The 72,089-nt window shown below is 37.5% G+C and overlaps 3 protein-coding genes across 3 annotated transcripts in view; 2 read left to right on the top strand and 1 right to left on the bottom strand.

The window, feature by feature from the left end:
- Positions 1-2,751: 2,751 nt before the first annotated feature.
- LOC110718950 (40S ribosomal protein S29) lies at positions 2,752-4,705 on the bottom strand. The gene is made up of 3 exons (XM_021897890.1): positions 4,545-4,705; positions 4,349-4,448; positions 2,752-2,965 (listed from the first exon to the last, which is right to left on the bottom strand). The coding sequence occupies exons 1-3, from the start codon at positions 4,604-4,606 to the stop codon at positions 2,957-2,959; spliced, it is 171 nt and encodes a 56-aa protein (XP_021753582.1). The 5' UTR covers positions 4,607-4,705; the 3' UTR covers positions 2,752-2,956.
- Positions 4,706-52,096: 47,391 nt separating this feature from the next.
- LOC110729196 lies at positions 52,097-52,423 on the top strand. The gene has a single exon (XM_021908935.1). The coding sequence runs from the start codon at positions 52,097-52,099 to the stop codon at positions 52,421-52,423; it is 327 nt and encodes a 108-aa protein (XP_021764627.1).
- Positions 52,424-64,490: 12,067 nt separating this feature from the next.
- LOC110718940 (cysteine--tRNA ligase 2, cytoplasmic-like) overlaps positions 64,491-72,089 on the top strand; it is a 9,879-nt gene continuing 2,280 nt past the window's right edge. Inside the window, exons 1-6 of the mRNA XM_021897879.1 lie at positions 64,491-64,834; positions 65,603-65,666; positions 68,412-68,597; positions 69,411-69,581; positions 69,669-69,950; positions 70,060-70,185. Coding sequence (XP_021753571.1) covers positions 64,644-64,834; positions 65,603-65,666; positions 68,412-68,597; positions 69,411-69,581; positions 69,669-69,950; positions 70,060-70,185 — 1,020 coding nt within the window. The 5' untranslated portion in view covers positions 64,491-64,643. The remainder of the gene's footprint in view (positions 64,835-65,602; positions 65,667-68,411; positions 68,598-69,410; positions 69,582-69,668; positions 69,951-70,059; positions 70,186-72,089) is intronic.

The following is a 72,089-nucleotide window of genomic DNA, read 5'->3' as shown; positions in this document are numbered from 1 at the left end:
TAGGTCTCTCAACATCTATCACAAGTTGACTTGAACTACCCTCTAGCTTCCTTAGACTTCTCCTACGGATTCCCTTTTCAAGATCACATTCTGTGTGCCCAATTTTTCCACACTCTTCTTCAACTCATCAGCTATCCTACTTGCCCTCAAAGTCTTAGCAGCCTTCAGTAACTCATTTGGTGAATTAGTCTCACCCACCCATATATATATATAAGGTCTTTTCGAGGGAAGTTATTAAACATTTGCATCAAGTGTTGATCATTAATCAAATTCACTTGTTTTATTTTGTGAACATAAGAAAAACTTGCATGTTTTGGAATTGGTCTCTTACTTTCAACAGCCTTATCTCAATACTCAATAACTAGGTCAACTAGATTGACTGTGTCAATATCCTCAACTACCACAACAACATCAACACCCTATACTGAAATCTCAACACCACTACATCACTCATTCTAACACCATACCATATTCCAAGCACAAACACAGACAATCAAGTTCATAACACAAAATCAGTAAACAAAATAACAAATAATTTCATTTTAGGGCATAATACTTCAATACAACAACAGAAAATATGCAACAGAACAATCATGCCAAAACAGAGTACATAACATGCACAACTCAAACTTCATATAGAAACTAGGGTTTTGGATGCAAACCTGAACTTGGTTTTGGCAAGATAATGCAGAAAGTTTTGATCTTTCACCACATACCCCCGATTCTCAGCCCAGACTAAAATACCCTAATCGCAATTATGAAATTAATTTTTTTTAATACCCCCTTACTGTAACCCAAAAGAAAAATGACTATCACCGTCTTGTTTTGATGCTTTTATGGAGTTTATAATCAATGCTCTGCGATTTTTTTGTGTCTCGGTGAACACTTTGATAGGAAAGCTTGCAGAAGGAAGAACAGAAGGTGAGTAGTGAAGAGGGAGAAAGAAGGAGAAAGGGAGGGAATTAATTTCGTGTGGTTAGGTGATATAAAAAGGGGGCATAATGTCTTTACGCTATTTTGGTTAACATAGGTTTATATTTATGTTGAAAAAACATCATTAATATCATCATTAAGAGAAAAAAGTTAATTATGTCATTTTGTATAATCCAAAAAAAAAAGGTTACCATTGGTGCGTAGCAAAAGTTAGAGGTCGTCGTTGAGAATTTCCCTAAAAATAAAGGTTGATATTAAGGCCTTCTTGACAAAACTAGCAGTAGCGGGTAGCTGTTAGGGTAGCGAGTAGCTGTCAATTTAGGTTGTAGGTAAATAATCCTTTTTTTTTTCCTTTTCATTGACGTTAAACTCAACCCATAACAAATGTTGGCTCAATAAAGCCAAATATTAATGTAAGACAATTCAAACAATATGAATTCATAAAGCCAACACAAGGCCGGATAAAAAAAAGTCAAGCGGACGAACAAAAGGCCGAAACCTAGGAATATATCCAACACTAGATTTCAAAGGATTTCAAAATGAAGATGAGCGCCAAAAAGAAAGAGAATGGACGACTGCCATTCAAGATAAGAAGGATGAACCGTAAAGAAATCGTCACCCCGCGATGGCATTGTCCAAACTCCAAAGCTTCTAGGTTTCCAACCCGGAAAAAAAAAATAAAAATAAAATAAAAAAAATAAAAAATAAAAAATAAAACCCAAAGCTTCTATAAAAACATAATGGAACAGAAGGACGTTAAATCAAACAATCAAGGTTGCATTTTGCAGTCATGTAGCTTTCTTTAATTCTTAGCTCTTACCATTCAAGACGAAGCACTACTTGTATTTGTTATAGCAATAGTATGCTATAAGACTATCTCTAATGGTGACACTCAACTTTGAGTAGTGAAATTGAAATACAAAATGAATTGTTATTTACCTCAAATGGTGTTACCCAACCTACTTCTCCATTTAACAACTCGCGTGAAGTCTAATTTCCCAATGGTGAATACTAATGTCACTTTCAATTTATGATCCACCAAATCCATATAGTAAGTTTTTCAAAAAAAACAAATAAAATAAAAATAAAACTTAAATAAATTACAAAACATATTATAATATTAATAAGGCCCATACTTTTTGTCAAATGAGACTCAAAATTGAGTATCTATACTTAGAAACTTTCTTTTTAGAGTTGTTAAGTTTAAATACCAAATTAGGGCCTGTTCTCTTATTTTGAAATTCAGTTCAGTTCAGCTCCTAATTTCTTTCTCTTATAAAATATTCATTTCAGTTCAGCTCAATTCAGTTCAGCTGAGTTCAGTCAATGAGAACAGACCCTTATTGGTATCTTTTGTAAAAAAAAAAACTCTCGCAAAAAAAAAAAAAAAAACTCACTCAAGCCTCACCATTAGGATTGTCTAACACCTAATTAGTAGCAATTACATTTCCAATTGGGATTAATCATGGAGGTTGCACATGCTTTTTGAATTTAATTCAATTGTCATCCTGCTTATTTCTCTAGACACTTAAGTTTGTTTTCTAATTTAAAAATCAATTAATCTTGTCTAAAATTCGTACTGATCTGGTAACCATAAATAAATTACTCCTACACTAGCAAGGATTCTAACTCAAAAGTCGGTAGTTAAGGGGATACCCTTAGATAGTCGAATAAAATTGTTTATAAACGCATGTCATGAAGTTAAACTATGCTTTAGTCGAATAAAATTGTTTATAAAAGCATGTCATGAAGTTAAACTATGCTGAAATTTGATGGCAAAAAAATAGAGCAGACACCTTGAACTTTCCAGGCACAGAATTAAAATAAAGCAACCAACACATTTACCATAGAAGCATAATAAATGCCAAGTACTCAAGAATCTAAACCAACTACATTCAATAACAAAATTTAAAGACAAGTAATGTGTTCGGCATTCTAGAGTTTCAAGTCAAAAACTTAAAAATAACAGTATGAGATCTCCGGAACAGCTTCTTCCATAAGTGCATAACACAACTTCAGCTGTTTAACGGTACTGTAAATGCAAAGAAAATTAGATCAGGCAATGACATGAATGGTTAATGCAAGAAGTACAAAGCAAAGCTCAAACCACATAGCAATCCATCAACAGGGCTAAATAGCAGTCCAAGTATACTAAACAGAATAATATGATTTCCCCATATTACTCTCCTACGTTACAAACCCTCTTCCTCATAAGTACAGAGTATGATGTAATCTAGCTAATTTGGTATCCATCCTTGTTCATGAGAAAAATAAATTAGATGCCAAAAAAATCTCCGCACTCTGCCCCACTGGGGATGTCAAAGTTATGAACGAGAACAAAGTTAGAGAAAAAAGCCGTATATTAGAAATTCAGGCACACCAGGAAGCAACAAATTTATCATCATTCCATGCAGGAATGATGGAGCAAACACAAGTTATAATCAAGTTTTGACTATGGCACAAACAGTTTCTCATGACTACAAAATAGCCACTCGCATGATGCAGTCAAGTGCGGAGTAATAGATATCACAATGCAAACTTTGCAAAGCACACTCACCTTTCAAAAAACAAAAAACAAAAAACTAAAAACTTTTGACCAAATCATAGCTTGCACAAAACTCAAATTAACACGCAATCACATAAGCCAATCTTCAGCATCGTCATTGATTTTATGATAAAAAATTATTCTCTGGATTGGGTGAAAATTACTTCTACTGAAACATACTTTCATTTAAAAACCTTCTTCATTGAACACAGTCCCCTGAAGGATTCCAATTGCATATTTCAAATTAACATGATCTTTTCTTTCGGGTACATACAATCAAATAACCAAATAGGGAAGCTAAATATCAATAGGGTCATAGCAGAGAAATTAAGTTAAAGTAGTCGAGAACTCAAACCATTGCCAACGTATAACATACCCAACAGCACAAGATAATCAAATTCAACCTCAGAACAATTTCCCGTACTTTCCATTGATTTCAATATGGACATATCTAAAAGATCAATTTGTTCAAAGCCAAATCATCTAAAGACTACTACTGCCCACCAAAAAAACTACGCTGATACTAAAATTTAGCTATGTCCAATTTCAAATTCAATCCACTGTTTGATTCAAGCTTATACTTAAACGTTCGTGAGCTCGCCCCAGTCTATAACATCTAATCAACTTCAACAATTTCATCATGTAACAACCCAAATAAAATATAGCTCGTTTACCCTCTTAATTAACAAATCCATGAAACCAAATTGTTGCAAAACCCAGAAAACTATAAAAACCAATAAATCAAATTGCTATACAAAATAAAAAAATATATATATATATCATTAACAAAATCAAAACCCAGAAAACAGTAAATTCAAATCAAAAAAGTATGACAAATAAAACAGAGAATAAGGTGAAAAAAGAAAAAACCTTGATGAAACCGATTTCCTTAGCGTTGCTACGGAAGCACTGTCTGCAGCACATCAATCCATACTTGCGAATAATTGCGTGAGGGTTGCCACAAACACGGCTATTTCAAAATAACAACAAAAACAAATTAATTAAAAAAATAAAAATGAAATTTGAATAATCTGGAAAAATGAAAAGAGTGGAGAGAAAAGAGTACCAAGCACGAGATCCAGGACCATAATTCTTAGGGTGAGCGTTCCAGATGTTAGAGTGTCCCATTTTTGGTTCGACTGAGAAACCTTTGAGAGGAGAGAGAATACGGCGCTGCTCTTCTTCTGGAAAACCCTAGTGATTTCTTTAAGAGGTCAAGATGAATGAATATAAGGGTTTTTATTCGTAAGTTTTCGCCTAAATGCCTATCATATGAAACGCACCGTTTTTGTTTTTAATTTTTTTTCTTTTTTTATTTTACCCTCAAGAAATGGCAATAATAAAAAAACAATCTTTATAAATAAAATTAATAAATTATTAGCTGTGTTGTGTTTGTGTATGGCTGGTTAAAACGTTATTGGAGTAATTCTTAAAGCACTAACGAAAGAAGAGGGTCGTCTCTGATAATTTGGTGGTCCTGTTCTAACTATTAAAATGGGCCTTTTAATTTTAGAAGACTATTTTAAAGGTTAAAAATATTATTATTATAAGGAAAATTTCACATTTGCTACCAGGGAAAGCACTCGTGTTCACATTTGTTACCCCTTTAATTTTTTTATTTTATATTACTACCACACAAACACCAAAATTTTTGATATCACTACCATTTCACTGATGTCGTTACTATTTCCGTTAGTAGAGCCCAACCACCATCCAACCACCTCACCGCCACCGCTACATCTTCAACCACCGTCATTGCCACCATCCAATCTCCATTTCCCATCTACACCGGCACCTAAAGAAGCCCACGGCAGCCGCGAACTCCACCAGCAGCCCACCTCCTTCCCAAACGCCACCAACACCTCCTCACCTTCACACAACCACCAAGAGCACACCCATTCTTCCACCACCAAGGCTGCCGAAAACGGCCCCTTTCCCAGCCCAGACCACCAAGGTTGCCGAAAACGACCCCTTTCCAAGCCCCAATCACCTCAAAAACCCAACCCAAACCCCGATTCAGCCCCTTCCTCTTTAAACCTTGATCCCAGCCCCGATCCCAGCCACTTCCCCTCGAAAACCCGATCCCAAACCCATTCCGACCGGTTGGGGTTTGGTGGTTTCGATAGGTGGTGGTCTGGGTTCGTGGGTTTGAGTGGGTTTGTGGGTGGGTTTATTCTATGGGTGGTGGTGGTCTGGCAGTGGATTTGTGGGTGGGTTCGTGGGAAAGCACGTGGGTGGTGGTGGTCTGGGTTAGGGGGTTAGGGTGGTGTCGTGGTGGTGGTATGGGGCGTCGCCGGGTTTGGGGGTTACAGTGGTGTCGGTGGTGGTGGTTTCGGGCAGGGAAATAAGGGTTAGGGTTGTCGGTTTTGGGTGGGGAAGTGGAGGGGTTCGATTCCGACGCCGGCCACCGCATCTTTGGGAGCTGGCCGCCGACAGGGGGAGGGGGGAGGGTGGCTGACAGGGAGGGCTAGGGTTTTTTGGGTGGCTGGCTTTTATTTTTTGTTTTATTATTTTTTTTTAATTTTTTTTAATTTTTTAATTTTTTTTTAATAAACTTAACAAAAATCCTAACGGATTCCGTTAAGTGGTAGTGATTTCAACAGTTAGTGTGTTTGTGTGGTAGTAATAAAAAATAAAAAATTAAAGGGGTAGCAAATGTGAACACGGGTGCTTTTCCTGGTAGTAAATGTGAAATTTTCCTTATTATAAAATGGCTTTTTTTTTAGTATAGTACTACAAATTATTATAGAGCTAAAATATTCATATTACTAAATTTAATAGTAATTCCATAAAAGAACAAACAAAAACTTTTTATTTAAAAAGTGATCCTTTTAATATTTTTTGAAGCAAAATCCTAAACTATAACTTCATAATCAATTTAATTTTGTTTCCGTTCAAAAAAAAAATTATTTTATTTTGGAAAATAAAAGGCAAAGTCAAATATCTAGATTTAGGATGATTTTTTAGGTTTTAGTTTGGAAATGGTGGTCTTTTACGAGGAAGAAGGTGAATATGTAAGGTTATGATTTTTTTTTTTAAAAAGATGGGCCCCTGATTTTTGGGGGTCCGGTTCTGTGTGTGAGAAAAAACATGTCCAAAGACAGGCCTACGAATGAAAATCAACAAGTAAATATTAAAATCAATCTTGTTATTATGTCTAAAAAAACCTTTTATTAAAAATAATAGGTAAAATATTAAAATACCTCTATTACGGGTGTGTTCGGCAGTAACTTTTAGTAGGGCTGAGTAAAACTACCTGAAAAATCGATCCGTAACCGTTTCGAAAATTAGGGTACCCGATTCGATAACCATAACGGTTCGGGTACCCGTTCCGATATTTTATTATCGGGTATGGTTATGGGTATCATTTTAAAATTAACAGTTACCCGATCCGATTCGATAAACATTTTTTTTTGCTTTTTTTCCCTACTTAAATCTAAACTTTTACTTTACTTCATAATCACTTTATAATATCAATGATTTGTAATATTATTAATAATTTGGTCAAGATCATATGGTATTTGTTTCGGGGTTTTCTGATGTCCTGCGGGAGAGTTACAATTCCGAGACTGGAACCGGACGCCTGTACCTGCAAAACAAACGGATGCTCCGGATGATTGGAGATCCGCCTCCGACGGTCAAGTTAGTACTTGATTAAGGAGTAATTAATGCGGAAATTAAAGTGATTGGGTCTCTTTAGGTGAGAGTGTTTAATGTGTGTAATCTGCGTTTTTAGCGTAATCCCCCTTAATGAGGATTAAGGGAGGTATTTATAACCTCGGGAAACGTGTCAATCTAGGTTTAGGTTAACCTTGGGCTGATTGGGCTTCCCTCGGAAGTTGGGCCTAGGTGACCGGTTATCCCAGGTGTCATGGGAAGGACACGTGTCGTGTCGTAATTGGTCCATAGTGGACGGATCATTGCTTGACACGTGGCAGGCTCCTATTGGCCCATGTGACGGACACATGGCGGAACCTGATTGGTCCACTTGTCAGATAGTGATTGGTGGGGAAAAATCCCCTAATCATTTGCCCCTCACAGGTGGCACGTGACTGGTCACGTGTTACCTGTGACAAGTATCGCCCTGTAACAGGCGACAGCCTGCTACAGGTGTTACTCGGCGAGAGGCCGAGAGATTCTCCCGCCAAAATTTTGAATTCTGGAAGTGACCCTTCGCCTTCTCACTTCGCCTATATAAAGGAGTGTTGACTTCGGTCATTTTCACACTTGAAAACTTTGTGAGAGAACATTCGGACCCCTGAACTTGCTCTTACATTTTGGACCCTTTCTGCCTACCGCCTGCTCTGACAAGCCGACTGCAAAGGATTTTCAGAACTTCATCAATCGTCACTCGTTCAGGTAACCGTCGATTCTCTTACTCTTAATTTTCTCTTTACTTTATTCTTTTTTGAAATGGCACCACGGAAGCACACGACACGACCTAGGTTAGTGATAAGCCGGTCACCGGGGACGGCTGAATCTAGGACTAGGAGTGCCGCCTGCCCTTTTCTGGACCCATCTTTGCCCTTTATACAAAGTCCGACTGTATCTGTGTCTATGCAGAGCATGATGGCCAGAACAAAAAAGACTGCCAGGATCTCAAACTCAGACGGCTCCTCCCACAGGGTGCCGATTAGTGAAACATCTGACCAGGCGCCAGATGTGGAAGTGAAACAAAGCGGCTTGAAAGCCGGCAGTTCTGAGGGAGGAGTCAAAGTGACCCCTTCCCATTTTACAGTTGACAATTCTACATTCTCTCCTGCTCCTTTTAAAGGAGAGGAGGCGGGCCCCTCCGGGAGAGGGGAGGAGTCGTCCTCTTCGGACTCGTCAGAGGAAGATTCCGAGTCTAGCTCTTCTGGCCATGCTTCCCTGGACACAGAAGAGAAAAACAGTCGCCTACAAGAGGCGAGGCTTTCTCACGCAGTTGAGAAGGGGGACGATTGGGCGGAGCCATCCGCCTCTCACCGAGAGCAAAATACCCCCTACTACTGAACGGTACCTCGGGGCCGGATCACGGCCATGCAAGAGAAAGTGGAGAGCTTTATCGCAAACCACACAATGGGCCCCGGCTTTTTAGTGTTCGTGCCGGATCCAGAAGACACAGTCGTATGGCCGGCTGGTACCAGTTATGATGGCGCCTGCTTTGGCTGCTACGAGGCGGCCATCAAGGCTGGGCTGCGCTTCCCACTACATCCAGCTGTTCAGCGGATCTTGGATGGGTATGAGTTGGGGTTATGGCAGTTAGCCCCGAACTCCTGGGTCAACGTACTCGGCTATGTGGCCGGGTGCAAACTGCACGGGGTGGAGCCGAGCTTCGAGGCTTTCGCCCACATGAACTACCTCAGCCGGACCCCTAAGGCAGGCGGTACCGGCTGGTATCAATTGACGAGCCACAGGGGCTACCTCATGACGAGAGGTAAAGCAAACAAATGGAAGGACTGGCGAAGCACCTTCCTTATCATTGAGAGTTCAGACACAGAGCTGAACAAGCGCTTCAACAGGTGGAACAGGAATCCGCCCCTTCTTGTAGGCGGCCGCAGCATGCCGCCTGTTCCCCCCAAGGCTAAGAAAGAGATCCTAGATAAAGGACTCTTCAAAGTAGAGTCGAAGGTGAACTCTACTTCAGGGGTACGAGAGCAAGTACCCCTGCACTGCGTCCCGAGCTTCAAATGGCTCTACGACGAGTACTTTTTGGCCGCCTGTGGCCTCAGCAGTCGGTGCTCAAGAGGTAGCCGGCTTGTCGAATACTCTGTTGTTCCATGCATTTCTTGTTATGACTTTTATTAACTTTGCTATTTGTTTTTGCAGCGGACGCCATGAGCAAAATTACCGCCTCCAAGACTGCGGCGGCCATGTTGCGGGCCTCCATCATGCAACAGTCTTCAACCGAATCCCCCAACAAGGGGGCACCCTTGGTGGGCTTCGAACCTTTCACCCTCTTTTTGGAGTTGTGTTTATGCATATACTGACTCTTTTCTTCTTTTTTAGACGGGCGCTCCAAGAGCTTCTTCTTTCCAACAGCCGGACCCCAAGGCCCGGAGGACGACTGTTGCGAGCTCTCCTGGTTCTGCCAGGAAACATGCGGCGGCTGAGAAACAGCCGGCCACTTCTTCTAAAACTCCAGCTGGGCCACCTAGAAGTATGAAATTGTTCTTGTAAATTTTAGACTTGCTCCCTCCTTTACTAGGTCTAATCCGTTTGTTTATGCTTGATGCAGCCGGCCCTCAGGAGCCTGACTTGGTCGAGGTGGCCAAGTCTATGATCAAGGCCGTTTCTCCAGCTGAAAGGGAGGCGGTCAGGGGTGTCGGCACCCTTGACCTAGACGGGATTGCAGGGGTCCTTGCTGAGGTATACTTAGCATATTTTTGAGTATTTGAATTCCAGGACGCCTGTTTTCTTTTTGTTTGGAAACTGACGCCTGTTCCCCTTTTTACTTAGGCCCTGCTCCGAGTGAACGGCCTTCGCAAGCCGCTTGACCGGAAGAACAAACAGGTAAAGGCTGCAAAAGCTATGGCCGCCTCTGACTGTGATAAGGCAATGTTTCAAATTGCCCAAAATGAAGTTATGACCATTGATATTCTTTATTATCAGGCGTAGGCTACCGCCGCTATCCGGGCTCAGTTAGAGGCGGCCCAGAAGAGGAATAGCGAGCTGGAGGCGACCATCAACAACCTCAAGGCCGAGCTGAGACCTCTTCGCCAAAAGATGTCCTCATACGAAACCTTGGAGAAATCCTTGGCGAGCGTAAAGGTACGCCTGGTGACCCAGGAGAAGAGTCTTACTCAGGAGCTCTCGGAAAAGGCCGAGCAAGAAAAGAAAGAGCTGGTCCGGGAGATGATGGAAGACTCTGCTCAAATCCAGCGCATGACTTGGGGCCGCCTCTTCCCCAATGCCGACTTTGCCTCATGGGAAAAAACGTACCGCCAGTGTTCTGATAGATATAATCAGGAGATCTTGGCGGCTGCTGAGGAAGAGGCGTTGGCGGCTGCCGAGGAAGAGGCGTTGGAGGAGGAGGAGCAGCCGGTAGTGGCGCTTGTGCCGCTTGGGGGTAATGCATCAAAGAAGGATGCAGCTGAAGCCGAGTCCAGCAAGAAGAGTGCTGACCAGGCGGCAGCTGCTAATATTGAAGATCTGCCCCCTTCTTAAGCTTTATGTCTTCTTTCCACGGCCTGCGTGCCGTTTGTTTGTATTTACCCGGCCAGGGGGCCGGGGCTCTGAATATTTTGCCGGTCTTTAATGACCGGCTTCTTTTTAATGAATTTTTTATTTTGCTTCAAATTTGTTTAAGTATAGAATATTCTGATATCTAATTGTACACTATACCGACTGTTTTACATGGCCGATAGTTGCAGACATGTACGGATAGTTAGTCACGCCGCCTATGCCCCTGGACGACTGGTTGTCTGTTTCCAGGCTAGACGATCAGTCGGCCATTTATCCAATCGGTATTCGAACCATTTTAAAGACTGGATCCCCTTTAGGCAGGCGGTTCCGTCATATAAAATTAACCAAGTAGGAAAGTGGTTTCCTACTGGTCATGTTTTAAGGCTAGAGACTTTAGGCCGTCTAGGCCGACTGTTCCCCGCCATATTTAATCTAGTGTGAGCCGGTGCTGTATGAACACCTTTTTAGTTTCATACTAAATTTTAAAGGAGTGACCAAGTAAACATGATTGTTACCTAGTCGCCAAGTAACTGAGTAGTAGAGGTATCAAGCGGTGGGTACCGGTTGTTCCCCTTTATTCGCCAATGTTTGTTGGCTTTTAACTCATACCTTTTAGGCTCCATACTAAGTTTGAGAGAGTGACTATGAGTTAACTTTGGAGTTACTCAGTCGCCGTCACTCCTGCTTGAGTAGTAAAGGTACCAGGCGGCGGAGGCCGGCTGAACCTTTTGTTTCGCCAATGTTTGTTGGCTATTAACTCAAGAGGTACCCCCTGCATTTATCCCAAGTAATACAGGCGGTCATCTGACTCAGATGTCAACTGCTACCACTGGTTTGGTTAGTGATAGAGTTATCCTTGTCTCAAAAACGGCTACGTGGTTGCCCTTGGGGACAGTCGTATAGGTGCCGTGTAATTAGTTTATAGAGCAATGTTCCACCCAAAAGGGAGCTGCTCTCTGCGACGAATTTCATCCGGAGGGATGCCGCCGGACGCCTGCTATGATGTTGGGACAAGTCGTATTAGTTTTGAAGATTTGATCAGTTGGCTTGGCGCCTGGTCTGATCATTCGGCCTGTGGCCTTGGTTAGTTCTTGGTGAACGTAGGTGCTAAGTAAAAGGAGGGTAGCCTCCTGTTTAGGCACAGGGTCGGCCAGGCCCTGATCATTTTTAGTTAAGTATAAGGGGGGTGGCTGTGTGTTTGGAACCAGTCGGCCCTCTTTTATGGAGAGTAGCCGACAATATGTCCAGACGGCATGCCCCTATGGTGATAGAGTAAAATATTCAATGGAGAGTAGCCGACTGTAAAGGTACAGGCGGCATGCCCCTCAGAAGAGAGTAAAATACTCAATGGAGAGTAGCCGACTGTAAAGGTACAGGCGGCATGCCCCTCTGAAGATAGAGTAAAATACTCAATGGAGAGTAGCTGACTGTAAAGGTACAGACGGCATGCCCCTCTGAAGATAGAGTAAAATACTCAATGGAGAGTAGCCGACTGTAAAGGTACAGGCGGCATGCCCCTCTGAAGATAGAGTAAAATACTCAATGGAGAGTAGCCGACTGTAAAGGTACAGACGGCATGCCCCTCTGAAGATAGAGTAAAATACTCAATGGAGAGTAGCCGACTGTAAAGGTACAGGCGGATGCCCCTCTGAAGATAGAGTAAAATACTCAATGGAGAGTAGCCGACTGTAAAGGTACAGACGGCATGCCCCTCTGAAGATAGAGTAAAATACTCAATGGAGAGTAGCCGACTGTAAAGGTACAGACGGCATGCCCCTCTGAAGATAGAGTAAAATACTCAATGGAGAGTAGCCGACTGTAAAGGTACAGGCGGCATGCCCCTCTGAAGATAGAGTAAAATACTCAATGGAGAGTAGCCGACTGTAAAGGTACAGACGGCATGCCCCTCTGAAGATAGAGTAAAATACTCAATGGAGAGTAGCCGACTGTAAATGTATAGGCGGCCTGCCCCTCTTAAGTAAGAATAAAAATTAAACATGGAGAGTAGCCGACTGTTTGTTAGTAGGCGTGCCCCTCTTAGTACAAAATTGAATATTAAGTATGCAAACTTTTATTAAGTAGCCCTTGACTATTTACATCATTCAAAAGAAATATTTCTTAAGATTATCTACATTCCAAGTTCGAGGCAACGGTTGTCCGTCTGGTGTTCCCAGACGGTAGGTACCGTCCTTAACCTCTTCACAAATTCGGTAGGGTCCTTCCCAGTTGGGAGTTAGTTTGCCAGACTCATTAGCCCTACCAACTGCTTCCATTTTTCTAAGTACAAAGTCCCCCACTTTGAGTGGACGCCTGTGTACTTTTTTGTTGTATGATCTAGTCATTCTCAAGCGGTAAATTTCATGGTGCAAGACAGCATTGCCCCTCCTTTCAGGAAGTGAGTCTAATGCCAGGCGCATGGCTTCCCAGTTTGCCTCTTCGTCATATAGCATTACTCGAAGAGTCGGCTCGTAGTGTTCTATTGGAAGAACAGCTTCCGCACCATAAGTTAGGAGGAATGGCGTTTCTCCAGTCGCCCCTTTTTCAGTCGTCCTAATGGCCCAGAGAACATGTGGTAATTCATCCGCCCATAGGTCGCCTGCTCGTTCAATCTTTTTCTTGAGACCGTCTGAGATGATTTTATTAAAGGCTTCTACCTGGCCGTTTGCTTGTGGACGGCCGACAGATGCAAAGTAGTGTGAAATTCCTTGGTCACCCAACTAGCTTTTGAGAACAGACGTCTCAAAATGGGGACCATTATCAAAAACCATAGACATGGGAACCCCGAACCGAGTGATGACATTTTTCCAAATGAATGAAATTACATCCTTCGTCTTGATTCCCTTTACAGCCTCCGCCTCTACCCATTTAGTGAAGTAGTCGACGGCAACAAGTATGTACCTCCTTCCGCCTGTAGCAGGCGTATATGGACCCAGAATATCCACGCCCCACTTAGCAAACGGTAGTGGGCTATGAATGGTAGTGAGGTCAGTAGCCGGACGGTGAATTAGTTTGCCAAACCTTTGGCACTTGTCACATTTTTTCACCATCACCATCGCATCTGCTTCTAAAGTAGGCCAAAAGTAGCCCTGCCGCCTTGCCCGTTGAGCAAGCGTCCTACCGCCTATATGGGAAGCACAGTAACCAGAGTGAAGATCGTCTAGTATCTCTCGTCCCTTTTCTGGAGTAACACACTTTAAGAAGGGTTGAAGGTACCCCCTTTTGTGAAGTTCTCCCTTTATCATTTCAAAACTGGTGGCTCGTTTTCTCCACTAGGGGATACCTCAACTCGGCATTTTTCAGTACGTGACTGACAAAGTAGACCGGGAGCTGACAGCCGTCTCTTTCAGCAAGGAGAACAGCGCTTAACGCATGATCAGAGACGGCCAGGTACATGTAGAGTACTTCTTTGGGCAAAGGGCTGACCAGCCTCGGCAAGGAATGCAAGTGAACTTTCAACTTCTAGAAGGCCGCCTCAGCATCCGGCCCCCATTCAAACCTTGCCTTTTTCTTAATTGCCTGGAAAAAGTATAGGCATTTGTCGCCTGATCGGCTTAGAAATCTTCCCAAGGCCGCCAGACAACCTGTTAACTTCTGAACCTCTCGGATGGTACGAGGCGACTGCATGTCAATGACCGCCTGCACCTTCTCAGGGTTCACCTCTATTCCTCTCTGATTGATAAGGAATCCAAGAAATTTCCCAGACTCAACTCCAAAGACACATTTCTTGGGATTGAGCATGACATGGTGCCTCCTGAGTGTGGCGAAAGTTTCTCGGAGGTCCGACAGATGATCTTTCTGAAGTTTTGACTTGACAATCATATCATCAATATATGACTCGACATTTCTCCCAATTTGATCAAAGAACACAGTGTTTATCATTCGCTGGAAAGTGGCCGGGGCATTCTTAAGACCAAACGGCATGACCGTGTAACAGTATAACCCCTGATCAGTGACGAAGGCCGTCTTCTCCTGATCTTTCTTCCATAAAGGAATTTGATGGAAACCAGAGTAGGCGTCCATAAAGCTCATCAAAGCATGGCCGGCTGTTGAGTCGACCAGGTTATCAATTTTAGGCAGAGGGTAACTGTCTTTGGGGCACGCCTTGTTTAAGTCTGTGTAGTCTACACACATTCGCCAGGTGCCATTCGGCTTTTTAACAAGCACCACATTTGCAACCCAGACTGGGAAGTAACATTGCCGAATGAACCCTGCATCAAGTAATTTTTTTAACTTCGGCGGCTGCCGCCTGACTTCTTTCTTCGCCATGGTTCCGCTTCTTCTGCCGTACCGGCTTCTTTTTTGGATCCACGGCCAGTTTATGTACCGCCAGATCAGGACTAATGCCTGGCATTTCATGGACTTCGAATGCAAAGATGTCCTTGTATTCTTTCAATAGTTTGTGAAAGTCGTCACCCAAGACTCTCAGAGCAGTCGTCCCAACTTTGACTGTTCGCTCAGGACGTGAATCGTCTAAGATCAAGTCCGTATGCTCACCAGCCGGCTGAGGGCGGAATTCATCCGACCGCTCCTCTGCCAATGATTGCTATTTTCTGTCTTTTCGTGCGACCCCTGTCTGGGATGCCTTTCTATTCTTGCCGCCTGCTTCTTGAACAGGCGCACTCTCCTTGACATTGTCAAGGTCTATTTTTCCACCACTCGACCCAGTGGCCATAACAGTGGGCTTGACATCCGAGAGATAGCACTCTCGGGCCATCCTCTGATCTCCCCTTAGGGACCCGACTGTTCCATTATCCCTTTCAAACTTGAGCAACATAAGAGATGGGATTATAACAGCCTTGGAATTATTCAGGGTTGGTCGTCCCAGAATCATGTTGTAGGCCGAGAGTTCTTCTACTACCAGGAACCGGACTACCATGTGTCGAACCTTCCCCTTTTTCGCCCAGGCGGATGGGTAAATCCACTCGTCCCACTGGGTGGACTCCTCCTCCTCCAAACCCTACTAAGGGGTGGGATGCCGGATGTATGCAATCAGTCTGATATTTTAGTTTCGACAGACATTTGCTACTGATGAGATCTGAGGAGCTTCCGGTATCTATGAGAATTCGGCCAACTCTCTGGTTGGCCACTTTACATTCAATAACGATAGGGTCGTCATGCGACCCTCTTACCCCTCCTAGATCTTCTTCAGTGATGACAATCTCAGAAAATGAATATTGTGAGGGTCGTTCTTGGTGAACGGAATTTACATCTAACCGTCTGATATTGTCTTTGTTGCCCCTAATAGTGGGGCCGCCTCCTGAGAAGCCGCCTGCAATGGTGTAGACGACTGCATCATCTGTATCGGAGCTGTCGGCCTGTTGATTCTTTTTGGTCGACTGTTTTTTGAGGAAGTGTTCCCCGTAGATTTCTTGACATAAGTGTCAAGATCACCTTGCTCAGCCAGGCGGTCCAGATACCGCATGAGACTGATGCATTCATTGGTGTGATGACCAACATCTTCATGATAAGCACAGAATTTTTCTTGGTTCCGGTTGTTTGCAGAACCCTTCATGGGGACCGGCTTCTCAATTGAGATTCGTCCCTTGATTTCCTTTAGGATAAACTGGCTATCCTTGTTAAACGCATACTTTGGGGAGTATGGTTTGAATTCTTTTTTCTTTTTCTAGGCCGGCTGTTTAGAGGAATCAGCCGCCCAGACCTCTTTTCTCTTCTCGTCTTTGTTTGACGACTGTTTCTGTCATCCTTCTCTTTTGTCGGACCTTTTCCCGTCTGACTGTTTTACCGTACTACAAAGATCAGTCGCCTGTATATAGGCTTCCGCTTCAATCAAGGCCTCTTGAAGAGTCGCCACCCTCTTTCGGACCAAATCAAATTTGAAGGTCGACCCGTCTTTGAGACCTCTGAAAAAGTCAGTATAGGCTACTTCATCCGGTAACCCTTGAATCTGTATTCTCATCAGGTTAAACTGCCTGATGTAAGAACGAAGCCCCTCCTTCTCGCCTTGCTGAATTGTTCCTAAATCAAGGGTCGTCTTCTTCGCAGGGATGTTCATGGCGAAGTTGGAGGTGAATAAGTAAGCAAGCGTCTTGAAGTTATTTACACAACCAGTCGGCAGGTTGCCGAACCATTGTTGTGCGATTCCTTTGAGAGTCGCTGGGAAACACTTGCACCAAGTGGGATCATCCAACCCTTGAAGGTACATCAGGTTGGTGAATGCCATCAGATGGTCTTCTGGGTTAGTAGTGCCGTCATAGGCGCCTACTAATACATTTTTCAATTTGGCCGGCTGAGCGGCTTCAGTAATTTCCTTGGAGAAGGCCGACGGCTGTTCACCAAGTCTAAGCAACCGTAGCTGTCAGTCCATAGGTTGGACATTTTTTGCTGTATGTCCACCAAACGGAGGTGGCTGTAAAAAATACTGTTGTTGCGGTACAAACGGTAAGTTTGGTACCGCCTGGTCGCTATGAAAGCCGGACTGACGGGAGGTTCCGCCTGACTGACCCTCATGATACGACTGAGTATGCCTTATTGAGGTATTTCGCAGACTGTCTTGGAAGTTTGAAGTAGAGGCCGACTCTGACAATCGGTCACTCTTCTTCTGCTCTAGCAGTAGCCGAGCGTCTGTGTATGTTTTCCTCGACCCGTCCGCCTGAATATGACGAACAGGTTTCCTATTTCCTGGAGTAGGGAAACGGTATTTTGTGAAATCAAGGGCAGGTGGCTCCCACTTCCTAGATTTAGGATGAGGGGTCGCCTCTCGCCCTTGAACTGGTTTCCTCTTCAGTGAAGTGGAGGGTTTCTTAGCCGACTGCTCCTTGTCCAGAGCAGGCGGCTTCTTGTTGATCAACTCTTGAATTTCTCCCTTGAAGTCCCTCATGAAGGTCATGAGTTCGTTCCTTGTGATGGGAGCAGACCCATCAGTCGGCTGCTGCCGAACAGGCGGTGCGCCTGCTGGCTCACTTTCAGTTTGAAGATGTTCCCGTTCCCTCCTTTCGGTATGACGGGTACGTCGGGCCCTTAGGGTCCCGTCTGAAGCTGTGTGAGCTTCAACTTCAAATTCATTCTCAGTATCGTGGTCCGACTGAACTAGAGGGTCGTACAGGGGACGTCTCACTTCAGGAGCCGGTACAAACGTGGATGCCATCTCAGAAGTACTCTCCCCACAGACGGCGCCAAGATATTTCGGGGTTTTCTGATGTCCTGCGGGAGAGTTACAATTCCGAGACTGGAACCGGACGCCTGTACCTGCAAAACAAACGGATGCTCCGGATGATTGGAGATCCGCCTCCGACGGTCAAGTTAGTACTTGATTAAGGAGTAATTAATGCGGAAATTAAAGTGATTGGGTCTCTCTAGGTGAGAGTGTTTAATGTGTGTAATCTGCGTTTTTAGCGTAATCCCCCTTAATGAGGATTAAGGGAGGTATTTATAACCTCGGGAAACGTGTCAATCTAGGTTTAGGTTAACCTTGGGCTGATTGGGCTTCCCTCGGAAGTTGGGCCTAGGTGACCGGTTATCCCAGGTGTCATGGGAAGGACACGTGTCGTGTCGTAATTGGTCCATAGTGGACGGATCATTGCTTGACACGTGGCAGGCTCCTATTGGCCCATGTGACGGACACATGGCGGAACCTGATTGGTCCACTTGTCAGATGGTGATTGGTGGGGAAAAATCCCCTAATCAGTATTGTTTTTAATTAGTTGTAAATTATATCATAATAATTACATAATTAAGTTTAATTATCATTATTGGATATCTTATTGGGTACCCGATAACCGATCCGAAAATCCAGGTACCCGAAATCCGGATACCCGAACTTATCGGTTCCGATTATGGGTATCACTTTTAGTGATTTTGGTTATCGGGTACCCGAACCGTTAGTACTAACGGTACGGGTACCCGTCCCATGCTCACCCCTAACTTTTAGTGGTTGATAAAAAAAAATGTAACTGTTGGAGTAGTGTTTAGTAGTGAAAATATTATCTTTTGAAGATTAAAGATAGTTGTTGAAATGTTAATATATGTAGTTTTAAGAAAAAAGACTTTAATTTTTATACTACGTATATAACAACTACTTACGGAACACACATAATTTAATTATCTATCTTTACTTGATATCTTATAGTTATTTGATGGCTATATTTATTACCACAACTACTTTAACTACTATATTTTGCACAACACTTTATTGGTAATATTAGTACATTAAATTGATTAGAAAAGTAATTGAACTTGTGGTTTGGTATGTTTGGTTTTGTTGTAATTTGTTATAAAATGAAGAAAGTGGATGGATATGGTCATATGGGAGTGGTTTTGTGCCCAATGTAATTGGAAAAAATAAGCGTTTAACTTTGGATGGTTGATGGGTTTATTTGAAAAAGAATGTAACTATTTCCTAGATTGATGCCCACTTCCTAAGGGAAATAGCTTCTCATGGATTTTGTATGTTCATGTCGCTATGAAGTTCAATTGCTGATATAAACAAAGAAGAAGGGAAGGACATTTACGACAGGTAGAAAAGAGTTAGGCCCTATTCTTTTGAGCTTCTGGGCAGAGAAGAGCATATTTCAGCAAAGCAGAACAGAGCAGAGCCGAGCAGAGCAGATTTTATTATTATTATTATTATTATTATTATTATTATTATTATTATTATTATTATTATTATTATTATTATTATTATTACAACTACAACTACTATTATTAAAATTATTAATATTATCGTTTTATTATTATAATCAATAAAAATTAATTATTATTATCATTAAATATTATTATTATTATTATTATTATTATTATTATTATTAAAAATTAATAATTAGTATTATTTTTTAATATTAGCTATTATCTTGATATTAATTTTTATTATAAAAAATCAAATATTATTATTATAATTAATATTATTAATTATAAGTATTTTTTTTTTAAGAAAAGCTCCAAAGGAGCTACTAGCTTTCATTCATAGGGGCATCATAGTTCAAAAGAGAAACAATACAAGCCGGAAAGTCCAACAACCAAAAACTACTACCAATCTCCCATGGCAAGCAATGAGCTAAACCATGAGCGACTTTATTTCCATCCCTACGAACAAAGCTCCATGAAACATCACTAAGAAATGAACTCACATGATAAATATCATCCAAGACTAAATGAAGACTACTCCTTCCTCGTTCTTGTGCCTTGATTGCGTTGATGATTGAGAGACAATCATTCTCCACCACCACTCTAGAGTACCCAGCCTCGACAGCAGCTCTAATCCCCAAAAAGATGGCTTTCGCTTCAGCTATACTCGGCCCCCAACGTTCCTTTGTCTTCCAGGCAGCAGCAAAGCGAGTCACACCACCTGAGTCGCGCAAAACAGCCCCTACACTAGCACCCAGGCCCTCGCAAACCCCACCATCCACGTTTAGCTTCACCAATCCTTCTCTTGGTGGCTTCCACCGCTATTTAACCCCTCTGCCCGCAAGGACTTTTTCCTTCTCCTCCCCTTGAAGTTCCTGCAGCAGCTTAGAGACATGCTCAATTGAGCGTTTTGGCTCCCACACTTCCCCCTCAAAGAGGCACTTGTTTCTAGCAGACCAAATAGACCAGCACGCTGTCATAAAAAGGGCCCTTTCCTTCGCATCTAAACGCTCGAAACAAGTCCTTGCAAATTCCCCAAAATTGTTAAAACAACCCTCAATTGCATCCCCTAGCCCACTCTCATCCCACAACAATGTAGCAATAATGTAGTCCCTAAGAGCATGCAATTCGGTCTCATCCGCAGCCCCACACAAAGAGCAAGTGATAACCCTCCCTGGCAGCCTTTTCCCGAAACCAACCAAAGTAGGAAGCGCCCCTCTAACAGCCCTCCAGAAAAACATCTTCACTCTAGGAAGAGTGACAGCGCTCCACACCCTATTCTAGAATTGAGCAGCAACATTGGAAGAAGAGGCCATATCCCACATAGAATCACCATAAATAGCCCTATATGCAGAGCGCACAGTGTACTCACCGCTTTTCTCCAAGTCCCAACATATCGAATCTTCAGGTAAGCGTGAGCTAATAGGGATGCTCAGAATACGATCCCACTCAAAAGGCAAAAACGTCTCCTTGACCCTCTTTACATCCCAAGAAGCCGCTGGTAGGTGAATTAAATCACATACTCTCAAATCATGACTAAGAGTACCCCTAGGAGAAATTACCTTTCGAGACTGAGTGCCCGGAATCCACAAACTTTCCCAAAAAGAAATGCTAAGGGCATCACCTACCCTCCACCTTAATCAACGCTGCACCACCCATTTAACACCCCATAATCCCCTCCAAGAATAACTAGGATTGCATCCCAGTTCCGAGCTAAGAAAATCACCATTTGGGAAATATCGCGCCTTTAATACTTGAGCAACCAAAGAATCCGGAAATTGGAGCAATCTCCATGCTTGCTTGCCTAGAAGCGCCGAATTAAACGCCTTAAAATCCCAGAACCCCAATCCACCCATTGCCTTTGTCTCACACAACTTTTTCCAAGCAATCCAATGTATTTTCCGCTCTCCCTTCTTTTGCCCCCACCAAAAATTCGCAACCAAAGAACGCAATTCATCACAAAAGGAGGAGGGAAATTTGAACACACTCATCGCGTAGGTTGGGATAGATTGAGCCACGACTTTAATCATAACTTCCTGACCCTCTTTTGATAAAAATCCCCCCTTCCACCCTTGAAGCCTACTCCAAAGCTTTTCTCTAACTCCCTTCGTAAGCACCCTTTTTTATCTCCCTATCACCGTAGGTAAACCAAGATACTTATCATGCACATCCACAATATTCACCCTAAGAAAATCCGCTAACTCCTCCCTCCTATCCACCGGAGCCCCCTTACTAAAAGTCGTCGTGGTCTTCCCAAAATTCACCATTTGCCCCGAAGCAAGCTCCTAAGTATGCAAAATATCCCGGATAACATTAACTTCCTCCACCTTGGCCTTCGAGAAAATTATACTATCATCAGCAAAGAACAAATGTGAAATGGTTGGAGCCGTCGGTGCTACACGAACACCATGAAGATCCCCTAACTCCACCGTTCTAGTCAACAACCCTGATAGTGCCTCCGCACACAAAATAAACAGATAAGGGGAAAGAGGATCACCTTGCCGTAAACCCCTATTAGGAGTAAACTCCCCCGAAGGTTCCCCATTTATAAGAACCGAAAAAGAAACAGTTGTGACACAATGCATCACCCGGTCAACCCAGCTCTCTGCAAACCCCATCTTTGACATCACAACCCTCAGAAAGCACCACTCTACTCTGTCATATGCCTTTGCCACATCAAGTTTAAGGGCTAACGAACAATTTTCCGTCCCTAAATTTTTCATATGATGGAACAACTCAAAAGCAACCATAATATTATCCGTTATCAATCTACCCGGAATAAATGCACTCTGATTAATAGAAGTAATATCAGAAAGGAAAATTTTCAGACGGTTCGCTAACACCTTAGTAATCAGTTTATACACCACATTGCAAAAACTAATCGGCCTAAACTCAGTCATTTTATCCGGATCTTTCTTCTTCGGAATAAGCACAATAAAAGTTCTATTAATCATTTCCGGAATCATATCACCATTAAGCACACCAATGACCAAATTAGAAACAGAAGGACCCACAATATGCCAATATGTCTGAAAAAATAAAGGGCACATACCATCCGGCCCCGGGGCCTTCAGCGGATGCATTTGCTTTAAAGCTTGTAGGACTTCTTCGGCCGTATATGGAGCATTAAGCCCTGCATTCATCTCTGCCGTCACTCTATGATCAATCCTAGCCAGCGCCTCTTCCATATCCAAGGGATTCAAAGATGTGAAAAGGGTTTTAAAATAATCAATTGCAACATTCGAAACCTCTTCATCCCCCACTGCTCGACCCCATCATCAGTAAGAAGAGAATAAATCCGGTTTTTACTCCGGTGTTAGGAAGATTTGCGGTGGAAAAAGTTGGAGTTACGGTCTCCCTCCTTTAGCCACATTGCTCTCGATCTTTGTCTCTAGTACACTTCTTCTTGATGAAGGAGATTATTAATATCTTTCACCACCTTTCTCCTCGCATTCACTTGCACCACTGAGCGACCCCCCTTATTTAATACTGCCAAGCGATTTCTCTTGCTCCGGATCTCCTTGAATTTTTTTGAAAATTCTCTATCACTCCACATTCGAAGATCTACTGCACATTGAGCAATTTTTTGCTCGGCCGATCCACCCTCGTCAGCCACGCCCCCTCCACAACTCCTTCACATCCATCATGCTCCGCCCATAATTGCTAAAATCTGAAAATTTTGTCCCCCCACTTATTTTTTACTTCCCCTTCCTCGTCCAAGACAAGCTTAATTGGGGCATGATCTGACCATTCCCTCTCCAAATACAACACTTTAGCTCTAGGAAAAGAACTCACCCAAGCTTGACAAACAAGAGCCCTATCAAGACGACATTGCACGTTATCCTCCCCACTTTGCCCATTGTCATAAGAAAATTCATAACCCGAGAATGGAATATCAATAAGCTGACAAATATCAATTGCATCCCTGAAATTATCCATTTGCCAAAGCGCTCTATCCCTTCCACCCTTTTTCTCCGAATCGGACAAAATCTCATTAAAGTCGCCCAAACAAACCCAAGGTAAGTCATCCACTCTAGCCAACTCAGCCAACAAACTCCAAGAAAGATGTCGATTAGCAACTTCCGGCCATCCATAGAAACACGTGAGCCTCCATTTAAACTCCCCCAACCCCTTCGAAATATGGACGTCAATATGGTGCAACGACATAGTTCACAAATCAACTTCAATCCCTTTAGCCCACAGTAACACCACCCCACCTGATCTACCACAACTATCCACCGCCAAACCCTCATAACCTGTCAATTTAGCTTTAATTTTCACCATCTCACCACTACTCAGTTTCGTCTCCATAAGAAATATAAGAGACGGGGCTTCTCTCCGTACTAAGTTCCGGAGATTATTAACTGCAGAGGTATTGCCCAACCCTCTACAGTTAATACTTAAAATACTCATTGAGCTTGGCGGGACTGTTCATCGACAGTCTCCGCCATTCGCCAACCAATCAAAGAATTATCAATTAAAGCTTTTTTATTCACAGACTCCAACACCTCATTATTCTCATCAATCTCCCTGTCTCTTTTTCCCAATAATTTGTCTTTGTCAATTTCCATCCTCCTACTTCCATTCCCCCCTTTGTCCTTAATTTGCTTTCGGACAGTCTTTCCACTTCCCCTCACCTTTGACACTCCACCCCCTAGCCCAACAGAGAACGCCAACTGACTCTGCCCCACCTCCCCTGCCATACCACCCTCTTCCACCACCGCATTATCCCCTTCTCCCATATCATCCCCCTCCCTGCTTATCATAACACCTCCACTACTAATCTAATTGAGTGCACCCTTAGCCCCTTCGCCCTTTTCGAGTGAACCCTCCACATTACTAACAATGCAATCATTCTCTTTCCCTTTCCCACCAGTCACAACCTCTTCACTATTAGCAGAATGTTCAAATCCTTACTCCGAGTTATAAAAAGTTGTTTTCGGGCCCCTAGCACTGCTTCTACTTCCTCCACTTCACGCATCTTACCCTTCCTAGGAGAAGCTTTAAGCCACCTCCCCCAACCTAGCTTTTGTTTTTTACTTTCCTCCGACACCATTACACGGTCCCTCTCGGCATGCCCTATAACTCCGCACGCATAGCAGAAAAATGGCAACCTCTCATAAGCAAATTCAATCATTATTTCTTTTCCCCCTTTGTCACGGATTCTTTGACATCTCCTTAATTCTTTTGTCACATTAATCATCACCTTCACCCGCCTGAATCTGTCTAAGCCAAGCACATCCTCTTCAATCTCTAAGACATCCCCTAAATTCATCATTAATTCCTCCACATCCCTGTTCGATCAGCAATTAAACGACAAGTGTTTGATACGAATCCAAAAGGGCAAATGAGTTAAAGAAACGTGTTCAGGCTGTTCATTACCTTCCACCTCCTTGAGCAATAGCAATAGGTTATCAAAGCACCATGGTCTACCCTGTAAAACTTTCTCCTTGTCCCTCCAATTAAAGAATTGGAATGCATAGAGATTATTGCTAAGAGCCCTAATAATTAGTTTATCCGAAAGTGCCCAACTCTTGATCATAGTTGTTTTGAACGCTTCCACATTATAGGGTCTATCTGTAACCAATCGACCCATCAGCATAAGGTCGAATTTCTCAGGCGCAGAATTCGACTCTACCGCCCCTAAATCAACCACAGTACCCTCAACATCGTCAAAGCGCAAGTTAGCATATCGATCAACAATATCGTCCGCCATGTCTCAGTCAATCAACAACCAAGAATGGAGGAAGACCGGCACACTGGTAGGAATACCCTAGACAAGTAGAGAGAAAACCCTTTTCTTTTCAAGGGAGAGTTTTTTTTATACTAATTATAAGTATTATTATTACTATTATTATTAAATATTAAATATTATTATTAATATTATAATTATTAAATATTAATTATTATTAAATATTAATTATTATTATTTTATAATTATTATTATTTTATAATTATTAAATATTAATTATTATTAAATATTAATTATTAATTATTTTATTATTATTAAATATTAATTTTTAATAATAATATTATTATTAAATATTAAATATTATTATTAAATATTAATTATTTATTATTATTATTAAATATTTATTATTATTATTATTAAATATTAATTATTATTATTAATTTAATATTAAGTATTAATTTTAAGCAGAGTAGAGCAGGGCAAAGCACAACAAAGCAGAGTAGATTGAAGCAGAGCAGATTGAAGCAGAGTAGAGCAGAGCAGATTTCAGCAGAGCAGATTTCAGTAGAGCAGATTAGCTCTAAAGAACGGGGTCTTAGTCAACGATGAGGAAATAAAAGAGGTTATTGATATGTTTGTCACTAGTCCAGAAGTTATTAAGGCCACACCTATTACCTACTTAGGGATGGTAATCCAGTCCGAATCCGCCCTTAGTTCTATCCAATCCGAAGAAAATAATCCGAACCGAATCCGAGAAATAATAATCCGAATTCGATTTCGTTTAAAACATCCGACTCGGAGGAGGGTCGGAGTCTACTTAGAATCCGGCTTATCTGATCCGACTCCGACTTTTCTATGTAGTTAGATATTTTTTATTATTGGATTTTATGAATTTATTGGTCTTTGAAGTTGATTATATATGGGTTGCTATTGATAATTAGGTCAAAATTAAATTTAAAGTCGAAGTCGAATTGGGTCGGAAATTTAAGTCGGATCCGAGTCAGATTCTCGGAGTCGGATGTTAGAGTCGGAGTCGAATTTTGCTAAATCCGATTCGATCCTTTGCCATAACCTACTACTTGTTTTCAGCCAAATAAGAGTGAGTTGAGTCCACCACATAGAAGAAAACATAAAAAGAAATCAATTCAACCCACACCGCTTATGTGTTATGTCCAACCCAAGAGTAACTAAGACCATTGGAGATGTAGTGAGGAGAAATTTTAGGTTAAACCCAGATGTATACAAAAATCTTTATTTTGGGCCTACAAGGCTCCTAAGCCTCCCACCACCTCTATTTATTTTTAATTGTTTTGATAAAGCTTCAAAATGTAATCGAAATCCTACCTAATAATACACAATGGTGAAGAAAAAAAAAATTCCTCACCACTCTCTCTTTATCTTTCCCTCTCCTCCACCATTTTTTTTTTGTGAGGGAATTTTTTTTTATCCCATCAATGAATAAATAAAAAATTTATTTTTCAATCTCTCTCTTACTTTTCCCACTACCCCGCCACATTTCTCTCTCTTATTTTATTTTTTAATTTTATTAAATAAAAGCTTTTAAAAAGAAATAAAGTTGACACTTGTCTAACTTTTTGCTTGTGGGCTCGCATGAAGTTTTCCATTAACTTCCTCGCGCTGAATTATTTTCTCAGAAGTTTGTGAGGTTTTTGGTGAACTTTCACCATTGGGATACATTTTTGGATAAAAAAAAACTAACTTTTTGTGAAAGAATTTTTTCACCGTTGGGACAACTCTTGGGGTATAGCGCGGTTAAGTATTCTATTTTTGACAACTTTTGCTCCCTCATCTTTTTTTCCCAGATCCGCCATTGCTACACACACATGGTCGTTTCACTCGATTGGTTTGCTTGCTTGCTTGTTTCCCTGGATCCCTGATCATTTTAAAAAATTCCTCATCCTCCATTTCCACGATTGTGTTCCTATCTTGGTACAAATATACCTAATTACCCACAATTTCAACCTCATCAACTTGCTGACCTACAAAATACGTCATACTACACCTAGTCAAAAACTTCAGCTTTGGAAATATGATTACATTCTTGAATGCATTTCGTTGACAAAATTGCGTTTAGAAACAACCTAGCTTTATACGGAGTATGTACTTTAGTGTTATATATATACGAAGCATTAACTAACATTAATTAGTAACCAAAATGTTATACTATATTGTTTCCATATTGGCTGCTATACACTTCTTATGTTGAAGTGTTCTACACTTGAATGTTTCAATTTTCAACGCTTAAACACCAAAAGTCATCACTAGAAGTGGAGATTAAAACCACTAATTCAACTTTTTTTAGTTCTTCGAATTTGATTACCAAGCAAAATCCTCTGAAAAGTCTAACAATTGCAACATTCTGATCACACTATTATATATAACAAGTACATGATGTAACAGAACAATTGAACAAAATAATAACTAACAAAAGTGGTCACGTCGGATAAGAGCCTACTAGCATAATAATGTCTTTACCAACCGGAAGATCCTTGATGAGTTCGAATGGTCTAATGACTCTTATCTTTATGTTGGTGATCATATTAATTGGAATGGCAGCCCGAGCTCAGTGTGGTAGAGGATTCAATCATCGATGGATTCATGTGTACGATACACTCGAAGGTAGGCTTCCTAGAGGGCCACCGGTTCCATCCGGGCCTTCACCATTTCATGACATCGAGTTTGACGAAAACAAGTCCGCTCGTATGGATGACGATGATAAGATTAATGATTGTGATTTATGTCCATGAGGTTCACTAGAGGAAATCAATTCAGGAAGTATTTTTTGAATCAATTTTTCGGTTGATCGATGTCTAATAGCTTAGGACAAATCAAATATGAATGTCTTATGATTTGTTCTATGAGTACGTGACTTTCTTGAGTACGTACTCTGTAGTTCGTTAGTTTCTAATTACATAAATAATGCAATAACTTTACTAATTACTTTATGTTGCAATGCATATATAATCCATCTTATTGATTGTATAGTTGTATCCCTTAAATCATGTACCGATCGATGAATATCCATGTCATCATTCCATGGAATGTAGGCAGCAAGCCATGAAATATATGTTGGTGGGAAATAAACCTAAGTTAGAATTTTTACTATTCTAGATATTAAAAAATTGGATTTTAGTGTTTACTATAGATCTTTGTTGTATTAGTCTTTTCGTTCAAATCTAAGCACAGTAAAGAAGCTCATGAGTCCATGATCATCTAGAGTATTAAAAACTTGTTATATCTACTTTTCTTCTCATAAAAAATAGAGTAAATTCATTTACTCCTTTCGTCCCATAATATAGTTATTGTTTGTGTTTTTTCACAATTTTTAAGAAATAGGTGAAAAAAGTGGATGAACTACATTACTAAAAGTGAAAGTATAATTATAGATAAAATTTAGAGGGAGAAAGTGGAAAAAAGTACAAGATATGTGCAAAATTTAAGAGTAATTTAAGAAGTACAATGAATAACGTTAAAAAAGTGAGGGTATAAAGGTCTTTACATCATATCCAAAAATAGAAACAGGAACAACATTTTGGATCTACAAAATAGGGAAACAGGAACTATATTATGGGACGGAGGGAGTAGTTTAAGTTTTTATAAAGAGATTCACATAGGGCAAATGAAATATAATTTCAAGTTTGGATACCATCCCAAACACTTCAACCAAATAAGTTAGCTAACGGTCTGACATAATGAGATCTATAGAAAAGTACGCTTAGCAATGTTGAAAAACCGTCCTCTCACAAAATCTATAATCTATAAATATAACTAAAGTAATAACCGCTGACATCATCATTATCCAAATGTCAACTTTTCCTAAAAAAAAAATACCTCCAAAACGATTGAAATTAGTAAATTAATTGCATATTTCCTAAAATATTTTATGATTAAATTGACTAACTACACAATTTTTCATGGATTAAAAAAAACATAGTGGTAGCTAGACTATTTCAGTTTTCTAGAAACTTATTTATCTCCTCTTACTATATACATTTATATTGATTTTATGTTTTGGGGTATACATTATTTATTAGTTCTTCAATTTTTTTTTTTAATGAAAGATGAACTAGTAAATTAATGCTAACATCATAAAAATATTTTAAATTTGATTAAAATTATGAAGTATGTGGTATCATTTATGATTATAATACTCCGTATTCAACGTCAAATATGTCGTTATAGGTCAATTTATCTAATAAGAAGGCACATGATTTATTATATTTTTCTTAAAAAATACGCATTACATACAAATAAGCAATAAAAGAAAAGTTATGTTTTAATCGTGCGTCGCACGAGTTTAACCTAGGAACTTTTCTATATACTAAAAGACACACCAGCAATGACATGTGTCATCTATATATATCTATATATATATATATATAAAGCTAAATTTTTAGCCAGGCGACGAGGAAGTGACACTTGGCGTTCCAACTTTTTGCCAAGTGTCGTGCAACGTAGGATATAGTTATATATAATTCAATTTATAGGATAAAAAAGTTAGTTTAAAATTTTATTTCAATCAAATTTGGATAGAGTTTTAGGATAAAATTGTTAATTTAGAGTTTTATTTTTTATTAAGTACCAATATTTTTATCATAGAATTTTATTTTTTAATAAAGTACAAATTGAATTATATCTTTATTGAAAAAATAATTAGATTATAACTCTCATAAATTATCATATACTAGATTAGTTTATGGAGAATTTTATTTTTTAATAAAGTACAAATTTTATTTTTTGTATCATAATATTTTTCTGGAGCGAAGGAATTAGCTTAGTTCAAAATGTACCACATCCATTGTTTATAATATACTAGATTAGTGCCCGTGCATTGCACGGTAGTAACAATTTTTTTCCATAATTAATTTGTGATATAATATATAAAAAAAGAGGCAATTTATATGAAATATGCAAATGCATTGTGTATAAGAAAATTGAAATAATAAGGCTAAATTATTAAAATAAAATCGAGAAAAAAATTATTGTTGATTAGTTGTGTTGAAAATATTTAAAAGTAGTATACATTATATTGCATTAATGATGCATGTTTTATTTTCCAAAAATAACTATACAATGTACTTTTAAAAAATACGCTAAGTAAAATAACAAAATAAAATAAAATTTAACGATGACATCATATATTATTTTGGAGGGAAAATTTTTAATGATAGTTTGACATGTGTCAAAAATGATGTAAGCATGTTCTGTTTTAGTATTAGTTAATAGATTCTAATCAATTAAAATAATATACTTCACAGTCTAATAAAATTTTATTATTGTGTGTAGACCTGTAAATCAGGTCACTCGGGTTACCAGTCATTTTAGGCAGGGTCATTATAATGATAGTTTAATAATGGTTATAATTAAAAATTATCGTGCATGGCATGAGAACTAACCTAGTAAGAAGTTAAACGAATGATCATTCCTTATTTGTTTTTGCTCTACTATGGTTACCTTTTTTAAAAAAAAATCATGAATATAAATTATAAATTGTGGCATATAAAACAACAATTTTTATTTAAAATTACGAGTATAATAAAATTAAGGAACTTAAAAACAGATTCATTAGACAATAATAAAATAACTTACGGAGTAGCTTATACGGAGTAGTAAGTAATTGTTGAAAAAAAAATCTTAGCCTCTCTTCTCTCTCTAAAACTCTAGCCTCCATGGTTGAATTTTGAAGGGGCTTTCATTGATTTGTTATCGGTGTAAAGCCACTATCGTTTGTTTTTGTGTGCGTTTTCAATTGTTTTAGGTCTATAATAACTTGATCTTCCTCATCTAGGAGGAACATGTAGATTAATTTAGAGTATTGGAGATTAATTTCATGTTTGTTTTCTTAATAAACATTGGTTAAGGTGTGGCTAATTAAGAAAGACAAAGGATTAGAGCAAGAACAAAAGTTAATTATTTATGATCGGGAACCATACTTTTTGACTTGAGTATAATTGATGATTATTATCAATTGTTGCAACCTGATCGGACACCATCTTGGGTAAGTATGGTTTGATGATTATTGTCACTTCAACGTAGTATATCTGTATATATTGTCATTATGCATGTTTATCTCAAGGAGTAACTTATTTTCTTTAATACTCTTGTTTGGCAATTGTCATTCACGAGTGATCATCATAATTAAACAAAAGTTTGTTTTACATTTGACCAAATATATGTGGTTGTCTTCGTTGTATTTTCTAGTAATTTCGTGATATTCGGTGTGTTTTATGACCCAATAATTTAATTTCCTAACAGAACATTTCTCTTTCGAAAGACAAGGTTTTTCTTCTTTTTAAGGAGGATTTGGCTCCTTCGAAAGACCGTGTTTTTCTTCTCTCTTTTGAGAGAGGATTATATATATATATATATATATATATATATATATATATATATATATATATATATATATATATATATATATATATATATATATACGGGGAGGTTCCGCTAAAAACAGAGCTTATGGTGAAAACTAAAAACAAGCAATCTTAGCCATTGAAAGTTCACTAGATGATCTGATGGTGTGAAACAACCCAGAGGTCACTATATATAAAAATAAGGTAATTATATCAAGTTATATTAATTTTGATGACATTTACACCGAGGCCACTATATATAGAAATAAGGTAACTATATCAGTTTTTACAATATTTACTTAGAGGTCACTATATACAAAAATAGGGTAATTATATCAATTTTGACCACATTTACATAAAGGTCACTATATACAAAAATAAGGTAACTATATCAATTTTGACCACATTTATACAAAGCCACTATATATAAAAATAACGAAGGTCACTATATATAATAATAAGGTAATTATATCAATTTTGACAACATTGACCACATTTATATAGAAGTCGCTATTTACAAAAATAAGGTAACTATCATCAGATTACTTCTCCTGCTCCTCCTTGTCATCAGATAACTTCTGCGCTCATTAACAAATGATGCTTTCTCCTGCTGTTCCTTGTCATCTGAACCTTTCTCCTGTTGTCCTTTATCCTCTGATTGTCCCTTCTCCTAATTCATTGAAATAATACAGCACGTCAGCACCATAATCCTAATCAACAGCATTCACAGCAACAATATAGCATAATACAAAAAGTAAAAGAAAATCGAAACAAATTCACACAAATTCTTGCAGAAAATCCAAACAAAAATTTCATTTCAACTCTCAAGATCTTCCATTGAGTGTACATTTCTCCAACTACTTCAGATTAACAGTAAACGCAAACCAAATTCGATAAACAAAGTAAAAAATACACGAAAAATCGCAACGAAAACTCAACCAAATAACAATTAAACTACTAACTAATCCTGGGCACCGTGCCGTGCCGGGCCGCCGCGGGCCGTGCCTGGCGGGCCGCGGGCTGGTTCGTGCCGTGCCGGTCGTGCCGGCGGGCCCAGGATTTCGTGCCGTGCCGTGCCGGCCATTTTCACAGGCCAGCCCACGGCACGGCACGGCCCTCGTGCCTGGCGGGCTCGTGCCGTGCCGGCCACGTGCCGGGCTGCGGGCTGGCCTGCGCGGGCTGGTGCAGTTTTCATTTTTTTTTTTTTTTTTTTTTTTTTTTTTTTTTTTAATGACAACATTATTAATTAATAAGTTTATAATGTATATAAGTTATAAAATTATAATTATAAGTTTTATAAGGTAACTTATAAGTTTATAACTTATAAGTTATAAGTTATTAAGTTATGAATTTTATAATTATAAGTTGAATATTTATGTTTTATAATTTGTATATTCAATATTTATATTTATATATTTACTTTATACTATTACTTTAAAATTTAATGTTTATGATTTATTAGTAATTGGTATAATTTTATTTTTTTTTAATATGAATTTACAAATTGTAACAAAACGGGGAAAAAAGGCAAATTGGACTTTGGATGTGAATAATGCGTACTTTATATTATTATTACTTGAGTTGAGAAAATTGTACAATGATAACAATGATAAAAATCATACAATGATGGTATTAAACAAAAATTGGAAAATGATAAAATTGATATTTTTAAAATCGTACAATATACAATAATTGTCTATTCTTCTTCTCCTTCTTCTTGCTCGTCTTCGTCTTCGTCTTCGTCTTCGTCTTCGTCTTCGCCTTCGCCTTCAAGGTCATCGGCTAGTTGCATAGATTGGGAACTAGCCGAACCCGAACCGGAAGCGGAGGTTCCTTCTTCGTTGTCGTTGTGGTCGTAAGAACGGTCTTGTGAGCGATTTTCCGCATCCAACCAATCTTTGAAACACACGCACATTTCTAGTGTTTCGGGTTTTAGACTTGTTCTTCTATCGTCTAAAACCCTTCCGGATGCGCTGAAAGCTCGTTCGGAGGCGACGGAGGAAACTTGGATAGCAAGAATGTCTCGTGCCATTGCCGCCAAAGTTGGATGCTTCGAGCTTTGTTGTTTCCACCATGCAAGGAGGTCGAGGCTGTTTATCTCATCGTCGTCCATGCCTTTGGTGAAGTCGTAACTCAGGTACATCTGCAACTCCGAGACGTCGCTTTGCGTTCTCCTGATTGATGAATCACCTGAAAACCTTGAAATCAAGTTAGTAGCTTGTGAAAATAAATGTTTGGCCTTCTTACTTACGTTTTTAGATGGTTGGGAAGGCCCTGAGCGAGGAACGGTGCCATATTTGGCTTCATAGACTCTATATAAAGCAAAAAACTGATCCTTCACATTAGTCTTATAGTTTTCTACATCATCGTCAAGAAACATGCATTGAAAGTAAATGTCAACTAACATAAATGTGTTTTCATACTTTTGCCTAGGATCTAATATGGAAGCAAAAATATAAATCAAAGGAATCTGACTATAATATTTACGCCACTTTTTTTCCATTGCTGGAAGATACTGATCATAATCACTTTGATCGCGATGATCAGCGAAAAGTTGGGCGAGTAAGCATGCATTAGAAAGAAAGTTTTGAGCACAAGGATTGTAAACAGTAGAAAAACAATACGTCATGTTATATAATAACTGTAAAAATTGCATATATCTTTCACAGTTATTCCAATCATCATCATACAAAGCATTTTGTGGAAATTTTTGGTTGTAAAATAATGTTAACGGGCCCTTGTACTCAATTGCCTTTGTTAACATGTCATAGGTGGAATTCCACCTAGTTGGGCAATCGGTTCTAATTTTTATTACCCTTATCTTTTGTTGTTTTAGAAAACTCTTCCATTCTTGTTATCTCATGTTAGAGCTATTAATAGACATAATAGCATCTCTGATTTTGCTGTAGTATGGGCCAATTGCCCGAACTCCATCCTGTACACATAAGTTAAGTACATGGCAAACACATCTAGTATGAAGAGCTTCACCGTCTAATAGTACATCGGTTAAGTTTTGTTTGATAAGATTAGCTGTGTATGTCATAGAGGTTGCATTATCAAAAGTCATAGACATCATTTTATCTCGAAGGTTGTATTCGTCTATTGCTTGCATTAAATGGTGAGCAATGTTAATGCCGGTGTGTGGGTATTCCAGCATTTTGAAATGTATTATTCTTTTTTGTAACATCCATTGATCATCTACCCAATGGCAAGTCACACATAAATAGTGATATTTATAACCACTATCCCAAGAATCGGCTGTTAAAGATACTCTACAGTTAAGGTTACTCAATTCGGCTTGTAACCGGACTTTGTACTCTAGGAAATTTTTCATTGCTGCGGAACGAACGGTTTTCCTAGAGATTCTTTTATGTTGGGGTTGTAGTGCTTTGTTAATGTAGGTGTTGAATGCGTCACTTTCCGAGAAAAGAAAAGGTTGTTCGGCGTGTACTATCATTTTTCCTAGTTCATCCCTATCCCTCATAGTTGTATGTAAAGCCATATGGATGGAATTGGGAAATTTTGGGCTGGGTTGGATCACTAGCTGGTTTTGCACAAGCTTTCATGTGTCTAGATAAGTGTCCCGTCCCGTTTTTGGTAACTGCCGTGAATACACTATTACATGTTTTACATTTTGCCCATTGTTCACCATCTTTACTTAGGACAAAATAACGCCATACCTCACTCCTTCGGTTTTTCAAAAGTAGCATCTCAGTTTCGGTTAACCATTCATGATGTGTGTATTGGTTAGTAGGGGGACTAGTGGGAGTGGCAGTAGAAGGGGTAGAACCGGAGGGAATTCGGGTACTTTCTTGGCTACCTTGGCTAGAACAATAGTTTTGTTGATTACCGATATAATTAGGTGGAAATTGGTATGGTGGTAGTGGAAATTGGTTTAGTGGTGGTGCTGGAAATCCCGACGTATTATATGGCTCATAGCCCGGGGGGAAGTAAATGGGGTCATTGGTTTGACTCGTAATTTGGGGGCTCGTTGTATTTGGTGGTTCCCTAGAACTACTACTACGGATAAGTCGGCCTTTCCCCCTAGACCTAGATGATGGGTTGTTCGATGCCATAATTAACAATTAATTTTTTAATAAAAAGTGGTTAACTATAATAATAATAATTAATAACAACAATTTTAACAATAAAAATATCAATAATAATAATTAATAACAACAACTATAACAATAACAATAACAACAAAAATAAATAATAACAACAATTGTAACAATAATAATAATTAATAACAACAATTATAACAACAACAATAACAATTAACAACAATAATAATTAAACAAGATTATTCTAATAATAACAATAAAACAATAATAAATTTAAGATTAGTTTAGATCTTACAACCGTGCTTCAACGCTCCACTAATTACGATTACGAACTTTTTAATTTTTTCCGATATTAGGAAAATAATTAGAGAATTTAAGAGAATAATTAGAGAATTTAAGAAAATAAGGATTATTAGAGATTTAGAGAATATAAGAGATAAGAAGAAGAGATTGTGATTTTGTGATTTGGGAATGAAATGGAGGTGAGTATTTATAGAATTTTTGGCAAAAAACTAGCCGTTTATAGCCGTTTAACTAGCCGTTTAACTAGCCGTTGGCCCGCGGGCCGTGCCTGTGGGCCGTGCCTGCGGGCCAGCACGGCGGGCCTTGCCCGTGCTCGTGCCGTGCCGTGCTTGACTTCGGGCCGTGCCGGGCTGCTCCGAACGGCGGGCCGTGCCGGGCGGCACGCGGGCCAACCCGGCCCGTGCCCAGGTTTACTACTAACAATAACAATAACAATAATAATAATAATACTTAAAATCGAAGTATAATTTCACGAATTTTTCGAAATTTAGTTACATAAGCAGTCATCTTTGGCCATGGTCCTTCATCGAATGCTTTCCGAGCAGCAGATACTGCTCTGTTCACATCTTCGGCATCTCCTTCAGCAACATCAACAATCACTTTCCTAGTCCGATTAACAACTAAAACAAAATATCGTTCAAATCTACTCCTATGAAAATGTACTGAAGTCGAAACTCAAAAATACAAATCAAATCGATAATTTCCACCAGAATAAAAACGAGCAAATTTACGATAAAAAAAAATAAAAAAATTCAGAAACGAAGAACTCAAAAAATACACAAATCAGAAACGAAAAACAAAAGCAAAAGCAACACATCATAGTAGCAAGATCTCAAACTAAAATCAAGCTAAAACCTAATTTACACAAAATACAATAAATTACACAAATGAATCTCAAAGAATGTTATACGAAGAAATTAAGTTAAATTTGAACATAAGTACCCAAACCTAGGCCTGCTAATCTCTCTCCTCCTCCTATACTCAACAGTTAACCCAAACCCAAACAATATGCAATATACACTGGAATTCATATCCAACAAGCCACAACCTCAACAAAACCTTCGTTTTCTCTTCGTCGCTTAAGTTCATAACAATAATGTCAACAAATACAAAATTAGAATCGTGAAATTCAAATGGAACAAGCCACAACTAAAATTAAAATCGAAACTCAAAAAATTTGAATTGAAAAATTAGTTTGATTTTAATAAAACTTAGAAAATACAAAATTAAACATAAATATAGAACCACAAAATAACATTATAGCTAAAAAAACAACAATATGAAGAAATTAATTTGAATTTAAAAATAAATTCACGCTAAAATAAAGAAAATTAATCGGATAATGTAAAAATGATATAATTAGCGAAATCAAAATCGATTTACTTACTTGATACTAGATCGTAGACGATAATGATAACGAATTTGATGAAGAATCGAAGCTATTACATCATTGTGATTTTGAAGTAGCATGAAATTAGAAGAAGAATCGAGAAATTTGAAGTAATGGAGCTTTGAACAAGAGAGAGAAAGGAATAAAGTATATAGAGAAAGTTACGGATAAAGGCAATAAAAAGGACGAACATCGCGTGTTTTTTTCCTCTAATCTCAGCCATTGATTTTTGTGGACGGTGGAGATTATATGTTTTCAGTTTTTAATTTAAGCCTTGTTTTTACATGATCCACTCCCTATATATATATATATATATATATATATATATATATATATATATATATATATTTCATAAATTGCTATAGAGTTGTTTCATGGGTAAAATTTTGTGTATGATCGAGAAAAGGGTAATCTAATGAATCAGACGGAAATTTTCTGCATGACTACATTAGATCGATAGCCCCCCTCACCGAAAAAGGTTGTAAATCACAACGATTGGATAGAGGGTATGAAGAATGTACGATTTGCAACAACAACCGTAGTTTTGCTTAGATCAAGTTTAGCCCCAAGTCTTAAGACTTGAATGTGACATCATTTTTGGTGGTCCCCATTGAAAATGATGTCATCAAATTCTTGTTAAGACACACAAATTTAGCACTTTAGCCCTAAGACTTAAATATTTGACATATTATATGTAGAAAAGTGTAAAACAAAAAAAAGGGATAATAAAAATAAAAGTGAAGTGGGTGAAGTGGATCTCGATCTCAAGTCTTAAGTTGAGTCTTGAAATTTCAAGACTCAACTTGAGACTTGCTTGAGATTTTTGAAGAAAAATGGGAAAAGTCTTAAGTATAAATGTTAAGACTCAAAATGATGATGTCACCCCAAGTCTTAAGACTTGGGACTAAACTTGCTCCTATGAAATGTTTTTATTTGATTCAATTATTATGTATTGGTTAAGGGTTTGTTCTCATTGACTGAACTCAGTTGAGCTGAACTGAACTGAAATGAAATGAATATTTTATAAGAGAAGGAAATTAGGAGCTGAACTGAACTGAGCTGAGTTGAACTGAACTGAACTGAATTTCAACGTATGAGAACATACTCTAAATCTAAATCTCTTTGTAGATGTCGTATGACTTTATTTATAAATTAATTTATTTCAAAAAAAAAAGTAATTGTTGAAAGTGCATTACAATGCTGTAGAACTTTAGAAATACACTTTAATTTGAGCGTAAATAAAATTGGCATATAATGTGGGATAGTACAAGCAAATTACTCTCATAGTCTCGTGTCAAACTAAATATATTCACATTAGTTCAAAGAATTGAAACTAACTTAGTAAGTACAGGCAAAGAGATAACAGAGACTTTCTCTCTCTAACCCATCCCTATCCTTCCACCGCCTCCCACCGCCTTCCTTATTCTCAGTTCCTGCTCGCCGGCGACTGGCGCGCTCCGCCTAGCCGTCGCTGGCGAGCCCAGTCCTTCCTTTTTTCGTTATTTTCTGTTTCGTTCTTGTTAGTTGGGTCTCTTGGTGAAGTAAATAAAGGAAGTTGCAGGGAGGTTTAGTTCTTCTCGTTCATCGGAGTTTCGGGGTATCGTCAAGTGATTTAGTTCTATTTAACCAACGAATTGAAGTGCCAAGGCTATTCTTAACGCTGCCGTCGAAAGGAATTTAGTTAATTGTTTTCCCGACGGTAAAGGTGAAGTTAAGAATAGGGTTTCGTCCCTAAATCCAAGGTTTGATTTGGGCAAAGCGGTCTTCTAGCGTTGGCCTTGACGACTGGTTGGGGTTCGTTTTTGCCGGTGAAGTAATTTTGGGTACCTTTGCTTCTTCTTGGTCTCACGAGTCCTTTTGTTAGTGTCTTTGATGTTTTTGTCCTAGTTTGTTGTTTAATTGTTTTGCCTTTGGTTTATTTTTTATTTTTTGTTTTGCTTTAGTGTAATTATGTTGTGCTTGTTTAGGCTGTGTGTTTGGTTGCTTGGATTGTTGTTTTTAAATAACCCTCTTCCTCTGCTTAGTCATGAGTTAGAGTGTCTTAGAGTACTTCTAGTTTTGGAGGTTATCGAAGTGTTATCGTGGTTTTTGGAGCCTACTTTGTGGGTTTTGTGGGTTGTAAAATTAAACGACCCCTTTTTCGTTGGGTGTGTGGTCCTACTTGGAGCCTTGTCAGGGTGTGAAGGTGTTCCCATGATAGTTAATACAGTTCTCCATGGGGGTGAAGTTAATTGCGCAGCTAGATGGTCTTCCCTGCATATGGAGTTTGCAGGAGAAGTGTGGTTTTGGGGGAAGGGTTTGGTTTGTCGTTCGTGTTGCTGGGTTGTGGGATGATATGGGCATTCAGACAATTGCTATCATCCCATTGCTAGTTTGGGTGATGACAAAGTCGGTCATCGATGTTAACCAATATCTTGAAGGAGGCTACCCATCTTTAATGTTGGGGTTTAGCAAAGTCCTCCATTTTCTTGCATTATTTGTCAATAGAGTTGCAAGAAGAAAACCTGCAATTGGATGCACGGTTTCTCATAGAGTCATTAAAGTATATGACTCTATAGGTTTTGTTCCAAGAACCCTAGGATGCAGTTATGTTTTTCGGTCCCTAGGAGTGGAATAGTGTCATAGGTTAGTTCTATAGGTTAGTTCTTCAGCAACAGGGTGCATATTTCGGATTCTTTCGTCTCCCAACAATTTTCATCATGAGTTCCCGTCGCTTTCAATGCCAGCTCGGGTTCTCTTCAAGGTTCGTGCTCTACGCACTTAGTCCATCTCGACTGTCTCAGTTCATTCGGCTTCTCTTGGTCCACGGTTTGGATGTGGTTTGGTCTTTTGGGTCGTCCGGGCTCCGCAGCTCATGGTTTGCTGCACAATCTTTTCAGTATTTTGTTATCTTCGATCTTCCTGCACTAGTTCTTAGTGTGTGTAGGTTTTTGTGTTCATGTATTAGTCTGTTTAGGTTGTAATCTTGTTTTTCTTTAATAGTATCTTTTGTATAAAAAAAAAAAAAAATCTAAATATGTTCATAGATTTTTTAAATAACCTTTAAAAGAACGTACTCTACTTGGTTTCCAAATAGACACATAAATGTTAATACTCCATTGGTAGTTATAGCTAGAGGAGATTTCTTTCCCCCTTTTTGTTCTCTTATTTGTATAATACACACTAAGGACCTGTTCTCATACGTTGAAATTTAGTTCATTTCAGTTCAGTTCAGCTCAACTCCTAATTTCCTTCTCTTATAAAATATTCAGTTCAGTTCAGCTAAGCTCAGTCAATGAGAACAGGCCCTAATACGCGTACCAAAAATATTTCAATAACTAGTACTCATGACGAGATCAAGGTTGATTAAATGGTTAGAGTATCTCCTTCTCAATTCTCACCTCTGTGAGAGGAGTTCGATTCCACTCTAAGTAATAAGGCCCTGTTTACTTTACCTTAAAAAAAATATTAAGTAAAAATAATTTCAATTCAGTAAAATTAATTTCAGTTCAGTAAAAAAAAATTTAGTTTAGTAAAATTTAGTTTTCTTAAAGAAAAATTATAATAGAAAATCAGTAAAAAAATAATTACAGTCAGCAATAATAATTTAAGTTCAGCAAATATAATTTTGTTTCAATAAAAATAATTTAAGTTCAACAAATATAATATTATTTCAATAAAAATAATTTCAATTCAGCAAAAATAAGATGAAGTAAACAGAGTCTAAGTGATAAATGTATCGTGTACATAGTTTGAGTGGGTGTAGATGCACATGTATAATACACATTGTGTATACACTATACATCCACTTGATTAGTTACTCAACTAATAGTTCACAAATATTAATCAACTAATTTTAACTAAGTAATAATCAAATTATACAATTAACTCATAAAATACATAGCAAGTAGCACACTCATGTGATGGTACTTTGTATATAAATTAAAATGGGATCTAAAAACGCGAAAAGCAAACAAGAGCGCCAACCTGGTGGTTATAACGGCTACTTCCACAAACCCATGAAGCAACTCTTAACCGACCACCACACCTTTTCCAGCTTACCTTACTTTTCAGATCCACTCTTTTCCCTATATTTATAACTTCAATTCAATATCATCAATTTGTAATCCGACCCTACTACTTTCTTCTTATTAAAAGTCTCATAATCCCCAAAAATCAACACAAAAAATGCCTAAAAAAACATCCTCTGTTCTTCAGAAAGTCTCAAGCTTTGTGAAATTACCAAAATTGAGAAATCCCATTTCTTTTGATGTAATTTTCTTCGAGAAAAGATCTGGGAAGTTTAAGTTTTATAGGCATTATAATTATAGATTTATTAAAGAATATCAATTCTCTCCTTCAAATGATACTCCTTTGATTTTTACCAATAAAAAGGAGTATTTTAGCAATGTGAGGAGAAACAAGAATGGTTTACAGTCAATGTTATTTATGTGTTTGTGTTTAGGAAAATTTGGTGTTGAAGAAAGAGATGAGGTTTACACATCAATGGAGTTTCTTCCTCCCATTGAATATGGAGTGACAAGTAGCCGCCGCAGCGAGGAGGAAGAGGAGGAGATGTTGGAGATTGGTGATGGTGATGGTGAATATGGTTTATTGTCATCAGTTGATGAAAGAGCTGAGAAATTTATTCAGAAGTTTTATGCACAAATGAAGATGCAAGGTCAAGATTCTAGAAATAATGGTAGTTTGTTGCTTCAGTGATTAGAGGACTAATTTTTGGGGGAGGGAATTATTTTTATTCTATTGTTTTATGATTTGTACGATTTTTGAAGTGTGGGTTTTGAGGTCTTGGTAAATTTATTTATTTATTCATTATTTTCGAGATTGACGTGTTACGATTAAATAAAAAATGCAATCTTTATTTGTTTATTTATTCGTAATTTTTATCTTGAATTACTAATGTAGTTTTGGAGCCACACCCCATTGATATCCTATATCAACCAAATTTTGTTGATATAATGGCAATCTTGTAATATTTGTGAACTTTTTCTGAATTCCACAACTTCACTAGTGGAATGGTGATGTGGACTCCATTTGTCCAAATTTTTAATTAAAACTTGTAACGGTACTTACATTGACGGAAAAGTTAACGCCATCTATTCTAATCTATTGAGTTCCCAGATGGATGAGGAGAGAGAATAACAGGTTGCTGCTCGTCATAAGAGGTAAATATGGTTGTCGGCGGTGGATAATCCTGGACCATCGTCGCTCAAACACTCAAATCAAAATGCAACTTCTATTTTCGTCTCAAATCGTAATAGTATTTCGCTTTAAACATGGAGTGCAGGAGAGAGATTATGCAAAATTTCGACATGGAAGTGTAGATCCTTAGACCCAAAATATCAAGGTAAGAAATTATAGCTGAATAAATATCAAAATTTACAAGTAGGTGCTGAGTTACACTTGGGAAATAAAAATCTCCGGTAGTAGTTGGATTAATAAATTAGAAAACCATTCTAGTATTAATTCCATAATATTACTGATAACCCACATAAATTATGCTCAAATCAATCTGATATCCTCAATTTAATTCGAATGGATAATTCATCATATTACCAAAACAATATGAATTAAGATTGTTGTTACCTATACCACCAACATTCAAATAGGAGTATGATGTTCGATTATAAATTGATTGAGAAGTTACCTGGAACCAGAATGCTCCGCGGGTAAGTCGACTGCAACCCTTATGAATTCATGTCTTCTTCAACCAATTTGTGCCAATCTTCAGCAATTCGTACCGTTATTCAGCCTTCATTCCAATCTTCAATTTTTTTTTGCTAATTAGGAAATCATTTTATCAAAACCGACAATGTTATCCCGTACGAATAATCCCTCCAGCAATTTGGGATTCGATTCCTCGAAATCGACAATGTTCAGCGTACGATGAACCACTCTTTTTTTATCATCAAAAATCCGACATTTCTGTCTACACATTAATGACCATTGTTGCAGACTTGCAGTAGAGAGTAGAGAGAGAATACTCCACTCATTAGTGACCATCGTATCGAGGAGAGAGAAACAAACGTTAACAGCGGTTGACGTCCACCACAAACCAAAACGGAGGACATATAACAGTATATCATTTATATTCCAATCTTATCCTTACTTTAATGATTGATTAGACGAAAAAGCCCTTATATCAACGCGCTTTTTTGATATAGGATATCAATATGTATTTGCTCGTAGTTTTGTTATGCATTTGCTAATACATACGAAGTAATAAATATAAAAATATTAAAAAATACATGAAAGAGAGAGAAAGGAGGAGAGAAATAGGTAAGTGGGACCACTTTTAAGAGTAACTCCAATGGTTGTAGCTAGGGACTTGCTTGCAATTTTAAATAGTCCCTAACTACTAGCTTGACCATTGGAGTAAAAATATGTAATTAGCTTAGTCAAGCAAATTAGCTTTGCAAAGCTAATTTGCTTAAAAAAAACTTGCCAAAAAGAAAATGTTAAAAGTCAATTAGTAATTAAATATAAAAATAATAAATTGATAATTTAAATAGTAAACTAATAGCTAGCCATTGGGGATCAAACTAGCTACAAACATAATTAGCTTGAAAACTTATTTGGAATGACAAGCTAATTTTACAATTAGCTTGCCATTGGAGTTGCTCTAATTATACCACTGAAAGCTTATATAATACCATTGTCTATTTAGTGATATTATTCCTACACGTAATTAGTACCACTAAATGCATATATAGCACCAATGCATACATATATTGTACCACTGTACGTCAGGGGCGGACCTATTAAGCCCTTATGGTGAGCAACTGCAGCCCCTTAAATATATATATATATATGTATATATATATGTATATATATATATGTATATATATAAATCAAGTCCATAAGCCCAAGTAAGTTAAAAAAATAAATAAGCCCAAAAAATTGGACTCCCATTCTAAATGTGTATGTTACATTAACTAGTAACAAGTAGTGACACCTCATTTCTCCTAAATGTTCACCTGATTGGGGAATATAAAAAGCAATATTTAATTTTTTAAATTTTACAGTCACCCTTTTCACAAAACACTTACCTAATCTTCTCTCTCCAACTCAAATGCCTCAACACTTGCTCAAATGCCCAATTGCCCAAATTTACTGAGTACTGACTAGTACTACTGCCGCCCAACCCAACCCCACCGCAACTGCATTTGCCGACCTGATTTTGCTAATTTGCTGCCGGAAAAGTTCGTCACCACTTCTGAGATCCGACTTCGTTCAAATTTTCCAAGTCTACTGTCTACACTTGAAGAATTTTTCCTTATTGTATAAATTTAGATATTTCTTGCCTTCACTTTAGCTGTGTGAATTTTACAACATTATAATTTAATTTATTGTGTGTTTAATCAATATTCAAGATTTAATTTTTACTTTATAGAATTAATTTGTGTATTTGATTGATTCGGATTGTAGATTTTAACTTTAGAGTACTAATTAGACTACTAAAGTAACTATGCGAGTGATTAACTTAGGTAATTGATTGACTTTGGATTAGATTTACATAAAATTGAATGATTTTCTTATTCTAAATTCTAATACTGTGCAATTGCCAATTGTGCAAATGTGACTGATTTTTTTATTCATCAGTTTGTTTCTGATACCGTGTAATTCTCGGTGATGTATCTTTGACATTTCTTTACTTTGTTGTTCGTACATTGGTATGATTAAGTTAAAAGTATATTTTGGACCCCCGTTTATAAATTCCTGATCATCCAATGGTAGTATTAATCACCCAATGGTCTTACTCTTAATTCAGAATATGCATATACGTGTAATTACATTCTTATCCATTGTCTACATTTCTCTATGCATTGAAGGAGTTATGTCTTCGTCGTGTGCAATTACTAGATATATAAATGGATCAAATTATGGAGATTATTAAGTTCGTACTTTTGGGTCGTCATTTTGCCATAGCTAGAGGTACTAACGATCTTTGGACTAGTAAAATAGCCCAAAGCCGAATTGGACGGATCCTATAAGGTCACACAAAGGGGCTAGATCGAGCATTAGAGGACGAGGCCCATCATGGGCCTCATCACTCTAGGTGCCCGGCCATGTAGGGGAATTAAGAGGTTTTTGGTCTTCGTGCTCTAGTCTAATTATAATGAGATTATAAATAGACTATGTGCCTAGGTTTGCAAACACAGAAGAAGAAGGAATTAACTGATCAATGTGATCAAACCCTAATTAGCAAATATGAAACTCAACCCTCTCATAGTCCTCTCTTTCACACGGCTCTCTCCTCCTCCTCATTGGCGCCGGTGGTGTGTCGTGGTGGTGGTGGTGGTGGTTCGTGCGGTGGTAAGTTGTCCATAAAGGTGGTGATCGCGGTTTTCCTCAATCACTCGACCAATCTAGTATTGGTGGACGTCTCGTTCGAATCTCGTGGACTAAGTAGAGGAGCAACGCTTGGGGCTCTATTCTCTCCCTGATTTTCCTGTCGAATAGCTTTGTGGAATTCACGCGTCAAAGGTATGATTATGTGTCTTGTGTGTTATGCATGTGATTCTTGGGATTGATACTTGTTTGAATATGATTCATATTATTTCCGCTGCGTAGTACCTATAAACTCCTACAGTGGTATCAGTTAGCCTCTTGCATGAACGCGCTAGATCATAATAATACGATTATTTGATGTCCATGATAATTTTATAATCAATTAAGAGGGAGAAATTAATTTAATTATGGTTCAATTATTATATTTAATGTGATTAAACTTTTGGAATTGATTAAATGTGATTTAATTATGCTCAAAATAACCATAATTAAATTAAACTAATAGCTCCCCCAAGCCAAGCTTGGGACTAGTAACCAATGGGGCAAAATAGGCTTGTAATATGGCTAATAAACAATAAAAAGTCAAGGCAACAACATGGGTAGCAAGAAGGGAACAAATGTATCTACAATCATCTGGAGGCCACCTAAAAGAATGAACGTCATCGTCCTCCACAATGTGCATAATAATGAGCCATATAAACATTACTCAAAGTTGCAAACCAATACTCAAATTCATTAACATACCAGGAACTATGGAACTATCATACATTCCTAACCAAATCAACTAGTCAAGCACTATATTCACAAATAGTTGGCAAAATTGACGCATGTTTAGGAATCCAAACAATTAAACTTCAAATCATGACCAACAAATCCACAATGCTCATTATCAATAACCAAGAATCAAAACAAATTTTCTCAAGTAAGGGGCACAGGGAAGCATGAGTTACAATTCATTGGAACGTATTTTTGGATTTTTTACTTTTCAAAATTTTTTGTATTTTTTCATAAAGGAAAGCAATAAAATCTACACTAGGAAAGCAATAAATAGAGAAGAGAAAAAGAAAGTTACCATATATACAAGAAATCTCCCCCCAAGCCAAATCAAGCAATGCCCTCATTGACTTAAGAGGGTAGCTAGGAGGAGCTACTCCTCATCGTCATCCATCCTCTCATATCCTCCTCCATAGCTCGAGCCGGCACCACCCTGGCTTGGTCTAGCACCACCATAACCCAAACCACATGCAAAGTAGTTAGGGTTCACATTCCCCCCATACCCCCAAAAGGAGCGTCACCCCCATATCCATGGACTGAAGAGTAGTCCACATAAGTACCATACGCACCGGGGTGAGAATACCCTCCTTGGGGGGTATTTGGAGCTTTCTCTCTCTAAGGGTTTGAAGGAAGTATGAGAGAAAGTGGGAGAAAATAGGTGGAAAATATAGAGGAAGGTGTGAGGATTAAGAATATGTAAGAAATTTGAGGTTTTAATGGGTGAAATTGAGGAGATCTTGGATTGAAGGTGTAGTTGAAGGTTTGAAAATGGAGGTTTTAGAGAGAGAAAGTGTGAAGAAGAAAGAAGAAGTAAGGAAGAAAAAGAAAAGAGAAAGGGAGAAGGGGGTTTAAAACCCCGGATAGAAATACTCGCCCGATCGGGTGAAAGTAGTTCTAGGAAATTTGTAAAGTGCACGCCCGATCGGGCGCGAACTCGAATCTGGAAATCGCCCTTTGCTCGCCCGATATTTCTTTTTGTGGCGCTCGATTACAATAAAATTCCGCCCGATCGGGCAAAATTTCCCTCGATTTCTTCCTTAACTTGCGCGCCCGATCGGGACTCCTTGCCCGATCGGGCGAAATTAAGTTCCGATAAAATCAATGTTGCGCGCCCGATAGGGCGTCCTTGCCCGATCGAGCGAAATTAAGCTCGAATGTGAACCTTAGGTTCGCGCCCGATCGGGCGGACCTAGCCCGATCGGGCCCGCACCCAAGTCCGGAACTTCTCTTTCTTTGCCCTTTTTCTCTTGAAACCTCCGTACTATGTGATCTAAAACCTGTACAAAACACTCATAAAAGGTAAAATTCACTCTCCTCACCTCTCTAACAAAAAGTAAAAATTAAAAAAAAAAAAGAAAATATTAGTCTAGAAAGCAAGTAATACGGGTTGTCTCCCGCAAAGCGCTGGTTTATCTAGGTCACGCACGACCTTTTTACCAAGTACAATAACTAGGACCCTTGGCCTAAGGCTTGATCGGGCGGTTTCTCACCCGTTCTAGCGGTGTTTTGGCTGCGACGCGGCTTCCTGACACACCCTGTGGGGCGCCAATTCACTTTGTCTGGTGGATCCTCCTTGACTTGGACTGGGAGGTCTTCAATGCTATGCACCAAAGATTCTTCTTTGATCGAGGATTGCTTCAAATTGTCTTTTCTTTCAACACTTGCAACTCGATCTGGCGGAACACTTACCGTAGGCTTAAATCGCACAACTTGCTTGATCGGTTCCACCTTTTCATCCTCGAAACCAAGGCCAACGGTGTAAAGTGCTCTTTCAATTGCATCAACTTCCTTCTGCCATTTGTCTATCTCATCTGAAAGGGATGCAACATAAGATACCGCCTCCAAGGGATCTTTTTCAAGTGCTTGGGGCTTGTTAGAATAATTCTCAACCACATTAACACTAAAACATTTCTCCTCAGTCATGGAGCTTTTAGGGGTATTATTAAGATTGGAAACAATTTTATCATCCCCTACTGATAGTGTTAACTTACCACTTCTCACATCTATGATTGCTCCTGCAGTGTTAAGGAATGGTCTACCCAAAATAATTGGGGTTTGCATATCCTCAGCCATATCAAGAACAACAAAATCAACAGGTACATAAAATTTACCTACTCTAACGGGGACATCCTCTAAAATACCTAAGGGGTACTTGAAAGAACGGTCGGCCATTTGTAGAGTTATATTGGTAGCTTTTAATTTACCCATATTCAACTTGGAACACACATATAATGGCATGACACTAACGCTAGCACCCAAATCACACAATGCATTATCAATCAATAGATTGCCTATGTGACAAGGGATAGAAAAACTACCCGGATCTTTTAATTTAGGTGGAGACTTATTCTGAAGTACGGCACTACACTCTGCAGTGAAAGCTACCGTCTCTAACTCACTAACAGACCTTTTCCTTATCAATATTTCTTTCATAAATTTTGCATATGAAGGAATTTGTGTGATTAATTCAGTGAAGGGAACTGTTACCTTTAAATCTTTTACCATCTCCAGGAACTTACCAAACTGCTTATCCAAATTTGTCTTCAAGTGACGATTGGGGAATGGAAGTTTGATAATTGGCTTTTGAGCATTGTTGTTCTTATCTGGAGTAGCCACCTTCTCTGGAGTCGTACCATGCAATGTAGAATTAGATGTATTAGTACTATGCTTTAGCCTTGCAGGGCTATTAACTACGTTATTTGGTTTAACGGAATCAAGATTAGCATTATTTAATAAAACAGGTTCATCAACTCTGGGCATAGGGGGCCCTTCGTAGTTTGAACCACTCCTTAGAGTAATTTCATAGGCTTGATCCGTAGGCCTGGTCGGCTGTGCCGGCAGAGCTCCCTGTTGGCGGGCTTGTAGAGTAGCGGAAAGTTGCGCAATTTGATTATCTACAATTTTATTGTGCACTAGAATTTGGTCAATTTGCGCATCTCTACTGTCCATGTGCTTTTGCATATTAACCAACATTGCTCTAATTTCCACCAGAGAAGGGTCAGAAGATGAGGAGGTTTGTTGTGGTTGGTTTTTCTGGCCAGCATTGGGATGGTAATATTTCTGCTGCTGTTGTTGTGGCGCCTGTGGTTCTTGTGGTGGTGGATTTTGAACATTAGTACTCCGGTATGAAAGGTACGGATGATTCCGATACCCAGGATTGTAGGTGTTGGAGTATGGGTTATTCTGCCTATAAGCTTGAAAGGCATTAACTTGCTCCACGGAACTCCTGCAATCTTGTTCCCAATGACCTATAATACCACAATTTCCACAGAAAGCCTCATTAGAATTATTATTAATTGCAGATACATTAGCTACATTGGCAGTGCTAAGATTTTCTAATTTTTGGCAGATAGAGGTCAGTTGAGCTTGCAAAAAGGATACAGAGTCAACACTATGTTTCCCCTTGTTAGCAAATCCTCTAGGATTCCCATATTGGGAATTGTGTATCGTCATATCTTCAATAACCTGACCTGCATAATCAACATTAAGATTCATAAATCTCCCACTAGTTGCAGAGTCTAAAATTATTCTAGAAGAATTTCCAATGCCATTGTAAAAGGCTTGGATTAACTGCTATTGTGCTAAATTATGGTGAGGGCATTCTCTTTGTAGGTCCTTGAACCTCTCCCAAGCCTCATATAAATATTCATCGGCTTCTTGGGAAAAGTTCTGAATCGCACTCCGTAGTACGATTGTTATCTCTGCAGGATAATACTTGTTATAAAAATTCAAAACAAGAGTTTCCCAGTCAGTTATACCAAGTGCAGTTCTATTTAAGCCATTAAACCACAATTTAGCTTTTCCAGTTAAAGAGAAGGGAAAGAGAAACTCCCTGATTTGGTCTTGAGTGACCCCGACTTGCCTGATGGTATTGCAATATTGACAATAGTCGGCAACGTGAAGATTTGGGTCTTCACCCTTAGCTCCACTAAATTGCTTCCTCTCTATCATCGTTATAAATTGAGGTTTAATTTCAAATTGTACCCCATCAAGTGCCGGAGTAGGGGTGAGATGTGGAAAATCTGTAAGCTTTGGTTGTGAGTAATCACTAAGCTTCTTTGGAACTGCCATCTCTGATTCTGCATCTGATGATACCTCTGAATCGCTAGAACTAGTTGGAGGATCGCGGTGATTATTATTATTATCACCAGAATTCGCCAGGATTTGCTTTTATAGATTTTTCTGTCTATGAAAAGACCGTTCGATCTCAGGATCGAATGGGATGTACCCTGATGACCTGATCTGGAACACCTGGGCATAAACAAAAAAAAACTAAAAGCAAATATGAGATTTGCCTCAAAGAACTAACATTCTCTGAGACAAAAAGGAAATAACCTAGACTACAAAAATAATCAGAAATAAATATAGAACCGTCTCCCCGGCAACGACGCCAAATTTTGACAGGGTAAAGTCGTATCCCCTATTCAAAAGTAAATACCTAAGTCCTCTAACTAAAGTAGATAGGGAAGTAGGGTCGAACTCCACAGGGAAACAAGTCTTTTTACTCCTAATCAATTATTATAATCTAAATTATCTAAGTAACCAATATTTTTAGGAATAAATTCTATACTACGAAGAATAAGTTTAGGGAGAAAAACAATAATAAGAAGGCCTAGGGTCACTGGTTCACCAATAATTAATATTCCGGGATAAAACATAATAATTAATAACTAACATTGCACAAATAACATAGATCTAACAGGCTCTCGCAATTTACTAGATCTAAGTTCCTATTAAAAATAGCCTTTAATATTAAATTAACGTCTGCTCGATTCATCAATTCAATATTGCTAAACATTCACATTCAAATTACATCTGCTCTATTCATAATCTAATTGCAAAGAATTAAAACAACTCAATAAGAAATTATCATGCAATACCAATAATCAATAATAACAAATTATCCCTTCATATTAATTATGGATCCCCATAAACCCTAGAATTAAACTACTCAGACATAATCATAACTAAACTAATCAAATAAATAAAACAAAACATAATCAAAGAAGTAAATGAAATAGCTGGAATTAAAAGAGAAGAAATTGCTACCAAAAGAAATCTAGATTAATGATAGAAAATTAAGAACAAAAGTTGAGAGAGAATTTAAGAGAGAGAAATATCCTAAGTAGAGAGAGAAAATCTAAAAAAGAAGGTAAGTCAGTAATAATCATCCAAAAACGTACTTAAACAACAAACTAAACAACTCCTAATTAGAAACTAAGTGCTCGTCTAACAAAGTCTTCCAGAAACACGCGCTCGATCGGGCGCGCCTTTTTCCTCGCGCCCCTTCTCAGCAGCAACGCCCGATCGAGCTAAATGCTCGCACGATCGGGCGCGCCTTAGGCCACGCACCAGCACCAAAGTTGCACGTCGCGCCCGATCGAGCTAATGCTTGACCGATTGGGCCCTTGCTTCTCTTCGAGGCTTGGACTTCGATTGAGCTTGATTCCTCGGCCCAATCCGAATTTCCTCTTCGGGTCTTGAATACTCGGTCCAAATACCTTGGTATCCCGATTACCGAGCCCTTAGTCACCGGCTTGATGACTCTAACCGGCCTTGGGCTTCAAAAATGGTCGTGCTCTTCAAATTTCCGTAGTCGCTCCATGAAAAACCCGAGAAAATGCTCCAAAGGTGCAATTTCCTACAAAACTCAACAAAGCTATACCTATCACTTGCTTAATGATTGCTACCATGGAGCCTAGTCTTCAAAAGTGTTTTGAGGACCAGGATGCCTACTTAATCATGCAAGAACTTAAATCTTTGTTTAAGAAACAAGCTAGAGTTGAAAGGTATGAGCTCCATCGTGAGATTCTGGATTGTAGGATGGAGAAGGGTGCCACAGTTCATGATCATGTTTTCAAAATGATCGGCCTAATTCAAAGTATGGATAAACTAGGGCACCCATATAGTGATGATTTGGCAACATACATCATTCTCCATTCACTACCAGAAAGCTTCAACTAGTTTATCGTGAATTTTAACATGACTGCAACTGCAAAGACTATGAATCAATTGCATGCAATGCTGGTTAGTGCTGAGAAACAAATCCCTAAGAAACCTAAGAAGGAAGTTCTTATGATTCAAAAGGGAAAGGGGTTTAAGAAGAAAGGGCAAAAGGCTAGTGCCAAGAGCAATGGCAAGCAAGTTGCCAAGGCTCCTGAGAAGCCTAAAACGACTCCAAAACCCAAGGCTGCAAGTGAAAGTGAATGCTTTTACTGCAAGAAGAAGGGGCATTGGAAGCAAAATTGCCAAAAATACCATGACTTCCTCAAGAAGAATGGAACATCAACCTCAGGTATTATGTCATAAACATTCACTTAGGTATGAGATACCAAGTTGCAGTGCTTAACATAGTGATGTTGCGCAGGAACTGCAAACAAGTGAAGCTAGCAAGGAAATGGAGCTTGAAGGTGCACTAGAAGTATTTGAGTGGCCAGAGATAGCTTCATAGTTTTAAATTTTGATTAATTATCATGATTTTAGAACAATTTTCAGTTTTGATGAGACAATATTTCGGTTTTCTTGTTTTGAATACTGAATTTGGTTTACTTGGCTTGGACAAGTGTTGATCCATGACCAAGGTAATAAATTATTTTCATTTTGCTAGATATGAGTTAATTTTGTTTTATGACATTGATATAAGTAGATCACAAAAGTAAAATTTAGATGATTCAAAATACACTTACTTATAACAAAGTAAGGTTAGGTCAAATTAACCATTTGCACATCCAAAGTTATGGATGGACTCTTATTCTTATATGATTATGAATCACTTGAGAATTAGAAGCCATGCTTGATAAGTTAGGATGACCATATTGCCTTTTAGTAGAAAGGGTAAAAGAAGCTAAAATGACCTTTTGGAATACATATGATGTATGTGAACCAATAAGTTCAAAACTAGCAAAGAGATTTAACTACTTCATTGCTTTTACTAACGATTTAAGTAAATATATCAATAATTACTTAATGAAGTAAAGCTTGGAAACATTGAAATGTTCAAAATTCCAAAATGAAATGTAAAATCAGTTTGAGATAAACTATTTAACACCACAATATGATTGTTGTGATAAATATTTTACTCAAAAGGAATGATCGTCTAAAGGGAATTGTTGAATTAATTCACAATCCAAAAACATTACAATTAAAGTGTATGTTTATGAAGAAGGAATCAAACTTTGCTTGCCATTATTCGATCCAAGATTTAATGATTTACAAATATCGTTTTGATGATATACAGTACAACAACAATTGCGAATATACTAAACATGAAACTTAACCAAAGCAGTAGAAAAGATGTCATAAAAGTTATGATTTGGAAATGTTCCAAAAGTTATATTTTCTAAACAGGATTAAGGGTTATGAAATCAATGTAAAATGTTTAAAAAGATAACATAATACACCTTAAATCAGAAAAATAGTTCTTCATGGGTTTTCTCATGAAAACTAAGAGGTATTATTCCTACAATCGCATAGAAACAAAGTGTTTGTTTCTCACGATAGTGTCTTTATAGAAAGAATGTCTTCCTACAAATCCAAGTGGGAGTAAAGTTAGATCTCGATGAGATTCGAGACGAGCAACAAATGGATGTGGATAACACTACATCAGAGACAAAGGCATATGAAATCAGCTAATTTGATAAACCATGTGTCGAAGCAAGCTAATTCCACTAGCGAGGCTTCTATTGTCCCATTAGAATGAAAGGCTTCAAATATTTGAAAAGAATAATTCTATTGTCTCTCATACCTATCGTAGGTTACTTAGGATCAAAACAAACCGTTTGTTGAAATTCTGAGAAAAGGTGGATTCTAACATTTTCTTATTAGAATCCATGCCTACAAGCAAGCTTTGGATAAATTCCAACTCAGGAAATGGCTTAAAGCCATGAAATCCAGTATAGACTCCATGTTTATAAAAATGTGTTAGTCCATAATAGTCTTACAAATAGGGTCAAACCTATTAGTTGGGTAAGCCTATTCGGATTATTCTAGTTATGGATATCAAAATCACCTTCATGAAACGTTCTTGGTGGTGAACATGTATATGATACATCTAGGGGTGAAAGTTCGGTATTCGGTTTGGATTATACCCCAAACCGAATCCAAACCGAATTATTTCGGTTTCTGATTCTTGGAACCGAATCCAAACCGAATTTGGATTCAATCCAATCCAATCCAAACCGAAATAATTCGGTTTTGAAAAATGGATCCAATCCAAACCGAATTTTTTTGGGCTGTTGATTTGGGCCTTAAAATTGGGCTTTTAATCGGAAGTTTGTTTTGGCCCTTTTGTAGGCCTAAATTGGTGAATTACAATGGTTGGTCTTTAAGCCAAAAATTTGCCAAATTAAGGGAAAATCATAATAAAAAAATTTGTCCAGCCACTAGAATAAAATTACAAACACGATAAAAGTCTTAAAATGGAATAAAAGTCCAGCCACCAGATTACTACTACTCCTCACCTCCACCACCGTCAACACCGTCTTACAACACTCCCAATTATCCACCTTCATCATTACCCCCACCACCACCACCCGCCTCAGGGTACACTCCTTCCCCTGCATACTCAACACCCCCTCCAGTAGGATACAATAGTCCATCGTATTCACCATCGCCATCAAACACACCACCATTAACCCCTACATATTCACCATCGCCGTCTTACAGTCCCCCATCCACGACCCCTTCATATATCTAACAATAAAAAAAATAAACATGTTACATAATATATATAAATAAATCAAAGGAAATCAATATAATCAAACAAACAAAACATCAATGTCGCCAATTTAAACATTATAGCATATCAATGTCATCATATTAGCCAATTTCGAACAGATCGAACAACAAATTAACGAATTCAAACAGAACAGAACTATTGAATGAAAACTTGAAAAGAGAAGTGGGAAATGAGTACACATCTAAGAAGAAGAAAAGCAGGAAAAGATAAGTGAAATTAACAGAACGAAAGTGAAATTAATAAGAAGAAGAGAAGCAAAAAAGGAGAATTCTTACCCTTGAGTGACTGAGTGAGAGGAGATAGTGAGGGAACGCGAACACGAGCGGCGCCGCGGCGGTGAACTGGTGGTAATTTTAGGGAGCACAAAACCACGAACACAAGCGGCGGTGAGAAACGAGATCTGCGGGAGCACGAAGCCACGAACACAAGCGAACTGATGGTGATAGACGTTGACCGGATATGTGGTGAGCGGACTGAGGAAGGTGGTGGTCGGAGCTACTGAGGTGGTGAGGGAGAAAATGGGGAAATTTTGGAGGATTAGGGTTTGGTGAGGAATGTCGAATGTGCCGCAGAAGAGGGGAAAAAATGACTGGGATAAGAGAGGAGTATTTTAGGGCTTTAGTATATATATGTAGGGTAGGAGAAATGGGCTGGGATATTTGGGCTTCATAAATTTCGGTTTGGATTTTCGGTTTTCGGTTTTTGGAAGCCCAAAACCGAATCCAAACCGAAATATTTCGGTTTTGATTTTTTGAAACCGATCCAAACCGAAAAACGAAAAAAACCGATCCGAATTGCTATTTCGGTTCGGTTTGGATCGGTTTTCGGTTTTTATCCAAATTACTTTCACCCCTAGATACATCCTAAGAGTTTTGAAATCTAGAAATTCCTAGAAAGTTTTGCAAACTTCAGAAATTCATTTATGGATTGAAGTAAGCATTAGGGAGTTGGAACATTCGTTTTGATTAGGGAATCAAACAGTTTGATTTCCTTAGTAAAACGAAAAGGGAATCTTATAGAGACAAGAAGTTTAGTGGGAGAAATTGGTCTTCTTGGTCATGTATGTAGATGACATACAGTTCATATGAAATGATATATCAATGCTTGAATAAGTCAAGCAATGGTTAGAAAGATTGTTTCTATATGATAGACTTAGGAGATGTTGAGTACATATTGGGAATTAAGATCCATGAAGTGAATCTTGAAGAATGACTGGAATGAATCGAGAGACTTATGTTGATAAGGAACTTGAACAGTTCATGAAGCAAGACTCTAAGAGAGGATGTCTTCCCATGTTTCATGGTATTACAATCAGTAAAACTCAGTGCCTTCAAAAGCTAATAGAGTTGAGCTGTATGGATAGTGTACCTTATGCTTTTGCAAAAGGATCCATTACATGTGCCATGAAATGTACAAAGCAAGATGTTTCATATGACTTGTGCATGTGTAGCAGGTTTCATGAAAATTCAGAAAAAGCATACGGAGAATTACCCAGAACAGATCCTTGAGTACTTGAGAAGCACTAAAAGGAATTCTTCTAGCTATTATGTTAAATGGTAATTTAAGAAAGTTGTCAAAAGGTTACACGAATGCAAGTTTTCCAAACAGGCAAGATGATTCTAGATGGTGATCTAAATGCATATTTGTGTCTGGATGGAGAAGGACAGTGAGCTTGAAGAGTTCAAAGCAGAGCACTGTTGCATACTCAATGTCAGAATATGTGTATTAAACTATAGTAAGATAATTATAAAGGAAGTTCGGATTAAAATGTCATGTGAATAACAGGTCACCTTTTCCCAAGAACAAAGGAGCCAGAGTCACATCACAAATCCAAACAAAAGGATATGAGATATCACCTCAATTATGAGATCATTGACCAGTGGAAGGTCATGTTCTGCAAAGTTTTATTATGAGTGAGAAATCACTAAACCCCTTCCATGGACTAAGGTATGAGAGTCATATTAAAGTCTTAGGATTGAAGCAAGTTATGTAATTTAAGTTGTATATGTTTTGAGAAAACATATTACATGAGAAATGCATCAATTTGCAGAATTATGTTTAAAATAGAAATTGTAATTTCTCTTATTTAATTAAGGTTTTGGAAATTAAATAAAATGTCCAAAATAATTATGAATTGATGGGCTCATCAGGTTGATGACCTGGTGAATTGAAACCCCACAAGTGAACAAAATTCATATATTATCTAAAGTTCCTAGTTCGAGATCATTAAAGTGGACATAAATGATTTCAATAAATGAACTAGCACGTAAGATTGATTGGATAGCGCAGTTTCATGGGCTATAGGGGAATAGTGATGCTCGGTCAATCACTTGGATATGCATGAATGATGCATGAACGAACTATTGACCTACTTTGAAGTTCAAGTATAGAGCTTCCGTATATATTAGTGGATTCCTTTGACATGAGTGGAACATTGATTTCATTCAATGGATGTTGTGACTGTGGTACACTCAAACGTCTAGCTGTAACTGGAGATTATAAAGGGATTTTCCCGGTTATTTCAGAAGTTGAGTGGGAGTCATGTTACCACAATATTGGATAGAGTCTACCTATTAAATTAGGAAATGTGTCATGGCCGCTTGAAGAGGGAGAATTCAGAAAATACGTGGCCGCGTTCAAATGCATTACATAGTAATCATTTGGTTTTGTAATTCTAACTTAGATTTCAAGAAATGATTTGTAGATTAATATGATCTCGACATGTGATGCAATCATATTATCAAATCGACTCATATATTAACTTAAGGAATTTGAATATTGCACCCTTGTCTCAGACAAGTGGGAGATTGAAGGAGTTATGTCTTCGTCGTGTGCAATTACTAGATATATAAATGGATCAAATTATGGAGATAATTAAGTTCGTACATTTGGGTCGTCGTTTTGCCATAGCTAAAGGTACTAACGATCTTTGGACTAGTAAAATAGCCCAAAGCCCAATTGGACGGATCCTATAAGGTCACACAAAGGGGCTAGATCGAGCATTAGAGGACGAGGCCCATCATGGGCCTCATCACTCTAGGTGGCCGGCCATGTAGGGGAATTAAGAGGTTTTTGGGCTTCGTGCTCTAGTCTAATTATAATGAGATTATAAATAGACTATGTGCCTAGGTTTGCAAACACAGAAGAAGAAGGAATTAACTGATCAGTGTGATCAAACCCTAATTAGCAAACACGAAACCCAACCCTCTCATAGTCCTCTCTTTCACACGGCTCTCTCCTCCTCCTCATTGGCGCCAGTGGTGTGTCGTGGTGGTGGTGGTTCGTGCGGTGGTCGGTTGTCCATAAAGGTGGTGATCGAGATTTTCCTCAATCACTCGACCAATCTAGTATTGGTGGACGTCTCGTTCGAATCTCGTGGACTAAGTAGAGGAGCAACGCTTGGGGCTCTATTCTCTCCCTAATTTGCCTGTCGAATAGCTTCGTGGAATTCACGCGTCAAAGGTATGATTATGTGTCTTGTGTGTTATGCATGTGATTCTTGGGATTGGTACTTGTTTGAATATGATTCATATTATTTCCGCTGCGTAGTACCTATAAACTCCTACATGCATAACGAAGCTCCATTAGGACAAGGTCTAATTTTTATTTGTTCGTACAAAAATTAAAACCAAATTAATAAAACAGCTAATGGTATTAGAGGTTTAATTTTTTTAACTAATCTTAAAGCTCTCACAATTCTTTATCAAAGTATTGCAAATTTTTAATTTTGAACCGGAGGAAGTTACACGAGTTCGTGTATGAGTTAGCCGTTACTTAAAAAAAAAAAAAGGCTAACGGGATCGTGTAATATTTAAGGCTCTACAATTTTTTGACCTCATTTCAAACAAAAAAAATGCAACTTTCTATGACAAGGATGAGATAGAATACAATATTAGTAGCACGTTTTGTGTACGAATGGCCACATCAGACAATCACTTGTAAAAGAACTAAGCAACCCCCTATAACACTGATTGATCAGTAAGCCAAACACTGATCGAGTAAACCTATAGCACGGACTGATTAGCCCGTATAACACTAACAAAGGTGAACCCCCATGATGTTGGTCACATGGTGTGGCCAGCCACACATAAGAATTTATATATAGGTATATCTTTTTACATTTTACATAACCAATATATCAATAATCAATAATAATAACTATTAACTATATATATAATAAAAGACACACTAACAATGACACATATCATCTCCTGGTGTGTCCTTTTTTTTTTTTTTGAATAAATTTCTTTTAAAATAACAAATCTTATACAAAATTAATTCTCTAACCTTATACCATACATTACTTAAAATAAAAAGTTTGACTTATTTTAACGTAAATATTTATATAGCTATAAATAAACATTCTTAACATAATATTGATCATTTTCTATAGTAGCTTTATTTAACATATCTTTTGTAATCCTTTATTATTTTGATCAAAATTTGTTTAGTTTTAGATTTTTTTTCTCTAATAAAAAACTAATTATAATGTTAAACTCTATTCACTTCTCCTTAAAAAAAATTAATATAAGTAAAGATAATTTTAATTCAGTAAAAATAAGTTCAGTCCAATATAAATAAGTTCAGTATAATAAAAATAATTTCAATTTAATAAAATTAAGTTCAGTTCAGTAAAAATCAGTAATTTTGAAGAAGAAATATAATTAAAAAAATCAGTAAAATAATCCAGTTCAGCAAATAAAATTCTATTTAAGTAAAATAATTTCAGTTCAGCGAAAATAAGGTGAAGTGAACGGGGCCTTAGTTTAATAATGGTTATTATAAATTACCGTGCATGGCACAAGAATTAACCTATTTTAGTGTAATTGACTAGTAGAAAAAACGTAATGGGAAGCCCCAAATGGCAAGCGATTTTAAAAACCGCTTGCCATTTACCCAATTTTTTTTAAAAAAACCTTTAATATTAAATGGCAAGCTGTTTTGGCGCGAACCGCTTGCCAATATATATAATAACAAGCAGTTTAGGGTTGAACCGCTTGCTAATTATTGGAAAGCGGTTCAACCCCAAACTGCTTTCCATTTAAAAAAAACCCTAAACTAATCGTACTTAGGTTGTAGCCACCCACCCCTCCCTTCATTTCCCGATTCTCTCTCCTCTTTCTTTCATTTTATTTGCTCTCTCTCTCTTTCTCCTCTTCCATATCCCCCGTTCTCCCTCTTTCTCATCTTCTCTTCCCTTTTCATCTTCGATCTCCTTCTCTCTTCTTTGTCGTCCTTCGCTCCTCTCTTCTTTCTCTTTCTCTTTCTCTTTGTTCTTTCTCATCTCCACAAATTTGAACCAAAACCGGATAATTTCGAGCAAAATCGACCAAAACCCCAAGTAAAATTTCGAGCAGATTTCGAGGATAATTTCGAGCAAATTTCGAGTACAATTTCGAGCAAATTCGTGCATGCGTGTGGGTGTTCAAGTTTTTTAGGTCATGGTGAGTTTTCATGGTCGAATTTGACCTTTAAAACCATAATTTCAAGCCAAAATTGGTGGGTTAGATGGTCGTGGTGAGTTAGATGGTTTTGTTTTTTTTGTTTTTTTTTTATTTTATTTTTTTTATTTTGATTTTAGTTTTAATTTTGATTTTAATTTGATTTTTTTTTTGGGGGGGGGGGTCGTGGTGGGTGGGCGTTTGGTTTTAGTGGGTGGGGATCTGGTTTTGGTGGGTGGGGGTCGTGGTTTCGGTGAGGGTTTTGGTGGGTGGGGGATCTGGTTTTGATGGGTGGGGGTCGTGGTTTGGGTGGGGGGTCGTGGTGGGTGAGTGGGTAGGGGTTCGTGGTGCTGGTGGTGTGGGGTGGTGGCTGGTGGTGGCTGGCGGCTGGTGGTGTGGGGTGGTGGTGATTAACAATTTTTTTTTTACTATCAGTTTTTTTGTTAGTTTATTTTTTTTTTGTTGAAAATCATAAATTGTAATATTACAACAATTAATTAATAAAAATATTATTTTTTTTACATATGTTTTGATTATGCATCAATTTAAGTGAAAAAACCATTTTTTTTAATTTTTTTTTTATTTTTAATACCCCTAATGGGCAGCGATTTGGCGCTAAAACCGCTGCCCTTTCACTACAATTGGCAAGCGGTTCAGAACCGCTTCCCATTAGGGGGTTTGAACCGCTTGTGTAGGGAATATATCAAGCGTTAATCCCCTAGATTGAACCCCACTGTGATCATACACTAAAGTACGGTGGCGTCCAAAGGGAAAGAAGATAGAGCAAAAGAGTCGCCAATAAGTTTTTAAGGAACTTGTAAACCGTTCACGAGGTGAAGGTTACACCCCTTAACGATCCAAGAGATCGTCAACTCCATAAGGTCTTGAACCAAATAGGGTTCAGGGATGAAGGTACAAATCCAACCTAAAAGAGATTGAACCTGCCCTAATAATAGGCCTCTACTTTATTCAGATCGTATTCATGTGCGCTTTCTGATTAACATGCAATCAATAGGATTAACCCTAAACCTGTTTATCTATGTTGGTTGAATATAGTGCACAAATAAACCTATTATTGGCAATCACTTGAATTATAATCATATTAACCCTAAACAAGATTATTAATTATTTTATTAAGCGTGATTACAAGTACCAATTCCCCTTAAACATGCATAAAAGGCGTGATCAAGCAATAATAATAAATATATCAAGCAACATGATATTAATCATAATCAAAATAATCATAATAATAATAATCATAATAATCATAATCATAATAATCATGTTAAAGCATAATAATAGCAAGACCCTAGGCATGATACTAACAAGATTAATAACAAACCCAAGCATGTCACTAAACAATAAAAATCAAAGCTTTAACACTAACATGATACTAACATGAATAAATATTAGGAAGAAAATAGGAAGCATCGTACTTAGTATTAAAGTTACCCTAGACATGATACTAGGAATATCATAATAACAACCTAAACATGATTTCAATATCATAATATCAAAAACCATTAAAGAACTTACTTTGATGCCTCGTACCTCTTTCTAATAACAAAATACACGCGTTAGTAACTTCAAGGAAAATAATAAACAATTAAATTAAATAATTGAAATAGAGATTTGGGACCAAACCCTCAGGAATTAAACCTTTCACGTCTAGGGCAAAGGCAACTTCGAATATGGCTAGGTGTTTCTAGATCTAATGAATGCGGAATTTTGTATTTGAGAGAAGGCTAGTTTAGAAAATAGAGAGAGAGAGAGAGAGAGAGAGAGTAATCAAGAAAAACTTTATGAGAGTTGGTGAATGAAAACGAAGTTTTTACGAGATTATTTATAAAGAAAATCAGCCAAAAAGATAAAATATCAAAACAGAGTTCTGACGCGAAAAACCGAGTTGGCGCTAGACGTTGACCTTAGCGCCAGACGCTAAGGTTGGCGCTAGGCGCCAAGTCTAGTGCCAGGCACCAATCGTAGCGTCAGGCGCTACAGCTGGCGTTTGGCGCTGACTCAGAAATCCACGCGTTTTCTTAAAATCAGATAAAAATTGCCGTACAGGAGGATAAAATCGTATTTTCCTCAAAAAGTTCTTTGATTCTAATTAAAACTCTAAAAAGTCAACAAAAGTCAATTTATCAATGCTAATTGAATTAGAAATGAAAAGAACCTTCTAGAAGAATCTAGAAGACTAAATCTATTCCTAATTGCATTAAGAATGATAAATCCATATTAGGCACTCCTCTAGATCATTGGGCCGCACATAAGGCTCAAACCGGGTCCAGTTCAGTAATTTGGCCATAATTTCCTCAATATTCATCGGAATTGGGCTTATAATATATTGTTGGAAAGCTCTCGTCAAGCCCTATCCAACTACACTACTATTGGACCCATATCATGGACCAACCAAACTGGATTGACTGTTGTCTTAAAGTAAGTTTTCAAAAACAGAGAGAAGAGAAAAGAAATTAAAACTATCCGCAACACTAAACTTTCCACACTTTCACTTCATTCGATTATGATTCGACGCGAAAGACACTCATCACTGGGTTTGGTTTTGGGGAGACACAAATGGGCGTCTACAACTTAACATTACGTTTTTTCTACTAGTGATTTTAGACACATATTCTTAATTAATTAAGACGGAGTTTTATTAACTTAGGGCCTGTTCACATTTACTGAGCTGAACTGAACTGATTGGAGTTGAACTGAACTGAACTGAGCTGAAATGAATATTTTATGAGAGAGGGAAATTAGGAGCTGAACTGAACTGAACTGATTGGAGCTGAACTGAACTGAAGTGAAATTAAGTAAATGTGAATATACCCTTATTGTAAGACGTATTAAAGTTATCCTTAAGATGTTTAAAGTAACCTTAATATTGTACAAAGTTATTATTTTCCTAAGATACATTTCACCTCTAAAAAACACTTTATAATATTCTTAATTAATTAAGACGGAGTTTTATTAACTTATTGTAAGACGGATTAAAGTTATCCTTAAGATATTTAAAGTACCCTTAAAATTGTACAAAGTTATTATTTTCCTAATATACATTTCACCTTTAAAAAAACACTTTATAATATATTAGATTAATTATAAGTTTTCATATCATGTATCCATTACAAATTACGCATTAAATATAATCAAACTTAATATTAATTAACAGTTACCCTTAAAGGGATTAAAGTTACCATTAAAATTATTAAAGTTATCCTCAAATTAACCGTGTTATAATAATATTAACATAAGCCTATCTTATACCATATTTATTTAATTATCTATTTTTTTGAATAGAGATTTATTGAATTTTAGATTAAATCAACAATCCAAAGGTGCGTCGTGCATAAATGGTTAAAAAAAAGAAAAAAAATCTAAAGGTGTGAATTAGTGATTTTCTGATTTAGTAGTTTAGGTCCCATACCATGCACCATAACTTTCAATAACTAGTTTTTCCAATTCATATGAAAGATTTTATTAATAGCAAAATAGATATTTTAGAACACGTATGTACTTAACCCGTAAATCAAAAGATTATTCTAACATTTATTTAACCCGTATTATTCATTCTCTCTCATGTAGTATTTTTTTAAAAAAATAATCAACGGACTTAAAATATTTTTTCATATCTTTCCTGACAAGTTTTTCATACATAATCAAAGACACATATTTTTACAAAAAAATTCCTTGTTATTATTAGTGGTAAAGTACTCCATAGTACATAACACTATGGGCCTGTTCATATTTACTGAACTGAGCTGAGCTGAACTGAACTGATTGGAGCTGAACTGAACTGAACTGATTGGAGCTGAACTGAACTGAACTGAACTGAACTAAGCTAAAATGAATATTTTATGAGAGAGGAAAATTAAGAGCTGAACTGAATTGATTGGAGCTGAACTGAATTGAACTGAACTGATTGGAGCTGAACTGAACTGAACTGAACTGAACTAAACTGAACTGAACTGAACTGAACTGAACTGATTGGAGCTGAATTGAACTGAACTGAACTGAACTAAACTGAACTGAAAATAAGTAAATATGAACAGACCCTATATATGTTTCGAATTACGTTAAGAATATGATTTTTATTTTTATTTTATTTATTTTTTTATTTATGGTATTACTATATATTGTGGAAGGATATATTAAATTTTTTTAATATTTTATTTATGTATAATATTTTAATTGCGTTAATTTGTTTTAAATTATAAATTAAGTACTCCGTACTAAATTGTCGTTATTTTATTTACTTACAAAGAGAGATACCAACAGAAGTTTAAGTTAAGTTCCTGTAAGAAAAAGTAAAGTTAAGTTAGGGTTTTGAGCTCTGAATACCGCAACAATGGCGGAAGAAGATGTGAAGTCAAGCAATCGTCCTACCTTCATGCTTTACAACTCCATGACTAAGCAAAAGGAAGTTTTCAAAACCAAGGTTCCCAACAAGGTTTCCATGTATGTTTGTGGTGTTACTGCGTATGATTTCAGCCACATTGGTCATGCTCGGGCTTATGTTGCTTTCGATGTCCTTTACCGGTATAGTCTCATTCGAATTTCTCGATTTAATTTTGTTTTCGATTTCCTGCTTTTTCTGATTTGATGTCAATTCGAATTAGGGTTAATGAATTGGGGAATTTTGTTTGTCAGTGTACTATTTTATTGAGAATTTGGATTTATTCGAAAGTCAACCTTTTTCTTAGTTTATTAATTTCCTTAAGGTAGTGTTTGGAATTTCAATTTTGGATTTGATGACCCGGAGATTTAATTCTAAATTCCGTTTTTTTGAAGCAGTATTTTGAATTCCGGAATTTGTATTTGGTTATAATGTTTGGATCATAAGTGGAGTTTTTTGAGAGATGGAATTTGATGTACATTGTCATTGTTAAAACTAAATTAACAGTATTTTTAAAAATTAACTGAGAAAAATGAAACTTGATCAACAATATCATTTAAAGCTTGAATGAACCAAATTGGAATTCTTTCCTTCAAAACCTAAATCAGTTAATCACCGCGTTAGATCTTGGTTATTAACCATTAGATGAAATGAATAGTTGTGTTGGTATTTTGGGTGTCGTTCTCTTGGATTTTCATAATCTTACAATATACGATGCAGGAGTGGGATTTTAAATGAATGACCAAATTGGTGAATATGCTTTAATGCGATTGATTCTAGAAAAGTGTAAATTCCTTTGTTTTCGGCTCCTTTCTACTTTTGCCGGCGGTGGGATATTTATTTTGTTACTATCTTGAAAACATGCTATTATGCTGAATTTTGATATGATAAGTTTTGATATGTTCATGCAGATACTTGAAGGAATTGGACTATGAGGTTACATATGTTCGAAATTTCACTGATGTTGATGACAAGGTCAGAAATTGCTAGATTTTTAATTTTTTTGAAATTTTTTGCTATAGCTTTGTCAACAAATATGGACTTTACATTGAGACTTTTACATTGGCACATACTTGGATGAATTTGATGTTATGTGGTCTGCAATGCACTAATGATTAACACCATCTTAAGTCTCTTGTATTATTCTACGTAAGATAAAGTGTTGGAGGCAATTACAATTTTATGTTCTCGTTTCCATTATTCTTGGGTGTATAGAAAAGGGCCACAAGGCCTTAATTATAAAGGTTAACGTAAGTGAGGTGCAACTGTGACTCTTATTATGCCTTAGAAAGAGCCTTCTACCGAGACATGCTAAACGGGTTCCTTTAATTGGTTTTGGGTCTATTGATGTCAGGTTAATTCACAGGTCAATTCAACTTATTACTTCTTTTTGTGAGTGTGTGTGTGTGTGTGTGGTTGGGGGTGGGGGGTGGGGGGGTGTGTGTGTATTTAAAAGAAAAACAATTCGAACCTTCGTTTTAAAAGGCGCAAGGCGCACCAAGGCGCAAATGGTCCTTGCAGCCTAGGCGCGAGGCGCAAGGCGAAGGCGTGCGCCTTTTGTATGCAAGGCGCATGTCTTTACATATTTATTTCAAATTATTTTTTTACTTTGATTGTACTTAATACCAATTAAAAAGATTCATAATAAATTAAATAATAATATATGTAAAGCTAAGGTAGTCTAAATTTGAAAAGTGTCCATCATTCTTCAATATAATAACTTATATCTTAGTTATTTTCCTTGAGGCGCAAAGGCGCACCTTACCAAAGGCACTTTGAGGCGCCTGAGGCGCGCGCCTTCCGTAGGTGATTGAGCCTCGCCTAGCTAAAGCCCATTTCCCAGAGCCTGGGAGCGAGGCGCGCCTAGGCGCACCCGAGGCGCGCTTTTTAAAACCAAGATTTGAACCCAATTACCTCTAGGATAAGTTGGAAATTGGTGCACAAGGCTGTAAGATAAGATATCCATATACTTCTGACCTTGCATTAAAACTAAGGCTGTGATAGATGATAAAAATGTAAACATACCCCAAATAGAATCACACTAAGAATTATGCACAGTTTAATTATTTGATTTTTTCAACGTGAATTCCTGGTTCTGGTTTCATGCACTGTATTGATTCAATGTTTTATCTTGCTCTTGTTGTTACTTCTAAGATCACAGAACTCTTATGGAGTGGCAAAGTTGCTTTATTTTTGGAATTTTATAGTAGAAATGGATAGCGGTGGAGTTAAAGTTGATTATTTTCGAAGGGACTAATAAATGGGTGTGTGGTTTGCATGGTGCTATTCATTTGCTTATTGCACTTTTGAGTTTATCTTTTGGAGTTGGATTGTTCTTGATTGTGACGAAGAGAGTGCCTGGAGCTGTTAGTCTGCTCCATGTGTGAGTATTTACAACATTCTAGCTTTGCTTCATTCTTTGCCAATTGCCATGATCCTAGAGTACCTAGACCTTCATCACAAACTGGCTGAAATTTGCAAAGGACAACACTTGATGGTAGAAACTACTGAACCAGAGGATTAGCTGTTTAAATTTTGGGAAATACCTAACAGCTGTCTGTGAATATTTGGGGATCTGCTAAGATTGTGATGAAGGTCTTTGAAATGGTTAATTATGCTGAGTAAATTGGAATTGTATGGGACAGATTTGGGTATTTCTGTACCATAAGCTTGAAAGCAGGCCATGAACTTGGCTAAAAGCTAAAGGCTAATATTTTGCAAAGATAAAAGCAAGTTCACTGTCACCTTTCTGGAGCATGTCTTGCATTGTCCTTTGCATGCCGCTCAGCCACTGGAATCCTGTTGCCATTGCCAGCAGAGCACTATTGCTTGTTCACTGGCTGATGACCATTGTTTTTATAAGCAGGAATTGTTGGCTACTTCAATGATAGAGTACCTTGGCTTTGCGTTCTGTTGGTCAAGTCATCAGTGACGTTGGCTCTTTCATGGTTTGATTTGAATTTTGCGAAATTTCTCTCTGCTTGCCTTATATGATTGGCTATGCTGGACCCTCCATTTCTGTATTGCTCATATGGAATTGGTTGCTTGAAATAATGTTTTAATTTATATCTGACAGAACTGCTATCAATATGGGGATAGCAGTTCAAATGGTTTTGGCTACTATAAATTAAAATATTAAATCCATGTGAGTTGTTTCTGTATGATTTGAAGGCTTGTTCCATATGTTGTTAGCAGCAAGGCAATAGTGGCAATCTGACTTAGCAGGCATTTGGTATTGGCTTATTGTGAATATGTTTTTGAAATGGGTAAGGTCGTAGGGATAAATACTCATTTCACGTGGTTGGTTTTTTATTTTTTTCATTTATGCTAATATGGAATGATAACCAATGAGAATGGCCTCAATGAAGGATATTTAAAACTATAGATACATCATTGCAATATATTTTTTGAGGTTTTATGGCAAAGTTTATGATATGCACATGTCTCCAAGATAACAAAACTTGTCTTTTGTATTGGTGTGAAGGGCCTGATTTGCACTGTTAATTTAAATGCATATACTCTATGAACTGAGATGGCCTGTTAATTCATTATGAGCTGTGGCACATTGACCTCTTCTAAGATATATAATAAAGTTCATAAGTTGATGCTTTCCATTATTACCTTTATGTTTATCATTTGCTTTCAATACCCTTTCTTGATTCTTTTCAGTTCCAGGTTTTGACCAATGCTTTATTAATTCTCTTGTCTGAAACTTTTCAGATTATACGTAGAGCAAATGAGCGTAAGGAGAAAGATCCAGAAGATCCACTGAGTGACCCTTTAATGTTAAGCAATCATTTTTGTGAAGAGTTCCTTAAGGATATGGATGATCTACAGTGCCTGCTTCCTACTCATCAGCCACGTGTTTCTGATCACATGGATCAGATTAGAGACATGATAGCTAAGGTGAGAATTATGGTTTGTGTGTTTTATCTCTTGTCTAGTAAATTCAATTATAAAGGCTTTGTCCTTAAAATGAAAGTTTATGGAGAAGTTTCACATTTGTGTTCAATAATGTGTATTGATATCTGGTCAGACATGGATTGTTAGTTACTCATGTAAACAATCGTCTATGTTGTTCACTGGTGCCTTCCTCTTCATTTTATTTTTATATAATATGAATCTGTATCTGCACGCTCCTGTTATCCTAGCACCCTCTGAATTCAGTAGTTAAATTATTAGTGTGAGTCAAAAGAAGAATGAAGCTAGGATGATTTTTGATCTGTTTGGTTTAACTTGTGTTATCTGAAATTATTTTATTGAACTTGTGAGAAATTATCTGAACTTGTTTTGTTTGCCAAAAAAAAAAAACCCCTTACTGCGTATATTGTCTAAAATTGTCTTTTATTTTGAAACTTCTTTTGTCTGAATAAGTCAAATAAGATGGAACAAACAAGTCTATCTTTTGACAAGAGAGGATTTACATGGTAATAGCAAAACGAGATACAAAAGTTGGAGGACCAGTTGTCCTTAAACAGAAAAAACTACTCACATAATAAACCACCAAGTATCATGCACTCAAATTGTCCTAAACGTGTGTTAAGAATGGCTTGCATGGAAAGGTCCTCAATGAATCCTCATACCATGAAATTTTCCACTTTAGAAACCAGACATGGCTGAGCATTAGCATTTTCTTCTATTGTATGCCTATGACTTCTGCAAGATTATCATTCTTTGTTAATCTCCTTTTTTTTTTTTTTGGGTGGTTGTTCATTGCAGATAATTGAAAAAGGCTATGCGTATCCACTTGATGGAGATGTTTATTTTGCTGCTGATAAGTTCCCAAATTATGGGAAATTATCTAGGCGGAAGCTTGAGGACAATAGAGCAGGGGAAAGGGTTGCTGTAGATTCTAGAAAGCGTCATCCTGCTGATTTTGCTTTATGGAAGGTACAGGAAACAAGAGGCATTTTTTACCAACACATTCATTAATGTTATGCTGTTGTTTCCTTGTTGTGACATCTATCAAATTTGCAGGCTGCTAAACCTGGTGAGCCAAGTTGGGACAGTCCTTGGGGTCCAGGAAGGCCAGGATGGCACATAGAATGCAGTGCAATGAGTGCTCATTACCTGACTTTCTCTTTTGATATCCACGGTGGTGGAATGGATTTGATATTTCCACATCATGAAAATGAGCTGGCCCAGAGTTGCGCTGCATGTGAAGAGACTGACATTGCTTACTGGTTGCATAATGGGTTTGTGACTATTAACGAAGAGAAGATGTCAAAGTCAACTGGAAACTTCTTTACTATTCGTGAGGTATGATGAGTGAATGAGTGATGCTACATTTTAAGCTGTTTATTGAGGTGTTTGCATGTTTGGTTGACATGTTATTACTCTTAAAATATTTCTTTTTTCCCAAATCTAGGTTACCAAACAATACCATCCCTTGGCTTTGAGGTACTTCTTGCTGAGCATGAACTACAATTCTCCTGTCAATTATTCATTGTCACAAATAGATATTGCATCCGATGCAGTCTTCTTTGTTTATCAGGCAAGTATTCTGTGCTTATAGTTCTTGATATTCTTAGTTTGCTCTTGCTGTACTCTGATTTTGCTTGCTATATCCTAGTGCATTAGGATTTTTTCTTTCTGGTTTTAGATTTACGAATATATGCTATGTACTCATGGTGTGAATTTTCTATGGTGTCTAAGTGTATGTTGTATTGCGGGAAAAAGTTTTTTTTTTTTTCTCGCCAGAATTTTTCTTATGTGAGAATTTTTCTTACGTGAGAACACTTTTTATGTTCTAAATTTTTACTCATATGTTCTACGAGTAAATTTTAAATCTGATGTTCTAAACTTTTCCCCAAGTGTTCTAAATTAAATCAGATGTTCTAAACCATAAATTAGTTAAGTTCAATGTATTAAATTTCAAATGACTTATTCCGAAATTTTAACTTATATGTTCTAAATTTTAAAACGTGCTTGTGTTTTAAGATTTTTAGTTATATGTTCTAAATTCGAAAGCATAGGTTCTAATTTTTACTCACATGTTCTATATTTTTACTTATATGTTCAATATTTTTACTCTCATTTTCTATATATTATATCAAGTGTTCTAAATTTTTTATTCACATGTTCTAAATTTTAATCATATGTTTTAAATTTCATAAAGCATATTTTTAAAATTTTTACTCACATGTTCTAATTCTTGAATCAGATGTTTTAAATTATTGCTCACACACATGTTCAAAATTATTAGTCATATGTTCTAAATTTATATTTGAGTTGCACGTTCTAAATTTTTACTCGTATGTTCTAAATTTTTACTCACGTGTTCTAAATTATAGATCAATTCTCATATAAGTATGAAATCTCACATATGAACCTATTCTCACCGGATCCCTCCCCTTATATATATATATATATATATTTTTTTTTTTTTTTTTTTTTTTTTTTTTTTTTTTTTTCTTTTTGTACAAATTATTATTTATTTATTTTGTTTACCTTTTTTACTATTCACATACATCATGCATGTAATTTCGATGCTATGAAAGCCAAAATCTGGGATAGAGTAATGAAAATCTTAGATGATGAAGTAGGAAGAAGTTTTCATACATCTTTAGTAAAACCATATAATGTGCATAAAATCATAGTTTGAGCTTATGCCGGAAAAGAAAGATGGTATATTATTAGTTTTAGAACCACATGAGAATGAGTCATAAATCCTCTGGATGTTAAATAAAGGTATGTGTCTTATTGAGTTATTATACATGTATGGTTCTGCTATGTCCATCTGGTTTCCAATCATTTCTCAGTTAAGTTTAGTAAGTTTGGATAGTAATTTTAGGGTATAATAATGGCAACCTAAGTTGGTAAGCCTTGACGTTAGAGTTATTGTTTGATTTTGTATGATGGTTGTGCAAGGAGGGAAGGAACGAAAAAAAAAAAAGAAATATTTAGCTTTATCATCATATATGTTGTAACAGAATGAAATTGCGACTTTGCGAGGGGCTTTTCTTTGTACAGAAAGAGATTGTAAAGAAATTACGAGCATTGGTACATTTGCGGTAGTAGCCTTTTCCCCTTTCTAATCCCTCCAAATTGCTGGTAACATTATTCTGCAAGAATCATCTTTCTAATTAATTCCTTTTTTTTTTCTCCAAATTTTATCCATTGATTAAGACCAGCCATGGGAAACTGGTTAAGTGAATTTCTTACACCAAACCAACTTTCCCACCAATTGCTTTCAGCACCTTATAGTGGGATATATGGTGTAGCCAAGAAAGTTGAGCTCATAGTCAGACTCCCTGTTATCTATTGGGTTTCTTGATAAGTTAATTACACACTCTTGCCCAACTAGAATGGAATTTTTCCAATTTGATTTATAAGTTTGAGGTTTTCTTTTGAGATTGCCTTATAGTATTTTATAATAAGATTTTGTTTCCTGTTATT

The sequence above is a fragment of the Chenopodium quinoa genome, unplaced genomic scaffold, assembly GCF_001683475.1.
Source record: "Chenopodium quinoa cultivar QQ74 unplaced genomic scaffold, ASM168347v1, whole genome shotgun sequence".
Taxonomy (NCBI): domain Eukaryota; kingdom Viridiplantae; phylum Streptophyta; class Magnoliopsida; order Caryophyllales; family Amaranthaceae; genus Chenopodium; species Chenopodium quinoa.
This window is presented reverse-complemented; position numbering and strand designations above follow the sequence as displayed.

Bases quoted from the DNA above. Each gene is read 5' to 3' on its own strand.
- LOC110718950 (XM_021897890.1), bottom strand. From the start codon at position 4,606: ATGGGACACTCTAACATCTGGAACGCTCACCCTAAGAATTATGGTCCT. The intron at 4,449-4,544 runs GTACTCTTTTCT...ATTTTGAAATAG, and splicing joins GGTCCTGGATCTCGTGCTTG to CCGTGTTTGTGGCAACCCTC.
- LOC110729196 (XM_021908935.1), top strand. From the start codon at position 52,097: ATGACTGCAACTGCAAAGACTATGAATCAATTGCATGCAATGCTGGTT.